Source organism: Hylobates moloch, unplaced genomic scaffold (genome assembly GCF_009828535.3).
Source record: "Hylobates moloch isolate HMO894 unplaced genomic scaffold, HMol_V3 SCAFFOLD_21, whole genome shotgun sequence".
NCBI classification, from domain to species: domain Eukaryota; kingdom Metazoa; phylum Chordata; class Mammalia; order Primates; family Hylobatidae; genus Hylobates; species Hylobates moloch.
In genome coordinates this window covers 3,427,560-3,481,583 of record NW_026652296.1, presented here as the reverse complement: position 1 = coordinate 3,481,583, position 54,024 = coordinate 3,427,560, and the positions used below count along the sequence as shown (strand labels likewise).

Sequence of the window (54,024 nt, the reverse complement as noted above, 5' to 3'; positions counted from 1 at the left end):
GAACTCTTCATCTTTTTTTTTTTTTTTGAGACGGAGTCTCGCTCTGTCGCCCAGGCTGGAGTGCAGTGGCACAATCTCGGCTCACTGCAAGCTCCGCCTCCCGGGTTCACACCATTCTCCTGCCTCAGCCTCTCCGAGTAGCTGGGACTACAGGCGCCCGCCACCACGCCCGGCTAATTTTTTTTTTTTTGTATTTTTAGTAGAGACGGGGTTTCACCGTGGTCTCGATCTCCTGACCTCATGATCCGCCCACCTCGGCCTCCCAAAGTGCTGGGATTACAAGCGTGAGCCACCGCGCCCGGCTGCAGGAACTCTTCATCTTAAACTTTAGCATCTCTGCAGGCACTGTAAGTTGCATGCAGTAGGTGCTTATTAAGTATTCATAAGTTTGATGGCATCTTCTAGTTCAAAGAGATACTAGTATAATCTTGGCTCTTTGTTTTAATAAATGTCAAGTCGTCCTGCCATTAAATATTTAGTGCACACCCTGTTAGAGCTGCTTTCGTTGAAAGTAAAGTATATAAACCTCATGCAGAAGACAAATTGTGTTCTTTTACTTAATTTTTTCCAACATATTATGAAAATTTTAAAACATACAAAAAAAGTGGAAAGGGTTTTGGCAGTGAACATACACCTGCCATCTGCCTGCCACCAGGATGCCACCGTGAACACTGACCTTTCCCTTGATTTTCTGCTTGGTTTTGCCTGGCTTTCCTCCCACTCTTTGTTGTAACATCGCTTCCTTGGTTCCTCACTATGGGAACAGGGCCTGGTGGGAAGAACTTTGTGTAAAGATGCTGCTGAAACAAGGTGGCAGGGATTTAGGGTGGGTACAGAAAGGTGCACTCAGTTCCTGTCATGTTTGGTTGCAAGCAGGATGGAGCTGTGGTGGGTTTGTGTGAGACACCTGTCTGTGAGCCTGTGCTCACGTGTGTGCACGTGTGCATGTGAGCCTGCCTGTGAAAACCCTCTCAGTCAAAGGGGCCAACTGAACCCGCCTGCCTCACCCCGTTTTCGGGTTAGCTTCACGCCAAGGATCCTCTGGTAGAGGAAGAACAAAGGATACGGCAAGTGCCTGGCCTGCTGGCAGTGAGCTCGCTGACTTTCACCAGAAAGTCACCACCAAGAGAAGGTAAACAGCAAGGGCCAGGCGCAGTGGCTCACGCCTGGAATCTCAGCACTTTGGGAGGCCAAGGCGGGAGGATCACTTGAGGCCAGGAGTTCCAGACCAGCCTGGGCAACAAAGCAAGACCCTGTCTCAAAGAAATGTATTTGAGTCATGTAGGAAATTTTTGTTTTTCTCATTCAACCACAATTTTCGTCTCTTTTGGAAGAGAGACTCTAAAACATGAACTAAACACATGTCCTTGAACACTCAGGAGCGCCTAAGCCAGCCTTTTCCAAATTCACTCATGACCCATTTGTAGGTTGTGAAATGAATGTAGTTGTTGCAGTGAGCATTTCTTTTAGTGGAGCCACAAAAAATTAAGAATATATGTATGTATTAGATATTTTAATATCCTGGGATGGGATTTTTCTCTGTTCCTGTCACTTTTTATGTGGTTTAGGATGAGTTTTAGCTTCAGTGACCTCAAGTACTAGCCATAACTGCACTTGAGGTCTCCCCAAAATGGGAGGGATGATTATATTAATTATATTTGAAATAACCATATAACATTGCAATTAAGAACAGGGGGCTGAGTGCGGTGGCTCATGCCTGTAATCCCAGCACTTTGGGAGGCCGAGGCAGGCGGGCCACTTGAGGCCGGGAGTTCCAGACCAGCCTGGCCAACAAGGCAAAACCTGTCTCCACTAAAAATACAAAACTTTGCTGGGCATGGTGGCACATGCCTGTAATCGCGGCTACTGGGGAGGCTGAGGCGTGAGAATTGCTCGAGTGCTTGAGCCCGGGAGGTGGAGGTTGCAGTGAGCCTAGATCACGACAGAGTGAGACCCTGTCTCAAAAAACAAAAAAACATGTACTTGGAATTGGACTGCCCACCTTCAATTCCAACTCTGTCACCAACTTTGCTAACATGTGATTTACCCTTTGTTTAAGCCTGTGATTTAAACCTCTGGGCCTCAGTGACCTCATCTGTAAAATGGGAGACATTAAAAGTAGCTATCATAATGGTTGTGTGAGTAGTCAAAGAGTTAAAGCGTAAAAGTGCCCCCGTGGCTGGCCTGTTATGTAGAGTTTAAATGTAGCTGCTACTATAAGTGCCAGTGAGGATGACGTCCATGAGAAGTCTCCTGCTCAATGGGGCTGTGCTGTCCGCATACAGGCGGGACAAAAAGGTCCACAGACCAAGTGACTGGAGATCTTGCTTGTCTCTAAGATTCTTTCCCCAGGAGCCGGGTGTTGTGCTTAGGTCTGGCCAGCAGATGGCGCGAATGGCCCCAATGCCAACATTGAAGCCTGTGTTCTGTGTTCAATTTCACACAATTTCTGAGTTCATTAAAAGAAATGAAGTGTTGGCCACCCCCCTCCATTTGCTGTTGTGCTAAGCTTTTAAGATATTTGGGAAATAGAATCAAAACATTGCTTATGCTGTTAGAAGAATCGTCTTAAAAATAACACACTTTATCAGAAGATTGAAGGCCTCCTTGGAAAATGCTAAAGGAGATAATTTGTCAGAGGTGGGACCCTGATTTTTCTGTTTCAAACTTAATGTCCACGATGGTTTCCTTGTAGAACACTGAAACCTTGGCGCCCGCGGTGTGGGGTCTCTGAGCACTCCCGTGCCCCATAGCATCATCCCTGCCCTGATTTGGGAAACACAAATCCCTGGTGGTGGCAAACAGGTCACTTTAAGACTCGTGTTAGTAACTTTGAAGGCTCTGTGGCCCGTTGGGATTGAGATGTAAACCTAAAACAGCAGATTTCAAAGGCTTAATGCCAAAAAAATGAACTAAACACATGCTCTTGAAATTAACGTAAATGCCATTCATTTTCATACCAATTACACATTCAAATGATACTATTTTGGATAATAAATTTAACTTTCCCCTGCTTATATTTGTTAAAATGTGGCTACTGGAAAATTGTAGATTACATTCGTGGCTCATGTTATATTCATCTTTCTCTGGGACATCACTGCACTAGGTCCTCTGACTTTTGGAGGTGTCACCCACCACTCCACACCAAATATTAAAATGCACCCACATCCTGCTTTAAATACACATTGTTTTGAAGGCAAATTCTTTGAAAAAATTTCCTATTTTACTTCTGAAATGATTTGGCAGTAAGTTAGTGTACACTCCATGTTGATTTCTTAATCATCACCTCGAATACTAGGGAATTTCTCACAAAGTGCAGCGTTTCCTACAAAGCTACAAATTGTTTTCAAATCAATTGGATATTAGAACACTAAACAGTTTGTGAGGTCTCCAGTATTACATTTGTAGGCCTTAAACGGATTAATTTGGGGATTTTTCTTGTTTTGGGGTTTTTTGGGGGGAGGATAGCATCTTGCTGTATCGCCCAAGTTGGAGTGCAGTGGTGCAGTCTCGGCTCACTGCAGCCTCTGCCTTGCGGGCTCAAGTGATCCTCCCACCTCAGCCTCCTGAGTAGCTGAGACTACAAGTGTGCACCACCACACCAGGCTCTGGTTTTTTTTTTGTTTTTTTTTTTTTGTATTTTTGGTAGAGACAGGGTTTTACCGTGTGTGCCCAGGCTGATCTCAAACTTCTGGGCTCAAGCAGTCCTCCCACCTCGGCCTCCCGAAGTGCTGGTATTACAGGTGTAAGCCACCACACCCAGGCTGGGATTGTTGTTTTTAAATATCTTCAAGTCAGTTCTATTTTTCTTTCTCTCTTTCTACCTCTCTTCCCTTCAACATTTTTGGAGGCTCTTAAAAAGCTGTATAAGCCCCAGACCCCAGGGCCTGGCTATAGTGTTTAGGAAAGGCAGTCTCAGCACAAGCATTGTATTTCCTTGCAAGGTACTGGCTTGTTAATCAGAGCCTGGCAATGTTTCACAGCTCTGTGAGGTCTTTCTGCTCACTGCGGTTCCCCTATTTCACGGCCCACATTTATCCCACGGAGATGGGAGAAGTCAGGAGAGGTTGTGCCTGCAACTTTGTGGGTTTTATTATGACAGGTGTTAGGTCACTGTAAGGCAAATATGGGCAGTGTAAACAGTTTTGTAGCTGACTGTGTGAGTTTTTACACTTTATTGAAGTGTGACTGACATATAAAAGGCTGTACATATTTAACGTATACAACTTGATGAGTTTGGAGATAAATATACACCCATGAAACCATCACCACAGTCTAAGAGACTATTGTGAATTTTGCATCAATCTATTGAGAAATATTCTTTAAGGTGAGGGCTGTTTTCAAAGCAGATAAGAAACACCAGTTGCATACTTGCTTAAAATGTAAATCAGCTCCCAAAAAATAACTGACCTGCATTCTTAATCTTTTATTCTTTTTCCCTCCTGATTGTGGTGCAGGGGAGGCGGTATGGGAGGAGACAAAGCTCAAAGAAGGCACTGACAATCCCCAGCATCCTACGGGCCCGAATCCACACCGCGGATTCCGTCAGCTCACTGGCGACAGCACTCTCTGGTGTCTTTTTTTTTTTTTTTTTTTTTTTGAGACTGAGTCTCGCCCTATCGTCCAGGCTGCAGTGCAGTGGCGTGATCTCAGCTCCGTGCGCCCTCTGCCTCCCGGGTTCAAGCGATTCTCCTGTCTCAGCCTCCCTGGTAGCTGGGATTACAGGAGTGAGCCACTGCACCCGGCCTTCTCTTGTGTCTTTTGTCTTTCATTTCTCTTCTTCACTACCCGTCAGCATGATGGGTTTCTTCCTTCTCTTATGAATCCCAGTGTCAAGATACAGCCTGATCGCCCCCTTAATACGGTGCCGCCATTATTCCAGACCCCTCTGCAATCACTGGTCATTCATCAGCTTTCACGAGGTGAACTGGGGACAAGGCAGGGGCTTGGACCGGCTTCCTGGCCAGGACTCACTGCCTTCCTCAGCTGAGGAGACTGCATTTCCAGGTTGAACTCTGACCCCCACTGACTTTGGCCATCTCCGTGTGTCCTGTGTTTGCCAGCCTTTCCACTCCCTTGTAAATCTGCCTCCAGGACTGGCCGCTAAAACAGGTGCACTGGAGGCTGCTCCTTGTGTTACTTGAAGCATGGCACTCGCCACTGTCTTCGGTGAGGGGGCGTTTCCCTCTGGTGCTGGGGAGCCCAGGGCATCCATTTGGGGCTTCAAGTCATCTCTTGGGACTTCATGTACCTTGAATCCACCCTGTGGGCCCCTTCGGTGGGGCTTTGCTGTGAGAGCACCTTGACTGGTGTGGAAGGCCCAAGCACAGTTCTGCTTAACACCTGACGGTTGCCTACAAAAGCAAAATCAGTATTAATATTTGTTATGGGCTGAGCTGTCGTCCTCCAGATTCATATGTTGAAGTCCTAACTCCTACTACCTCAGATTAGGACTGTATTTTGGAGACATGGTCTTTAAACAGTCAATTCAGATAAAATGAGGTCACTGGGCTGGCCCTGGTCCAATAGGTCTGGTATCCTAGACCAGGAAATCTGGACACGGACAAGGACAGAGGAAGGGCCGCATGAAGACACAGGAAGAGGGCGAGGTCCACACACCACGGAGAAAGGCCTTGCAAGCAGCCAGCCCTGCAGACGTCCAGATCCCAGACTTGCACCCTCAATACTCTAAGAGAGTAAACCCCTGTCGCTCGGTCTCCCGGCCTGCGGTAGTTTGTCACAGCAGCTCAAGGTGACCACTACAGTCTTCCGCAGTGGCTGCTTGCATATGGGCTGCATGACCTGGTGTCTGCAGGATCCACAGCACCGGCCACCGCGCACCGGGCTCCCAGGGCAGGCAGCGTTGAGCGTTCTGTAGCGGTGCTGGCGGGGGCAGGATCTCCGGCCTGTGCCACCCTCATGGCCACTGCAGAAACAAACTCAGCCTTCCCCAGGGCCACGTGCAGCTCACAGCTCGGGGATTCGCTGCAGGCTTCCCTTCACCTGCTAACCTGCAAGGTGCCACAAAGCCAGAAGCAGTAGCATCCCTGAGGGACTTGTGGCGTTTGTGCCCCACGTTTCCTGCCAGCAGTGGCTGCTTTCCTTGGCTTGATCAAGGCGCTGCCTGCAGCTCTCCAGCTTCTTACCTGACATCTCGGCGACCCAGCTCAGCTCGAGGGAATTCTTGTTCTTCGTGGCACTTCCTTTTCCTAGAGCTTTCATCACCACCATTTTTGTTTGTTTGTTTGTTTTTGAGATGGAGTCTCCCTCTGTCCCAGGCTGGAGTGCAGTGGTGTGATCTCGTGATCTCAGTGGCGTGATCTCAGCTCACTGCAACCTCCATCTCCCGGGTTCAAGTGATGCTTCTGCCTCAGCCTCCTGAGTAGCTGGGATTACAGGTACCACGCCCAACTAATTTTTGTAGAGATGGAGGCCAGGCTGGTCTTGAACTCCTGACCTCAAGGGATCCACCCACCTTGGCTTCCCAAAGTGTTGGGATTACCCACCAGCACCCAGCCTCTCATCACCATCTTGAAGCCAAAGGATGAGGGGACACCGAGCCCAGGGGCAAGTGCCATCATGCAGGCTGGCACCAGCACCTGCCTAGGCCCCCATGCAGTCCCTGCCCTCGCAGACACACCTGTCCACGCTGCTTAGTAAGGCCACCTCCCTCTTCATGAGAAAGATCCTGGGGCAACGAACAACTTTTGGCACAGGAGACCAATCAGGTCATTTGGTTATTGACAGGGAGTAGCAGGCTCTTCCCCACTTTCTCATTCTTCTGCACCCCCAATTTGCCACTTGGACTGCACTCCTTTCCCTAGGGGATGAGGGCACAGCTTTCGACGTGAGCTGTGTTGTTTCCCAAGGTTGCAGTAACAAATGGCCACACACTTAGTGGCTCAGAACCACAGAAGTGAATCTTCTTATAGTTCTGGAAGCCTGACATCCAAAATGACTATTAGGGGACTAGAATCAAGGTGGCAGCAAGGCTGGTTCCTTCTGGAGGCCTGAAGGGAGGATCCATTTCTTGCTTCTCCTGGCCTCTGGTGGCTGCCAGCAACCCTTGGCTTGTGGCCACATCACTCCAGCCTCCTGCTTCTGGGCTCACATCTATTCCCATTCCTTAGTCAAATCTGGAGCTGTCCTCAGATGGAGACTCTTGTGATTTTGATGGGTCCATCTGGATGACCCTGGATACTCTCCTCACCTCCAGATCCTTAGCTTAGTCACATCTGCAGAGTCCCTGTCACCAGGTAGGGTGCCATGTTACAGGTTCCAGGGATTAGGATGCAGAGGCCAGGATTCAGCCATGCACACAGGCCAGTGTCTGTCTTTGCAGCTGAAACTGAGGCATGTGCACTCTGCTGTTCCAGGTGCTGTCCACCAATGCTGCTGGGGAGCCTGTGACAGCATCGACTGAGCCTGTCAGTGCCACCTGGAGATGGGGTGAACCTTTCCTCTCCCCAGTACCAGTGCCTGCTGGTGCACTTTGGCCTCTGTTCCCAGTAGTATGGGAAAACTTTTTTTTTTTTTTGAGATGGGGTCTCACTCTGTCACCCAGGCTGAAGTGCAGTGGTGCAATCTCGGCTCACTGCAACAACATCTGCCTCCCAGGTTCAAGTGATTCTCCTGCCTCAGCCTCCCGAGTAACTGGGATTACAGGCATGCACCACCACACCCAGCTAATTTTGTATTTTTAGTGGAGACGGAGTTTCACCATGTCAGCCAGGCTGGTCTCGAACTCCTGACCTTAGGTGATCCACCTGCTTCGGCCTCCCAAAGTGCTGGGATTCCCAGGCTCACTACTCTGCACGTGGCAGATGAAAACGGCAACCCAGGGCTCCCGTGGATTCAAAGGGGCCGGGCTGCAGGGTGGGGGTGTACAGGCCACCTGCACCAAGCTCAGCCCAAAGCTGAGTCCCCGAAGAGCCTTAATATAAACACCAACACGACAAACAAAGGGAGGAGGCCCAAGAGCTCGGGGCCTGAAGACTCAAACCAGAGCCCCGCCTGGACGGGGCTGCGCTGTTTCAGATCGCAGTGGCCGGCCTCACCTGCTCCTCTCTGCGCATCCACATCAGGGTAAACTCACTCTCCCTCCTCTGCAGGGCAGCTGGAGCCACAGCTGGGAGCAGAGAGCAGGCCTAGGCCAGGCAGTTCTGCATTTGTGCCCTGCACACATCACACATTTGCGAGGGAGGCAGGAGAGGACCTCTCTGAGCATCAGTTTCCTCAGCTATATAATGGGCATCATTGTAGTCATCTCTTCCTAGGGCTTTTGTGAGATGAACTAAGATAACACACAGAAAGTGCTGGGCTCATCCTCACATTGAGCAGACATTCTGCGTTCCAAGCTCCTGCAATTTCCATTTTCTCACCCAGCACACACAGTTGCCAGTCCTCCCTCCCGCTCCCCAGTGAGGCCTGAGGGACCCAAGTCACCTCTGCCCAGCCTGGCTCCCAGCCTAGTCTCACAAAACTGTGTTCCCTTTGCAGGGTCCCTTTGTGGGCCATGGAACCCTTGGCAGTCAGCCGATACCTAAGGTAATAGTATTAAACACTTAAAAATAAAATGCTTACCAGCCAGGCACGGTGGCTCACACTTGTAATCCCAGTGCTTTGGGAGGCGGAGGTGGGAGGATTGCTTGAGGCTAGGAGTTTGAGACCAGCCTAGACAAAAAAGGGACACCCTGACTCTACAAAAAAAAATAAAAAATATTAGCTGGGCACATGCCTGTGGTTCCAGCTACTCGGGAGGCTGAGACTGCAGGGAGCTATAATCACACCACTGCACTCCAGCCCAGACAACAGAGCAAGACCCTGTCTTTATAAAAAATAATAATAGCAAATAAAATAAAATGCTTAGATTAGCAAAGGAAAACAATCACATTAAAATATAGGCTGGGTGTGTTGGCATGCGCCTGAAGTCCCAGCTATTCAGGAGGCTGAGGCAAGAGGATCAACTAAGCCCAGGAGTTCTGTATCAGCCCGGGCGACATAGAGAGACCCCATCTCTAATTAAAACAAACAAATAAAAACGGCCATGACAATATTTAAAAAACAAATGTGTGATGTAGCAATGTAGACAAGCAATGTCTTCCTCATCAGTGCGTTCAACAACAAGGTCAAGCAGTGGCGCTGATGAGACTGTAGGTTTTTTTTTTTTTTTTTTTTTTTTTTTGAGACGGAGTCTCGCTCTGTCGCCCAGGCTGGAGTGCAGTGGTGCACATAAATGTGTGTTTGAGGCTGGGTGCAGTGGCTCAGCCTGTAATCCCAGCAATTTGGGAGGCCAAGTCAGGAGGATTGCCTAAGCCCAAGAGTTCGCGACCAGCCTCTACACAAAATATAAAATTATCCCGGTACCGTAGTACGCACAGGTAATCCCAGTTACTTGGGAGGCTGAGGCAGGAGGATGGCTTGGAGCCCGAGAGGTCGAGGCTGCAATGAGCTATGATCGCTACACTCCAGCCTGGGCGACAGGGAGAGACCTTGTCTCAAAAAAAAAAAAAAAAAAAAAAGTGTGTGTTTGGGTGAATGACTGATTGTCAGGCAGAAGCTGGTGACCCGTGGCGACATGGGGCCGCCGGAGGGGCGGAGAGATTGGTGATCCAGAAACCCAAGGGGGCCGGGGGCGAAGGAGTGGGACTGGACCTGCACCTGGGCAACCGCGTCTCCAGCCTCCACGCCCCTGTCCCGCCCCCTTCCGGGCAGGCAGAGGCCCCGGGGCTGCCCTGCCGCCCGGGCCCGGCCCCTGCGGCAGCAGCCGAGCGGCCGCACCCCCTCTTGGGGCTGTCGTGCCGGGAGGGGCGCGAGCGAGGCGGGCCCGGGCGGCGCTGGGACTTGTAGGCTGGGAGCCGGGGCGCCTCCAGGCTGAAGCGCGTGGCCACGCCACCGACGCGGCTCCAGCCCGCCCAGGCAACCCGACGGCTGGGGACAGCCTTGGAAAAACTGAAGGGGAAACTGAGGCCTGGTGAAGGGATCCAGCTGGCCCAAGAGCAAGCAGCCGGGCAGTGGCCGCCTCCCCCGGCCTCTAGGGGGCATGTGAAGGTCATACTTCAATGAAAGTTTTCAAAGGCGTTTCGAAGGGCATCCGGCTGGGCGGGATCTTACCCCACCCCACCTTGTTCCATCGTGGATACACTCAACAAACATATCCCAGAGCCCTCTCCTTGCCAGGTCCTCCAGCTTGGGCGAAACATCCCAGGTCCCTGCTCTCGCGGCGCCCAAATAGCAGGGGAGGGGCTCCAGGCAGGCGAACACACAGGGCCGGAGAGGTGGGAAACTCCGCGAAGGAAGGCGAGGAAACCACGCTGGATGAAGGGCAAGGGGGGCCGCGAGCGGGGGCAGGAGCGCCAGGAACGAGGAACGAAGGGGGAAGGGAGGAAAGGACGCCGAGGCTTCCGGAAGACTCGGGGTCCCATCCCCACTGTGCAGAGGGCTAGAGCGGGAGCTGGGGGAGGGAGAGGTCAAAGGTCAAGGCTGCCGCGTGGAGCGTGGCCCGTGGAGTGGGGGAGGGGGCGGACAGACTCCTCTCCGCCGGCAGCCAGGGCAGAGGGTGCTGGAGGAAACGCGGAGAACTCCTCGGTGCTGGAGGAAACGTGGGGAACTCCTCGCCGGCCTTGCGGTCCCCCACAGCCCACGGAGTGCCACTCCCAGTCCCCACAGACCCCACCTGCGTCGCCCTGTGCTGAGAGGAGGCCGCAGGGCTGGGGCCGGGAGTGACCCCATTTAGAGCTGCTGTTTCCCAGCTGCACGGGTCCCAACCGCGGGGTCTGGAGATGAGGCGGGCTTGAGGCCCCCAGTCCCGGCTTCAGAAGTGGAGGGTGTGACCCGCAGGTCTGGGATCCCGGGGCCTGTGCAGTCACACGGCCCTTCCCTTCGCTCAGGAAAGCCTGGGGCTGGGTTTCATGCTCAACTGCTGCCAACTTGAAATTCCTAGCTTTTGAATAAGGGGCGCCGCGTTTGCATTTTGCACTGGGCCCCGAAAATTCTGTGGCTGGCCCTGCCTGGTGTGAAGCTCACAGAGCCCCAGTATGCGCCGCCTTTCTATGGCTGGGAGCCGGATGAGGGACCCGGGTCTGCTCTTGACTTGCCCCAAGGGTCCCTGACACCACCCCGGAACGGGGTGGAACTGGAAAGAGCCCACACCTGCTTCCTCTGCCCACCTCATCTCCCGCGGGGCCTCCGAGACCGCCTGGGACCCGCTTCTATCGCTGCACCCTGGTGTAGCTCCCTCCGGGGTCGTATGCTGTATGTTTACTGGCCGAATTGTTTCTCAGTCCTAGATGCTCCGTGGGGCCAGGGAATATGATATGTGCTCCGCTGCAGCCTCGCGCCCAGAGTGACGCATGGGGGCCCTGGTAAATATCGGTCGGTTGAACTAATCTTACATATAAAACAAATCATTTCACTTTTTTAATATGACACGTGGCTCTTCCCTAAGTCTCCCTGGGTTAAATACCGACTCAATTAACAAGATGCTAAAAACCGTTTACGTTTAATTCACCAGACGGTGCGCTCCACGAGGGAAGGGGCCGGGCCTCCCTGGTTCCCGGCTGTGCTTAGTGCCTGCAACCAGGCGGGACCGCGGGGGCAGCCAGGAGAGAAAGACGCGCCCAGCGCCCCGAGGCCCGGATCCGCCCTCAGCCCGCGTGCGCGCCCCTCCCCCCTCCCCCCAATCCCCGCGCGCCCGGGCGCGGCTGGGCGGGGTTGGGACTACGCTTCCCGGCGGTCCCCGCGCGCCGGGGGCGGGGCGGGGCCCGCTGGGGGCGGGGCTGAGCTGGCGGGGGCGGGGTCGGCTACAAAGCCCGGGGGCGGCGCCGTGGCGCAGAGTCCCTGCAGCGCCGGTCCGGAGCGCTTCGCGGCGCAGCTCGGCGCGCACGGCGGGAGCGGCGCGCGAGTGGTCGGGCCTGGCGGCTGGACGGGCGCTACTCGCTGCCCCGCGCGCTCCCCGCCGCCCCCCATGAGCGCAGCCCCGCGCGGCCCGGGTCCGTAGGCGGCGGGGCGCCCCCCATGCTGCTGCAGCCCGCGCCGTGCGCCCCGAGCGCGGGCTTCTCGCGGCCCCTGGCCGCCCCCGGCGCCATGCACGGCTCGCAGAAGGACACCACGTTCACCAAGATCTTCGTGGGCGGCCTGCCGTACCACACTACCGACGCCTCGCTCAGGAAGTACTTCGAGGGCTTCGGCGACATCGAGGAGGCCGTGGTCATCACCGACCGCCAGACGGGCAAGTCCCGCGGCTACGGCTTCGTAAGTGGCCCCCGCTCCCGGGCCCGCACCCCGCCGCACACCTTATCGCGGCCTGGGCGCCGAGTCCACTCCGGGGCACACGCCCAGCCTGCCTGCGGCCGCCCCCGCCCCAGGCGCCTCCAGCCGGCGCCCGCACCTGCCGCCTCTCCCGGGCGCGCTCCTGCCGGTCCCGCCCCCACCACCCCGGGCCCCGGCCCCCACCCCCACCCCCGGTTTAAAAGGAAGAGCCGCTGTGTTCAATTAGGACTTCTAAGTTGGTGGGGAGGTTTTGGAGCCAGAGGGCACTCGGGATTTCCTGGAGCAGCGGGGGGTGAGGAGCAACGGCTCCACCCCGGGGTGTTAGGAGCCCTTCGGCCTCCCTCATATTTTTAACAGCCCTCTCAGCCGCCCCAAATAAACATCAGCTTAAGTAAAAACGGCTTGAAGACACTTTCCTACTTCCCTTCCAAGCATAGCGTCGCAAACTCCATCTCAAAGTCTCGGCCCTCACTGGTGGGCAGCCCAGGCGGCCCCCCAGCCTCCCTTCGGGGTTCATTTTTGCCCTATCCCCGCAGGGGATTATTTTTGTCCTTGAAGGCCACATTTCCCAGGCCTTGAACTTTGAGGGGAGGAGCTGGAATCCAGGAGGCATCTTTGTGGGAGGGCCCCAGGTAGGGGTCAGAGGGGCTTTGGCTCAAGGACCCTGGGTCACAGGCACCCTCAGAGGAAGGGAAGAGAGGGGTGGCAGCATCTGGTGCCAGGGCGGAGCCCTCTGCCCCTTTCGCCCCTGGCTCCCCCCACGGCAGCCCCTGATGTGTCTGTGCTCCTCCAGGTGACCATGGCCGACCGAGCGGCAGCTGAGAGGGCTTGCAAAGACCCGAACCCCATCATCGACGGCCGCAAGGCCAACGTGAACCTGGCATATCTGGGCGCCAAGCCGCGGAGCCTCCAGACGGGTGAGAGCTTGTGTTTTCCTGCCTGGCTCTTCTCGGTTTCTATATTGGGTGTCGGTATCTGTCGGGTGGAAAGAGGCCCCCCTTCCTTGCCCCAGCAGTGGCAGTCGGCTATCATGTGCCTGCAGAGCCGGCACAGGGCAGCCATCCCCCCCTCGAGGATCTAGACCCCTTCTCACAGCGTGTGGCCCAAAGAAGGGGGCGGGGGGCAGGGAGGGTACTGCATCCCAGTTGCCAGCTGTCCCAGGAGGGAGGAAGTGGCCATGGGGCCTGGAGGTTGGGAGTGCCGACACCAGTGGCTGCTGACACCTGCGTCACTCGCTGTCACACTTCAGCGGTGTGCCTTGGGGTTCACGAGGGGGAGGCCTGGGAGGGGAGAGGAAGCTGATGATCCCTTTTGACTAGAGGTGTGTGGCTTGCGGGATTCTGCCACCCTGTGTGCAGCCCCTGAGGCATTGCTCCTGCAGTAAGGCCAAGTCCCTGATTGTTCTCTCGTTTTAGGCTTTGCCATTGGGGTGCAGCAGCTGCACCCCACCTTGATCCAGCGGACTTACGGGTGAGTGGACGTGGCTGGCTTGGGGTGGGCAGTCCTTGGAGATGAAGTGGAGGGGGCCTTGGGCTTCCTGGGTCTGGAAGGCTGGTGAAATGACAGTTTTCAGACATGTGATTGCCTTTAAGCCAAGGGAGTGAAGAGAAGGCAGATTGCATTTCTCCATCCCTGGCAGAGGCCACACCACCTAGGGGATAGTGAGCCTTGGAGCCTGCCTGCCTTGGTGCACACCCCAGCTCCCTTCGCTAAGTGTGTGGCCTGTTTCCTCACCCGTAAAATGGGAGTGGTCACAGCACATCTGAGTTTTCTGAAAGGAGGGCCTAGGGTGGGCCTGGTGCAGGTAACGCTCTCTTGAAGTGTTTGCTGATGACTGCTAGGGACTGGCAGGCTGGGTTCTTCCCCAGGCGCTCCTCTCACCTGTTCTAGTGCTGGGGCAGGTGGTGGCAGTAGGTCATTGCTACCAAGGTCTGATGTTTGTGAACGCTGCTGCAGATACGATGTGTTCAGGGCGGAGGCCACCTGCCTGAGTGGCCTGGCCTATGGGCTTGTAGTCTGACTCATTTAGAAGCAGCACAGCCCACTCTTCATCCTAAAATGCCTCCCACCTCCCTGCCCTTTTTAAAAACATCTAATAAGTCCTGGCAGCTGCTTGGAGAGGGATACACAGACTTAAGGGATACAAAGGGTCCTGCCTTGCGGCCTGCCTCCCCACCCCTGTGATGGATGGGAGCTGTCTTCCCTAGCGCCGTGGCATATTGATGGGGTTGGAGTTGGAGGGGAAGGCAGCTCAGAGACCACCACTCCTTTTAGGGCATTGGCACTTCATGAGCTTTCTTAGTCCAAATCCCTAATGCCAGTTGATCGCGTGTGTGTGCGCGCATGTGCGCGCACCACGTAGATTCCATGGAGAGAGACACAGCTTGGAGAGTAACCTGCCTCACCGGGGCAGTGTGGACAAGGATCCTGTGGAACTGGGCTGAGCCTGGCTCCCAGGTGATTGGGTCAGAGGCCCCAGCAGAAGTTGCTGTGCCCACTTTCTGGGAACGCTTGGGGTGACTCGGGGGCTCCCTGCCGGCTTCCATGCGTATTGGTGGATGTGTGCAAGTGTAGCAGTAGGAGGAGCTGCTGGCCGAGGGGTGCTGGAGGGTGGCCGGGGCCCTTCTAGCCTATGCAAGTGGCCGGGCAGCTCAGCTTCCTGCCGGGGTGCCTGTGTCCTCCTGGGAAGGGAGCGTGTAGGTGGTGGGAGCAGGCGGCCCTGTCCGTCTCGTCCTGGAATCTGTTTTGTAGATGTCTAGAGTAGTCTTAGAGGGTGTTTGGGGACACTCTAGCCTTCATGCCTTCACCAAGATTCTTCCTCTGGGGTTCAGGCCACGTGAAGAGGGTGTTCCTTGTTTTCCAGTATCTTGGCCTCGTTCCTTAGGCCCGCAGCAGGCGCCGGGGGGCATGGACTGGGCGGGAGGTGCTGCTAGAGGTGAGGGTGTGTGCCTCCAGTGCCTGCAGCTCTTTTCTGCTTACTGTGGGACTAGGCCTTCCCCCCTACTTCTGGGCTCGCTCTGATCGACGCAGCTGCCTCTGGGACTCCATAACCATCAGTGCTTGGCCTCTGGGGCCTGCAGACGTGGGTTCGAATCCTGACTTTGCCCCTTACCATCTGGGTCTGTCTTGGCAGTGACATCCTCCTCATCCGGAAAACAGGAAGATTAACTGCTTAAAACAGTGTGCAGGCACATGGGCTGGGTGCTCGGGCTTCCCCAGAAGTCCTCTCCTGTTCTCATAGCAGGCCTCTGAGGATGGGACTGAAACCATTCTTACTTTATAGAGGGGGAAACTGAGGCAGAGAAAGGCTAACCACCTGTCTGGGCCTGGGGCGGGGGTGGCGGGGCCGGGGTGGGGAGGTGCGAGGTAATAAATGTCCGGGAGGAGATTGGAACACAGGTGGTGGGTGCCTGAACGCATGCTTTCTTGGTGGGGGACAGTGGGAAGGGCCCCGGCCCTGGCCTGACCTCTTCCTTGCTATCCTGGAGTCCTGTGAACACCACCCATCCAGAAGCAGTTGGGATCGGTCACAGAGTTTGCCACTGTGTGCACCCGACTTCAGGCGACGGTGTTTTGTAACCCAATCTGCTGGCTGGCCATTTGATACCTGTGACGATGAAGAGGCCGCAGACTTTATTTGTTGGTTGCCAAAGGGTGGAGACCCAAACAGGGACGGTGTCAGAGGGACCATCCGCTCTTGGTTTCCTGGGAGATCTGAACTCAAGCCTCTGAGAATCCTCCTGCCCCTGCCTGGGCCTTACTGAGGTGGGTAGGGGGAGGCTCCCGGGTGCAGCTCCCGGGAGGCATTGGGGCGGGCTGCCTGGGTCAGCTGTCTGCCCCCAGCCCCCGTCCGCTGGTGGAGCTGGGGAGCTGGGCCCTCGTCAGCGTCCCTTTTGTCTTTGTGAACAATCAGGCCCCGGGAGCACAGCCGGGCCTGACTCAGCGGCCAGTTTTTTCGGCCTTGGGCTGGCAGCGACTTGCTGTTGGCCGAGGGCATGGAGGGAGGTGGGAGCCAGGAGCCCGGGCAGCTGAGGATTGTCCACCGGTTAACCCCTTCCGTGCCTGGCTGAACTCTTCCTCGACTTTCTGACCCCGACCTTTTATACCTTGCCCTGGACAACTCTGAGGATCCCACAGCTCTGCTTTTAGGCAAGACCCTGTGGAATCTTTGCCTGGCTGGGTCTTAAATGTTTGTTTAGAAGGATTTACCAAAGAACTTTACACTTTATGCTATTTGCCGGAGTTTCCTTGCCTCTTTCCTTTTTTTAAGTTGAACAAGCTCTGTGAGACCTAACTCACCCGTGCATTTCTGACCTAACTATATGTGACCACCGTCTGCAGTTTGGTGGAGCCTTCCTCGGCAGTGGCAAGGGTGTGGTAGTCACAGCAGGAGCCGGTGGCCATGGCCCACCAAGGGTGTCTGCCAGCCGAGTGTGTCCGTCACCTGCCGGTGGGAGGGGAGGTGCAGTGGTCTGGAGAGGGTCTGTGTCCAGGCAGAGCTTAGTCTGGCCTGGGAGGATGCCCCGTGTCAAGAGGTGTCTGTCCATTCTTGGGCTGAGGGCACCGGGAGCAGAGGTTTGTCCTGGGCCTGGCTGCACCCAGAGCCTCTTCTTGGGTTATTTTTGAAGGGCCAGCTGCTTCCCTGGGTGCAGGTCTCCCTGCCTGTTAAGGGGGCCTGGCTGTGGCCTTGACTCTCGTTCACAGAGTGCCTCACTGTGTACATTATAGAACGTCTGAAGGGGGTGGAATATCCCTGGCTTCCACCCCTAGAAGCCAGTAGCATTGCCTCGCCTAAGTCATGACTACCAAAAATATCTCCAGACATTGCCAAATGTCCCCTGGGTTTAGTGGCATGAGGACCAGTATCTGTGAGTCTTTTGGACCTTGCCTCATGGTCACAAGATGACTGCCACAGCTCCAGACATCCCACCCACGTTCCGGGCAGAAAGGACAATAAGGGACAGTACGAACTGCCTCTGTCTTTTTAGCAGAAAAATGGAAGCTTTCACAGAGGCCTCAACAGGCTTCCACTTAAGTCTCACTGGCCACAACTGGGTGACAGGACATGGCTGCCACAGGGGCTCCGAGATGACAAGACAGGCTCCTCGGACTCCGGGGTATCAGGTACAGGCCATATCCAGGAGCAAGGGCCCTGGGGGTCTGCCTGGGCTTGAGGCCAGGCCCAGCCCGTCTCTGCAGGCTCCTCCCCATCTGTGAATGAGAACAGTAACACTGTCTCCCCTACAGGGCCAACTTGACTGTGTGTGGAGGGCCTGGCCCTAGGAAGTCACAGTTTGTCAGTGACGCATCTCTTGCCGGCTCTGCTCCAGGGTCTGTTGATTGACTACCTGTGCAAAACCGAGGCTCAGAGCAACTGAGAGACTTGCTGGGTTCACACATCCCGGGATGGTGGGGCCTGAGTTGGGGGCTGCGAGACTCTTGTCCCTCCCACAAGGACTCAGCGCCTCCCTCTGGCTAGATGGCAGCTCTTGGATGATTCAGAGCACAAGGCCTCAAGACTGATGATGGCCGTGAGACCCTCTCCCAGGCATGTGCCTGCCCCACTGCATGTATAGTTTCAGGGACCCCTACGTCCTTCGTGTGAAGGTCTCTGGTTCCCACTGGGTAGTAGATGGCTGCCCTTGCCATCACGGGCCTTGGTGTGTGCACGCCATGGGGCCTGGACAGAGCACCTGGGTCCCCAGAGCAAGAGGACAGACTGGGGAGGCAGTGATGGGAAGGTGTCTGTCTCCTTGAGAGCATGGGGTGCGCGAGATGGGGAGAACGTCAACAGCTACCCCCAGCATCATTCATTCATCAGATGTTTATTGAGTGCTTGCTGTATGCCAGGCCTGGTGCATAAGAAAGACACGGTCCCCGATCTCAGGTGCTTACATTCTGCTTGTGCACTCGTGGGCCCGCATGGTGACGCGTGCAGTTAAACAGGAAGCTGGCGGAATGAGTGCCTGCGTGGGGACCGAACAGTCCCACGTCTCGAGTCCAGTGGTGGGGAGATGTGTCTGTGTGTGTGATAAAGCTTCACGGTTAGTGTGTGTAGAAGATGATGCGGTGTGCTGAAGGCCTGCAGTCACTAAGCCACTGTGCCTGGCTTAGTGTCCTGGTTTTGCTCGTGTCCTTAGTTACTCTGATGTGCCCTTGGGGGATGGAGGAGGCAGAGTACACAGGACCTCTCTGTACTGTTTTTGCAACTTCTTGGGAGTCTTTTATTATTTTATAATACAAAGTGAAACAAAGCCAGAGGAGCTGTTTGCAGGTGATGGCGTGTGTGTGTGTGTGTACGCGCTCACGCGCGTGTGTGCAAGCATGCTGGGGAAGGCTCCACTGAGGATGGGGGAAATGGGCCTTATTGGCATCTGGGGAAGAGCAAGCAGCCCAGGCCCAGAGTGACAGGTGAGCTGCAGGTCACTGTGGCGGGCACAGGGTGAGCACCGCAGGGCGAGGGCAGAAGCTGAGGTCAGAGCCAGGCGGCATGGGGCTGGGAGGAAGTGACTCCCCCCAACACTGTGGCGTCACGTTTTCACCCTGAGGGTGTCTCGTGGTGCCCCCCCCCCCCCCCAAGGCTTCCTGTTTGGCAGCTCATCTGGAGCCAGGCGTGGGCTGCGCCGTGGCCCTCCTGGGCGGGCGCCCGTGCCGCACCTGTTGTTTGTCCTGTCTGCTGAAACAGAAAGCAGCCTTTGGGTGGCGGGGGCTCCTCTCCGAACATGAGTTCTCACCCTGGCTCCCTGCTGGGCTTGGGGAGCCTCTTCTGGAAGCCTTGGGCCAAGGGGCACAGCTTTGTCTCAGGGTAGAGGCCTGATCACAGACCGAGGTGGAGGCCCAAGTTTGAGCTTTCCTCATTTAGCCTCAGTTTCACCTTGTGTTGAGGGTGGACAGGCTGAGAACTCTGCAGTGTGCTGCGGGCATCAGGACCTTCCTGCCGATCTTGTTTGGGTAGAGTAGGGAGCTGGACACTGGGTCAGCTTGTCTGACAGATCTTTGCTTGCTTTGTGCCAGGCTGGGGACGCCTGCCATGGGGGAGAGGGGACACCCGGTCCCAGCTCCTAATCACAGTGCTTCCTGCAGCGAGGTGCTGAGAGGAGGACAGAGACAAAGGAGGTCAGCATGCCTCAGAAGGCGACAGGAGCTGGGGAGGGGAAGGGAGCAGCCGGGGAGGCTCAGGGCCCGGCAGGGTAGCCTCAGCTCCTAGAGGACTTTGATGACCCAGGGAGGCACTGCTACATTCCTCCAAGTGACACCGGGCCACGCAGGCTCGGAGCGGAGGAGGGATGGGTCAGTCTGCATTTTTGTTTTCAGAGTGTTTTCGCTTCTGGCTGCTGGGTTGAGCCTGCACTGCCGAGGGTATTGTGGTGGTTGGAGGCCCTTAGAGGATGCGCAGTAATCCAGGCATGAGACGAGGGTGCTGCCTGCACCAGCGGCCCTGTGAGATACAGTGAGATTCTGGGTGTCTATTTTGAAGAACCTGGGAAAGAAAGAGGAGTCCAAGAAGATTCTGGAGCTTTGGGCCTATGAAATGGAAGATGGGCTTGGCCCTGACTGGGGTGGAGGCTGCTGTGCAGTACAGTTTTGGGGAGAAGGTCAGGAATTGGAGTTTGGGCCGGTTGAGGTGGAGATGCTATTCCGGGCCTGGCATTGCCCCACAGAGAGGGCGTTTGACCTGTGTCCTGTGGCTGGCTGCCCCACAGAACTTGAATGTCCCCAGACCTCCCAGTCCTCCCCCCTAACAAGTCACTGGGGATTCCCGGGAGGCAGGGCCGTGGCCTGGCTTCCTGCCTGCCAGGCGCCTCGGGGACCTTCCCGCACCCAGCCAGGTGGGAGTCAGAACCCTAAGAGCTGCGGTCCGTCTCTGCCGTGGTGGGGCAAGGCCCCTGGAGAGCAGGGAAAGTGCAATGGGCTCATTTGCCTTTTTCGTTTTTATTTTCAGAGGCGACTTTATGTTCAGAAAATGAGTCCTCCTGGGCCGTGGTCAGTTCTTCTCACTGCGAGTTCTGCTTTGAGTGTGGACATGTGTCCCAGGCACCATCTGTACTTCCCTCACCCGGCCCGCCAGGGGGTTCTCAGACTGCCCGAGGCCCAAGCCCTCTGTCTTGGGGACAATCTGTTGGACTCTGCAGCATCCTTAGTTTACAGATGGGAAACAGAGGCCGGAGGGGCTGAGTGATGGTCCGTGGGACTTGGACAGGCGTGGCCAGGATCTAGGCTTGGGGCTCTTCCTGCCCTTGGACCCCTGAGTCTCCGTGGACAGAGTCAGCTGTGGTGCTCTTGGCTGTGTGCTGACCCTGGGTGTGTTGGGGTTCAGATGCTGCCTAGGCCACGTGTGAACGGGAAGGGAGGCAGGCACCTCAGATTTCCAGTCTGGACCAGGCTCTGGGTCCCCCTGTCCTCTCCTGGGCTGTGGCAGAGTCAGCTCCTCCTGCATGCCCCGCCCTCCCAGGATGGCCTGGCCTTTCCAGCCCTAATGGTGGCCCATTTCAGTGGCTCCATGATTTGGGGGTTTGGTGTTGCCCAGGCTCCGGCACTAGGGGGAAGCAGAGAACCCCTGAGTCGTCCTTCCGCAAACACCCTGGACCCCAGGTAGGTGCCTGTGCCCAGTGTCCAGCGTTGCAGAGGGGCTTGGGTGGCATGTGGGGATCTGTCCCACCCATTCCCGTGGTTTCTTCCTTGGCTCTGCCTGGACTTTGCACAAGTGGTAGGATTAATTCTCTGGGAAACAGATCCGCCTCTGATTGGTGCAAGGCCCTTCTCCGGGGTCTTGGTGGGAGGATAGAAGTTTTCTGCAGAGGATGAGGAGGCACGGACGCCCAGTTGTTCTGAGGCCGGAACTTGGAAGGAAACTGGAAGGGAAGGAGGCCCCTGCCCTCTCCTATGAGGGAACAGCTGGGCCATGGCTCTGCATCTCTGGGGAACGGATGGGACTCCAGCAGCGGCCGTACAGAGGGCCGATTCCAAAGTGACTTCTAGAGGAGGGAGCAAGTGCAGTGTGCCTGAAGAGGCCAGCGGGCCCTGGCCAGACAGGAGCAGCCCTGATGAGCATCGGGTCCCCCGACCTTTAGGCTCCTACCTGATTGTGCCTGGCTGCTGGTCTGTTTTGCTCACCAAGAGTTCTTGGCTGCTGCCCCCTGACCTGGGGCTGAAAGTCCTAGGAGAGGGAGGGCCTCTGTCCCTCCCAGCATTCCTCAGGCCCAAGGAGGCGTCGATGCTGCTGAAGCCTCTCGGGTGCACAGAGCAATAGATCCTCACAGCAGCCCCCTGGGGCGTGTGGTTCCCCAGAGGCAGTGATGAGGTCACCCGGGGCCGCCAGGCACCTGGTCGGGGAGCAGAGGCTGGCGGGCTGTGCCTGTTTAGCTGTGACTTGTTGGGTGGAGCCGTGTCTGCCTGTCCCTCCAGCCTGCCCAGCCCTGGCTGCTGAAGGCTGAACTGCTTTCTCTGCCTTATTGGGGCAGGGACTCTTGGCCTGGGAAGTGGAGGCCATTCCAAGGAGTGGGGGCTCTTTTGCCTCCCAGCTGCTTGCAAAGCCGGGGCCTGCCTCAGACGCTCAGCACTGGGCACCTGCTGTGCTGGGGCACTTGGGACGCAGCGGCTGAGACCACGCTCTTGTGGGGAAGACATTGTGCAAGACAGATGACGAGGGGGCTTCTAATCATAAGGAAACAGAGCCGCCTGGGTGGGACCCTGAGGGGTGAGCTTTGAGCTGTGGGAAGAAGGAAGCGCATAGGTGCGAAGGTCCTGTGGTGGGAAGGAGTCAAATCTGGGAACAGAAGGAGCCCAGGGCAGTGGGAGTGTGGCCAGGGAGGGCACACTGCAGGTGGAGATGAGTTAGGAGAGGTAGGTTGAGGCCTAATAACGCAGGAAGCCACGAGGGAGCAGTTTGGGTTTTCTTCTGGGTACAATGGGAGGCAGCTGGAGGGTTCTGCTCCTGGAGGTGATGGGGTCTTGATGTTTTCATTTGTTTGTGTTTTGAAACGGAGTCTTGCTCTGTCGCCAGGCTGGAGTGCAGTGTCTCGATCTCGGCTCACTGCAGCCTCCGCCTCCCTGGTTCAAGTGATTCTCCTGCCTCAGCCTCCTGAGTAGCTGGGATTACAGGCACGCACCACCACGCCCAGCTAATTTTTGTATTTTTAGTAGAGACGGGGTTTCACCATGTTGGCCAGGATGGTCATAATCTCCTGATCTCATGATCCACCCGCCTCGGCCACCCAAAGTGCTGGGATTCCAGGCATGCGTCTTGATGTTTTTAAGACAACTCTGGCTGCCGCTGGGTGAAGGATTCAGGGATGGGAGGCAGGCCTCCACCACCACCAAGGCAGGGCCACGCCACTGCGCCCGCCTGGAGAGTTGGTGATGAAGGAGAGGGAGGATTGGAGAATGGAGGGATGGAAGCAGGGAACTCCTGTTGGATGGTGTGGGCATAGGCTGCAGTGGGGGTGAGTGGGCAGGGTGGTGCCTGGGTGGCCTGGTGGGCTCTTCACTGAGGTGGAGAGGGCAGGAGAGTCCCACCAGGGCCGGCAGACACGTGCCCTGGCAGGCGAGCCTGTGCAGGGGACACAGTGTTGATGGGGCTTGGTGGGTGGGGCAGTGTGCAGCTACCAGGCCGTGCCCTTGCGTGCAGAGGCTGTGGCACCTGACCTTTCTGAGCATGGAGTGTGAGGGGGCTGCCGAGGAACCTGCCTGGCGCATGCACACCCGCTCTCCATTGCCAGGCGGAGTCTTAGGCCTGCGGCCGGATGCAGGCCCAGGCCGCCCTTGGACAGTGCGGGGCTGGTGGTTTGGCTGCATTTTTCTTTCTCACCTGACCACTCAGTGGGTTCGCCCATGTGCGCATGGCTGCATGTGCCCCTCTGTCTCTCAGTTCCCACCAGCCTCCTTTGCAGCCCCCCTGGCGTGGGCACTTGTGGTCAGAACAGCAGTGAGGATTCCTTGTCTTTGCCCTTCCCCACGTGGTTTCTGATGTTCCACAGTCGGGCATCTCAGTCTCAGCACTGCGGACCTTTAGGGCGGCATTGTTCTTTGTTGTGGGGGCACACTGAGCATTGTAGGAAGCAGTCAGCACCCCTGGCCTCAACCCCTAATGTCAGCAGCACCCCCATCCGCACCCCATATTCCTGGTTGTCAGTTGTGACAACTAGGACCGTCCCTAGGCATTTTCCAGTGTCCCCTGGGGCACAGTTGTCCTGGTTGGGAATCGCTGTCCTAGTAGCGCCTCTAGGGCCTCACAGCAAGCTTTCGAGGTCAGCCTCTGTAGGACCCAACTTACAGATGAGGAAACTGCGCCTTGGAAGTTTTGAAACCTGTTTGGTAACTCAGACAAGTGCAGGGGTGAGGCGAAGCCCTAGGAGGGAGAGAAGCCGCTGGAACCCAGCTCCTGCCTGGCGGGGCTTTGTGGCTCCTTCTACCTTAACTTCGGCCGGTGTTCTCACTCCCCCTTGGGGCCTTGAGGTGTGGCCCCTGCTGTGCCTTCCTTTTATTTTGAGCTGAACCTGGGGCCCCAGCCAGTCCTTGCAGGCACAGCTACCAGCAGCAGGCCCCACTGTGCCAATCCCTTGCTCTGCAGTGGGGCAGATTGCTTGGGGCCTTTCTGAGCCTCGGATTTCCTCTCTGGGAAATGGGCTAACACTAGGATCTTTTCTGTGACTTTTTTTTTTTGAGACAAAGTTTCACTCTTTTGCCCAGGCTGGAGTGCAGTGGCATGATCTCGGCTCACCACAACCTCCACCTTCTGGTTTCAAGCGATTCTTCTGCCTCAGCCTCCCGAGTAACTGGGATTACAGGCTTCCGCCACCACACCTGGCTAATTTTTGTATTTTTAGTAGAAACAGGGCTTCGCCATGTTGGCTAGGCTGGTCCTAAACTCCTGACCTCATGATCCGCCCACCCCAGCCTCCCAAAGTGCTGGGATTACAGGTGTGAGCCACTGCACCTGGCCTTCTGTGGCTTTGAAAATGCTTCGCAAGTTATCCCAGGCCCTTTACATACAGAAAGATGAGTAGATACCGACATGCAGTGTCTGCAAGGGTCAGGAAACAGGAGAGCCCCTCCTTCCTCCCCAGCCTAAACATTGCTCACCCACGCTTGTGTTTGAGTGTCCCTGAGTAGGGCATCTCCTTGGTGGCCAAGGCAGCGCTCTGGCCCCGATGATGTGGGGCATCAGAACCCGATAGAAATGACACAGCCCTCGAGGTGAGTGTGGCCGGAACCCGGCTGCCCCACAGCCCCAGGCACTTGTGTTCTGCGTCCCTGGTCTGGGCAGCGGTTCTTGAACGCAGCTGCGGATCAGGACCCCGGGGCCTGTTCATGCAGATTTCTGGGCCCCATCTGCCTTTGCAGTCTGCATGGGATCCACATTTTTAGCAAAAACTTGCGGGGAGGTGTCTGAGGCAGGGGCATCACTGCCCATGTTTGGAGAAGGTGTGGGTTCAAAGCTTCCATAGCATCCAACTAAGGAATGTTTTCGAGGTTCCGAGAGCTGGATCGTCGGTGGGGGGGGTGGGCACTGGTGATGCCAGGGACAGCCTGCTGGGCACAGCCCCAAGACAGTCCTTGCTGTGTCTCCACTCGCCCCCTTCCCGAGGGAGGCCTCCGAGACCCTGCTGGGCCCCCTGCCTCCGCTGGCCAGAGCTCCTCATCGTTCTCAGTGGGGTCTGTGCCACCCACCGGGCCTTTGTTCCATCAGCACCATGTGCCCAGTGCCTCCTACAGGCCTGGTCCTGGCAGAGAGCTGGGGGTCCAGACAGAGCCATCTCTCTGACAGAGCGCCATCCAGTGGGGCGTCAGGCAGCGTAGCGAGGTGAGGGGCTGGCCTCCATGTGGGGTTGGGGGGGCCTCGCCAGGATAAGGGCTCCAGGCAGAGGCATTGGCAGGTGCCAGGCCCAGGTGGGGAGGATGCGAGGGATTGAGGTGCTGTGGGGCATGGGCCGGCACCAGGGTGGAGCTGGGTGTGCAGTGGAAGCCAGGGGTCAGCAGTCCCGGCCACCCCCATGGTGGAGGTGCCGCGAGAGGGTTGTGCACAGAGGCTGCCGGCTGCCCTCGTCCGCTCTTCAGACGCTCAGACTGGTGCCTTCCTCCGCCTTATGCCGCAATGCTACTCCCCTGTGGCCAGCTCTGCCTCATCATTAGGTCTCTGCAGGCATCCCCTCCTTCAAGAAGCCACCCTGTCCTCTCCCCCATCGCTGTCCACACATCACAGCCCTGTGCTGTCGACTTCTCCTGAGCTCCCCCACTCTGGTTTATGGGTTGGTGCGTTTTGGTGCCTCTCCCATCCTAGAAGCTAAGCCCCTCGAGGGCAGGGGCTGTATGGTCTACTCCTCTCTGCATCCTGGCAGATATGTGAGAAAGGCGTCACAGCTTGAGAGTCAGAATTCAAACCCAAGCCTGGCTCTGCACAAGGCTCTTGTTCCCATGGAGGATGCAGGGTGGATAGCAGAGGCTTCTAACCTGGGGAGAGGGACAGGAGGTGCCGCTGTGGGGTTCCTGGCAGGAGCTGCCTGGGCCTCTGGACAGATGCTATGGAGGGTTGGCTGTGTGGGCTGCAGGTGTGGCCACAGCAGCCACTAGGATGGCTCAACCTGGGAAGGTAAACAGCAGTAGAGAGGGTGATGCGGTGTAGAAACTTCCCACACACTTCCCAGATGGGGTGGGGGGAGCAAGAGGCCCTGTCATCCAGGTTTTTCTGGTTCCCACTGTTGCCGTAGGGCTGGGGGATCCACTGAGTGCACCTGCCTTTGTGCTGGAAGCCAGGGCTCCTCTCTGACCCTGAGGGTCCCTGGCTCTGGGGAGGGAGTACGTGTTTTCAATGCTCACATGTTGCCAAACCGTGCTCCAGAAAGCTGCCTAGTTTCTGTCCCTGCCGAACGCAGGAGAATGCAGGGAAGGATGTTGTACTTTTTCTCCAGAGCTGCTTCCCTTGAGTGAGGGCCCTGCCTACAGGTGCAGAAGGAAGCTGAGGTTCCAAGTTGCCCCCTAGGCGGGCCTGGCCTGTGTAACACGCAGGTGTGCAAGGCAGAGGAGATAACTGATGCCCAGGGCACAGTGCCATGCCCTGGCAAGACCACTCCATGCCTCAGGCTCTGCAGCAGCTTCTGATGCCACTGAGGTGGCTGTTCTGTTGCAGATGGGAAACTGAGGCTTAGCGGCTTGCCCCAGGCCACCGAGCAGCTGGTTGGCAGACCAAGCACACGCCAGGAAAGCTGCCTCCCTGAGCCTCGTTTCCCCCTTTGCTGAGGGCTGAGCATGCTGTTGCATGGCCAGCCCACAGCAGGCAGGAAGTGGTGGCCTCGATGCGTTTCCACAGTGGCCTGCCCAGGTGGGGTTAAGAGCACAGCTCTGAGGCCAGCTGACTCCTGGCCCCTCCACCTCATCAGCTGTAGGACCTTGGGCAAGTCACCTGGCCCCGTGTGTGAAATGGGCCTCATGATGGGAAGACCAAGCCGATGGGGTGACACACCCAGTCACAGTACGGGTCTCCCCCAGCGTGGGCGCTAGCGAGTATGGCAGCTGCTGGCGCCATTACTGAGGGCTGCTCATGGCGCCATCTCTGTGGTCACCGCCATTGCACCCCTTTGCTCCAGCATTCACGCAGTCACTCTCACATCTTCACGGAGCTGCTGCAGGCCAGAGTCCGTGCTGTCAGGGACAGAAAGAAACCCTGTGAGGGCTGAGCACGGTGGCTCACGCCTGTAATCCCAGCACTTTGGGAGGCCGTGGTGGGCGGATCACGAGGTCAGGAGATTGAGACCATCCTGGCTAACACGGTAAAACCCCGTCTCTACTAAAAATACAAAAAAAAATTAGCCAGGCGTGGTGGCAGGTGCCTGTAGTCCCAGCTACTCGGGAGGCTGAGGCAGGAGAATGGTGTGAACCCGGGTGGCAGAGCTTGCAGTGAGCCGAGATCACGCCACTGCACTCCAGCCTGGGCGACAGAGCAAGACTCCATCTCAAAAAAAAAAAAAAAAGAAAGAAAGAAACACTGTGAGGAGCGGGTGTTGGCTAGGAGAGAAGGCGTGTACATGAGCCGAGTGTGCAGTGTCACTTGGTGGGTGTTGGGTATCAGGGAGATGAGCAGGGAAGGGGACAGGGGCTGGCCTCCCAGACATGCAACCCGGGGATTCGTATAGGGCCCTGCTCTTGATCGCATGCTGTGCTGTCGTGGCTTCAAATTCTCAATCATTTGAAAACAACCGTTCAAGATTTTTATTTTTGCACCAGCCCCAGGGATGTGGGGTGTAGGGCTGGGATGGGGAGTGCAGTCTGGGAAGGCCTTGCTGAGAAGGAGACATGGAGGGGAGGAGGGAGCCTGGTGGTTAGCGCGGACAGCCAGTGCGAAGGCCTTGAGGCGGCAGCATCAGGCCCGGTGCTGTTTCTGTGCCCATCTGACTGAGGAGGAAAGTTGGGGCTCGCAGTGGGGGGCGGCACGCATCGTGTACCCCACTGTTCTCCCAGCTGTATTCCCCAACTCCGTTCTGGCCCTAACCCGTCATGCTTGGCCCCACAGGCTGACCCCGCACTACATCTACCCACCAGCCATCGTGCAGCCCAGCGTGGTGATCCCGGCCGCCCCCGTCCCATCGCTGTCCTCGCCCTACATTGAGTACACGCCGGCCAGCCCGGCCTACGCCCAGTACCCACCGGCCACCTATGACCAGTACCCATATGCCGCCTCGCCTGCCACGGCTGCCAGCTTCGTGGGCTACAGCTACCCGGCCGCCGTGCCCCAGGCGCTCTCGGCCGCAGCCCCTGCGGGCACCACCTTTGTGCAGTACCAGGCGCCGCAGCTGCAGCCCGACAGGATGCAGTGAGGGGCGTTCCTGCCCCAAGGACTGTGGCATTGTCACCTTCACAGCAGACAGAGCTGCCAGGCCATGATGGGCCGGCGACAGTCCGGCCGAGCTTCAGTGAGGTGCCACCAGCACCCGTGCCTCCGAAGACCACTCGGGCATTCCGCCTGCGCCCTGGGACAGCAGAGAGATGGCTTCTCTTTAAATCTAGGTCCCATTGTGTCTTGAGGGAGGACTTTAAGAATGACCGAGAGCTATTTAAAGACACAATCCCAGGTTCCTTGCACACCACGGCAGCCTCTCCTTGCACCTTCTCCTGCCTCTCCACACTCCAGGTGCCCTCAGGCTTGTGTCCCCGCCGCCGCATCGTGGCGGGGTGTCACAGACCCTCTGCAGCGCCTGGCTGCCCTGGACTGTGCAGAGATGCCTGACTCCAGGGGAACCTGAGAGCAAGAAGTTAATGGACTGTTTATTGTAACTTGATCCTCCCGAGCTGTGAGCACAGTCCGAGGTGTGAGGACACAGCCTCCTGTTGGAGTCCCATTTTCTCCATCAGGGCACGTGGGCGGCTTCCTCAAGCCCAGAGGAGCTCCCAGGCGCACGGGGGCCGCCAGTAACGGGGGCAGCCGGCCAAAGGCCCCTTTCCAGTCATAGCACTGAAGTTGCAACTTTTTTCTTGTAATTGTTTTGCTACTAAGATAATTTCAGAAGTTCAGTCTATTTTTTCAGCGGATACTGCCGCCACCAAGAATCCAAAACCTATTTTTGACTTGGAGAGACTTGCTTTTTGTTGGTTCCGCCCGTGGAGACGACGACAGTGTTTCTGTATAATAAAGTGTCTGCCGGCTCGCGGGCCAGGATCCTCTCAGTGGGATGGGCACCACAGACAGGAGGCCCCTCAGGCCCGCGCGGGCCACTGTCTGCTGCTGCCTACCAGGGTGGCGGAGTGAGTTGTCTCAGGACCCCGTCACTGCGACGTTGACACTCCTCTCCCTTCCCTCCCTCCCCAACTCCCCAAACACTGTGGAACGGGAGAAGGGAGTGATCCGCAGCATTCAGGCCACTCGGGGTCTAGACCACGGCGGTGCCAGCCTGCGGGGGGGGGCAGAGGCCCTCAGATCTGCCCACTGGAGCGGTTGAGTGCAGGAGGGTGTGCCTCTTCCCTCTACCCCCGCACCACCTGCTGTGTGCCAGCCCGAGATGGTTCCTGCCTGTCTTGGGGGTTGGTGGAGGAAGGAGGCAGTTCTGCCAGCTGTGGCAGGGCTGCTATGGGGCATCCAGGGCTGTGGGGGTCTGGAGGAGGGGACATGAGGTGAGAGGTATCCTGGCTGAGGGCGGCGGCGGGCAGCGGGGGGTCTCCCTCCGGACCTACCTCAGGGAGCTGAGCGTGCAGGCGCTCCAGGGCAGGCCTGGGACAGAGTCAAGGCCCAGAGAATAAAGGTAGCTAATCTCATAATAATATTTTTATTAGAATGTTCTGATGACAAAAATAAAACTTGTTTTCTTTAAAGAAAAAGTTGGTCTAATTTTTCTCAAAACGCAGAGCTCCCCTGGTGCCTGTGGGCATCACCCATGCCCCGCCCTCCTGGTTCAGGAGCCCAGGATTTCGCTGGCAGCCATGCATAGAGCGCCTGGCCTGCACCGGCCGCTGAGCCTCAGTAGCAGAACAGACGCAGCCCCCCTTCACACCCGCTAATGCAGGGGAGGCCTGGCGTCCCCGCCGCCGTGCGTCATCCAGCGTCAGCTTCAGACCCGGAGAGGACTGCGCTGGCGTTACTTCTTGACGCTATGGCTGGGGAGGGACCTGGACATGGATCGTGATTGGCAGCCCCACCAGATTCCTGTGGAATAGGAGGACAGTTCCCCGAGAGAAGGGGGGTTGCCACCAGAAGACCCTGAATGTGGGCTCCTGAGAGGACGATGGCAGGTGTCCAGGACAGCTGCCCTTAGGGTAGACTTGGAAGGGAAGCCTTGGTCTGGGGCTGGATAGGCCCAGCATCTAGAACTCAGAGCTGGGGACCTCACAAGGCCTTCATAGAGGAGGTGTCAGGGCTGGAGAATCCATTAACTCCTTCCTTGAATTGCTCACTCACTGTCATCCCAAGATGTGTGCTGGGTCACACGCAAAGCGCTGGGGATAGAGCAGACAGGGTTGCCCTTTGGGTTTCTCATCTGCTGGGGCAGACACAACAATGCCCCAGGTTGATGGAGACTGACAGGTTTCCGGCGGGGAGCGGGTAGAGATGCCGTGAGGGTCTGCACTTCCTCCCAGGCCCTGCAGGCCGGCGCCTCCCTCCCACTGTCTCAGTTTGCAAATGCTTGTGAGGGGTCAGGGAGGGCAGCATGGGGCTTCCAGCCCTGAGGAGGAGACTTGCTGCAGCTGATAAGAACTTGGGGATCCACGGAGGGGGGCTGCGGGTACTGCCAGGGTTATCGTGAAGGCCACTCGCGGCCTGCATGTTTCCTGTCACTATCAGCTGGTGGCAGCCTCCGGGACAGGCCTTCAGGAAGGCCCTGAGGCCTTGAAAACATCTCCTGGGTCCCAGGATTGAAGGCTCTGGATGGTGACAAACCCAGGAGAGAGAATTTCTAAGTCACCTGAGCTGAGTGGGGAGCAGGGGCTGGCTGAGGGCAGCAGGGATGCAGAGCGCAGCCACTGTCCCCAGCAACGAGGGTCCTAAACCCCAGCACTGCAGCACCAACATCTGCGGCCGCTGACTCAGGTCCGCACGCTGTGCCACACACGTTCATGGATGGTCTCAGTTCCCCTCCAGGTATCCCCGTTATCAGACCTGTGAACCAAGATGCTTACGAGTAGAGCCCACATTGCCTGGGCCCCCAAGAGACGTGGTGAGAGGGGCTTGCCTGGAGCTGAAGGGTGTGGGCCTGATTGAGATGGCCGGGGTGTGCCCAGACATGCAGGCTGAGCCCAGCCAGGTCCTCCCTGGCCTTGAGCCTCACTGTGCAAGACGGTCGCGAGTGTCCTCCCAAGGCAGGGACTTCCTGTCCTACCCACTGTATTCTTAGCAGCCGGCACAGGCCTGGTGCCCAGAGGGCCAGATGTCACACACACATGCATGCAGATGTATGTTTGTGTATGTATATACGTTAACACACATCCCGGGCCCCCATACGCGCACATGCATAGACACACACACACACACTGATACAGGCATACCTGTGCATAGATACACATATCCACACAGACATGCATCCAGACACATTAACACCTAAACATGTATGTGCTATACACAGACACTCCCACTCAATGGTATTCAGAGATACATGCACACAGAGAAACAGACACACACTCATTCTCAGACACACCATCACACATACACAAGTACTGGCTCCCACACAGTACATGCACATATGCACATGGAGACACGCTTGCACACAAAATTACCTTCCAAGGCACACACGTGCACACACATATGTGTATGTGGAGATAGACACATATGCACACACACCCCCACGTACCCCCACAAAGATACACACGTGCACCCAGACACATATGTATATGTGGAGATAGACACATATGCACACACACCCCCATGTACCCCCACAAAGATACACACGTGCACCCAGACACATGTGCACACACGTGTTGAGTGACAGTACAGGACCCACTCCCATTGTTTGGCTCCACAAGTGAGGGTGTTGCGGGGGGCAGCAGCCATGGTTTTGAGGGTTCATTGACTTGGGGGAGAGGGAAGTGGAGCAGGTCCAGGCCGGAGGGCTTGGGGGCAGAAGAGACGGGCACAGTGAGGGAGGTGCCGTACCTGGCCGCTCACCTGGCTGGGCGGCAGATGGTGGCCGCCAGTGTCCTTTGGCGTGGGGGAAGACTGCTCACTGCCAGCCCCCTATTCCTCGAGAGGGTTTCTGTCTGGACATTGGCGCAGGCTCGGCCAGTGCATAGGCAGGCAGGAAGGGCCAGGGAGCTAACACCCTGGGGCAGCCCTCAGCAGGCTGGAGGGCAGTTAGGGGATAGACGCCCCTCTTTCGCCGTGCCCTGCGCTGGTGCCCTGAGTCCATGACTCCCCCTTCTCTTCACTGTCTCACGTCCTTGATCCCGCGCTGTGCTTCCAGGGATCCCCTCCTGAAGCAGCTGCCTGTGGGGTTTGCACACCCAGCTGAGACGGCTGTGAGAGACCTCAACGACGGCAGCATGGGCCAGGCACTCACCGCCCCCGGGAGTGGGGTGCCCAAGTCCTGAGGCCTGGAGAAGCGCCTGCTTCCCCCTCTTCAAGGGGCTGACAAAGCCCAGAGAGCCTCAGCAGTGCAACCAGGGCCATCCCGCCAGCCGGGCTTTGCCCACAGGTTGGGCCACCTCCGAGCTGTTACCCTCCAAGCAGGCAGGAGGACCAGGCCTGGGAGCAGAGGCCGAGCGCAACTTCTGGGGCACGTGGCTGCTGTGTGAGCCAGCTGGGGGCTGGGAGAGGCACGCAGGATCCAGAGGGGCCTGAGACCCCACCCCGCCCCATGGCATTGATTTGGAGACTTCTTGCTGGGGAGGGGCAGTGGTGAGTGGGAGGTGCTTCCCTTAGCGATTGGAGCCCCATTTTCATCCCACTTTCCAGTTGAGCAAACTGAGGCCCAGAGAGGAAAAAGGGGCTCTCCAAGGCCATTGGGCTGTCACTCCCCTTCTGGGGGTGTAAACACAGAGGGACTGGGCTGGGACAAGGTGTGGGAACCACAGCCACCGCAGCCCACAAGAAGAAGCCACACGAAGGTGAGGTCACCTCCATGTCACAGCCCCGGGTTGCTCTGCTCTGCCCTGGTGGGGGGCTTGCCTGGTTGCCATCTTCCCTGAACCTCACTTTCTTCCCTGCATGCATTGAGCTGACCCCTGGGTAGCCCCGCAGGTCCTGCCCGCCCAGCATCCACTCCCTTCCTGGTGACAGCACCTGCTTTTCCTTAGGGAGCTGCCCCCGCACCACCCTCAGTCCAGGTGGTTCAATGGAGCCACATCTACCCCTGGCTCCCCAGCTCAAATAGTCAGCATATTCTACTCCCCTGGATCCCGAGAATGGTTCCGGGATAGACGCGTGACCCGGTGTGGGTCCATGCGAGTCAGTCCTCCTAGGGGAGGAAAGCTGTCCCTCTGCTGAGGAAGCCAAGCTGGGAGCAGATAAGCCTGGAGCAGCTGGGGGCGGAGAGGAGTTTGTGCTTATGGAGAGGCTGCCTGAGAAGGAAGCCAGCCCAGCAGAAAGGAGAGCTGAGGAGGAGAGAGGAGCAGAGATGGGGTCTTGGGGACATCTCTGGGGGCCTTTGATACAGCTATGCCTGAAGTTAGATCCTGGACCTTTTTAATTTGAGAGCCAATACTTTCCCCCTTTTACTTAAGCCTATTTGATTTGATCTTTTTGTCCCTGGCAACCAAGACTCTGGACATATACAACCTCAAAGGGCTGGCATTACTTAGAATTAGGTTCAGCAACTGCAATAGAAAGTCCAAAATCAGGGTGGTTCTTAGCTACCTATAATTCGTTTATTTTTCTCATGTAAAATAAGTCTGAAGCAGGCAGTCCCAGGCTTGGATGACAGCTCCACAGTCATCAGGAGCTTAGGCCCCTTCCGTCATCCCAGTGAACCATTTCAATGCATGGCTTCCTTCCTTAAGACCATCTCGGGGACCAAGATGGCTGCTGGAGCTCCAGCCATCATGTTCAAGTGCCAGGCAGCAGAAGAAAGAAAGGGGAAGGCTAGAGTATCTCAAGCTGAGACTTCTCAAGGAGCCTTCCTAGAAGTTGCACACGACATTCCTCTTCCATTTCATTGGCCAGAACTTAGTCACACGGCCATACTTAACTGCAAGGGAGGGTGAGGAATGTCGGTGTTTAGCTGGGTATATAGCTACCTAGAACACAGAAAGCCTTCTGCTACCAAGGAAGACACGGGAATGTCCTTACGCAGACAACTTGCATCCAGCAGTAAGCTCTGAGTCCATGAGAGTCATGTCCCATTCGCATGCGCTTTATGGAGACTGTTATTGACCAAGCCTGTTACCTCTTTACCTTCACACCAGTGGGGTGCGCTGGGTCTATCCTTATGCCCATTTCGCCCAGGGGGAAATTGAGGCTCAGAGCGCTCACTGCACGTGGCCTGAGGTCACCTGGTTCCTTAGGGGCAGTTCCAGGAGGACAGCTCGAGCTTCTGCCTCAGCGAGGTGTTGGAAGTTTGGCAAACAGTTCTCATCGGACATGGCTGTCCATGTTCCTACAGGACTGGCGGCCCAAAGTGCCTTCGCATTCATGGTCCTTGAGCGGGAGCTGGGCCTGAGGCCACCAGGAGGTGCCCTCTGATGTGCTCCAGCGTGCTGGCTCGGTTCCTTCTCCTTAGCATCCTCCCATGAGGAGTGGAGTCATGGTCCCATTTTACAGAAGGGAAGACGGGCTCAGAGCAGGGAGGTGGCCTGGTGGGGCTTCGGGCCCGGGTCGGTCTGCCTCCAAAGCCTGTGTTGTTGGTCTTTGGCTATGCGGCCTCCAGGGAGCTTGCATGGAACAACTTGACCAGGGCTCAGTCCTGTCTCCTAAGCCCCACCCAGGCCTCCTTCAGGGGTGCAGACCCCTAGCCTGTGCCGGCTGCAGGCAGGGCCAACAAGGTGCGGCAGGAGGGGCTGGATGCTCGGGCCACCTCAGGCGATTGACTGAGCCCGGGTGTTCCGGCCACCTTAGGTGATTGACTGAGCCACGGTTACATCACCTAGAAACTGGTTAATAACCAAGGTCCCGCTTCCCAGGGCTGTGGCCGGGATTACAGGGGATGAGTTAGGTAAGGTGCCCCGTGCAGCCCTGGTGTGGAGTAGGTGCCCCTCAGGGAGCCCTCAGCTCCCACTGCCATCAGGGGAAGCGGAGCAATGGAGGGTGGGTTCAAGAAGACCCCTGATTCCTGGAAGGCCACCCACTGTTTTTCAGGGTGCTGCCTGAGGATGACGGATCCATGCTGCCAGTCCAACGAGACAAACCCTCCCGCTTCAGTCTCCCCGCCTCTGGAACCGAGGTTGTCCTCACAGCCCCAGAACGCATGAAAACTGGCATTTATCGGAGACCTGCCATGGCTTTACACCTGTCATTTCCCTAAACTCTCCCAGCAGCCTGTGGGAAGTTGACTGTGCCCATTTCACAGATGGGAAAACCAAAGCTGGGAAGATTTGGCTGCCTGCTCAAGGCCAGAGAGCTGGGCAGTGGCAGGGCCAGGGCAGAGCTGGGGGTTGGACCCATGCATCCTGAATCTGGAGCCACACGCCGCTGCACCTCAAGGACTGGGTTCTGGCCACCGCACCCATCCTCCACCTTCCTCATCCAAAGGCAGCCAGGCATCCTCCCCACCCCTGCCCTGGCTGCTGAGTCACACTTGTGTTTGTTCCCCAGAGATGTAAACATCCAACCAGGAGCCCCCGGGCAGGAGGTTGGGAGCCCTCCAGATGCTGAGTGAATAACAGGGGCAGCTGCCCAGTGTGCCTCAAGGCTGGGTGTTGCACAGGGCACAGCCTGGGGTGGGCACCTGGCCTTCCAGATACCTCCTGGGCCTCCCGCAGGGGCCGATAAGTGCCTGGCTCTGCTTATCAGCCCCGTTGCCCCGCCTGCTCCCGCCTCAAGCCCTGGTATACACACTGGGGTGCACGGTGGCCCGGAGATCACGATGGGGTGAACCACCCTCCACCCGCAGCCCGGCCCACCAGACAGCTGAGCCTGGTGCAGCAGAAACAACTCAGAGGGCTCCCGGGTGCCTCCTGCTGGCTCCCTGCTCCAGTGATGGGGGCATTTTTAGAGAAATTAAAATAAAGATCTTTTTTTTTTTTTCTAAATTGTAAAAGTAACACTGTTGGGGGGAAAATGTGACCATTTCCTTTAATTTATTAAAATAATCTACATATGTGTATAAAAAGAAGCGGCAGGAAAGAGACCAGGCGTTAATGGTCGTAGGAGGACTGGAGGCTTTTGTTTGTTGCTAACACGGCTCTCTATTTTTCACAGCTGAGAAATGAAAGCTGGCGAATGGGGCTTGGCGTCTGGTCGTTTGCTCCTGCATCTGTGTGTGTGCACTCCAGACACTCCGGGGGTTCCGGTGGGTGGTGCCTGTGCCCCTCTCTTCTGCTGACTTTCTGGGTTTCTCTGATAGGCCCGAGCCTGCAGCGGGGTGGGGTTGGGGTCCGGGCGCTTGTCTATGGGAACCCGCTCCATCTTCAACCGTGTGACTCAGAACACAGTTTCCTGGCACACACACAATAACACAATACAAGCCCTCTGTGACTCTCCACTAAATCCCACCTCCTTGCGCAGCCTCCACGGCCAGGGCGAACTGGCCCTGCCACCTGTCCACCTGTCTGATCCTGAGAGAGAGAGAGAGAGAGATGGAGGGAGTCACTCTCTTCTTGTTGTCCCTTAACCCTAACTCAAATGTCACCCTTGGAGATGCCTTCTGGGACTTCCCTGTCTAAGCTATCACCTCCAACCCCATCCTTGTTCTCTCATTTGTTTTTCTTTCCAAGCAGCTGCCTCTGGGATAAGGGCCTGGCCTCAGAGTGTCCTAGGCATGAGTCTGGGCTGCCTCCTCCTCCTCCTCCCTGGGCCTGACAACCTCGCTCCTGGGGAATGGGCTGAGCCTGGGGTTCCTACCCTCCCATGCAGTGGCAGGACCCTGCTCCCCAGCAGCCAGCGTGCCCTGGGATGGCTCGCCCTGCGCAGGTGTGGACAGCCCCTGCCCAGCTTGGAAGCACAAGCCCTCCTGAACCACGGGAGAGCGGAATATCACCAAAGGCTGCTTGGCTCCCGCAGGCCTAGGTGGAGGTGTAGCCCGTGAAGGCCACAGTCCTGAATCTCAAGCTGAGGTTTAGCAAAAGCCTGCAAGGTAACCAGGGGCGTGGGGAGCTGTAGTCCTCATCCTCAGGGTGGGCAGAGCAGAGAAGCCTGAACTTATCCAGCACCGGGCTTGTGCCAGGCCCTGTGTCTACCACTCACCAGCATGGGCTCATCGAATCCACACAACAACCCACTTTATAGATGCAGACACTGAGGCTCAGGCTAGTCAGGGAGTTTTCCCAGGGTCACACAGTGAGTAGCTGGCAGAGCTGGGCTCCAAACCCCGGGGGATCTGATGGCAAAGCTGCCCTCCTAACCTGCAGCTGGGGTCACCATGGGAGGAGACAATGACCTGTATTATGGTGTGGCCACAGGGAGAAAGGCCACAGAGCCACGAAGAATGATACTGTGGAAGTCTATTTCCCGACATGGAGAGATGGCCACGGAGTATGGTGGAAAGAAAAAAGGCACCATGAACAGAAGCTCCTCTGACAATGCTGGGCCCAGAGTTCCTCACAGCAGCAGTGACACCCATGCTCTCCAGTTTGCTACAGTCCCCACCAATCCTTACTGTGCCTCTCATTGAACCCTGGCAGGCATTTTAATTTGTCAGTTAGGAGCCACGGGAGAGCCAAGTAGGGGAGGAAGCAGGAACCATGTCAGATACACATGTGCTTTATCCTCCTTGACGTCTTTCTAGAGGACAATTATGCAATTATGTGACAGATGGATGGAGGGAGGGAGGGAGGGACTGATGAAAGGGAAAAAATGGGTGGAGGAATGGATAGAGAGATGCAAACGAGATGGATGGATGGAGGGTGAATGGGAGGATAGATGGATACATGAATGGAGAAATGGATGGGGAATGGATGGTTGGAAGGAGGGTGAATGGGAGGATTGATGGACAGATGAATGGAGAAACGGATAGAGGGAAGGAGTGTGAATGGGAGGATTGATGGATAGATGAATGGAGAAATGGATGGGGAATGGATGGAGGGAGGGAGGGTGAATGGGAGGAGTGATGGAAGATGAAATGGAGGGAGGCATGAAGGGAGGGAGGGAGTGATGGATAAAGGAAGGGATGGATGGGGGGATGAATGGAAAGATAGAGATATCTTCAACCTTGGTCCCTACTCCAGCAGAGTTAGCTTTGCCTCAGGGGATGGTCTAGTACAAGGGTTAATAATTCAAGTGTTTGGAATAAGACCTGAATGTGAATCTGAGTTTCTTTCCTGACAAGCTGTGTGACCTTAGGTAAGTCACTCACCTTCTCTGATCCTCAGTTTCCTCATTAATAGAAAGGAAATAATAATACCTTGTAGTGCCTCCTAGAACACGAAGTAGAACAAGCACTTAGGGCCAGGTTTGAGGGAGAAGTTGAAGGTGGACCAGCCTTTATTAGGATCAGTGCTGCTGCTATGGTCCTATCACCCCTGCCCTGAGAAAGTGCCCTCTCTGCTTCCGGGCCCTTTGTGTTGAGCTGGTTAATCGCTGGGGAGACTCGACGGGTTCCCCATCTCCCCACCCCCAGCTCTGAGGATCGTGGGATCTTGCTGGACTGGTGTTAATACCAATATCATCCCCATGCTCACTGCCTCCAACCTCAACCTGACTCTCAGACCCCACCCAAAGCCACAGCCGCATCTTCGTGACCATGACCGTGAGAAGGCTCCTTGCAGCTCCACCCCAGAGCAATCCTGTTATCAGGGCTTCCAGCCCTGGCTGCACCTGAGAACTGAGCTGCCGGAGCTGCTAAAAGCAATGCTGCCTGTGCCCCACCCGGAACCCAGTCTTTGGGAGAAGCGCCTGGCATGAGTATTTTTTTAAGCGCTTCTGACTGCTACTAAGGCAAAGCCTGGCCTGAGAATAAAAGAAGCTCTGTGTTTAGTTTCTTTTCTTTTTAAAATGTTTCTATTTTTTCTTTACTTTTCTCTTTAGTTTCTTCGGCAGTGAAAACAGACTCTGCTGTCTCTAGTTGGATGAAGAATTCACGTTTGTTTCCCTTTCAGGGTTTTGATGGTTCGGTGTAAAATATGTTTTTTTGTTAATCCACTTGGGGTACAGCTGGTTAGAGTAGGGGGTAGGGAGCCCCTTCCTCTTCCTTTGCAGGCCTCCAAAATCCTCCGCAGAGTACAATGTGGGGCTGAGTTTTATTATAAGGTAAACTGGTTTAAAAGAATAACACTAAACACAAATCAAAGGAAAGAGATGAGCTACCACTTCACATCCACTAGGATGGGATGAAAAAGTCAGAGAAACTCATGTGCTGGTGAGGATGTGGGGGAATTGGACCCCCCCACACACTGCTGGTGGGAATGGAAAATAGACAACAATCTGGCAGGTTCTTCAAATGATTAAACAGAGAGAGCTACCATGTGACCCAGAGATTCTCCTCGAAAAACCCAAGAGAAATAAAAGCTTCCACACCAAAACTTGGACACAAAGGTTCTTTTTGTTTGTTTTTTTTGTTGTTGTTGTTTTTTTATACTTGAAGTTCTAGGGTACATGTGCACAACGTGCAGGTTTGTTACGTATGTATACATGTGCCGCGTTGGTTTGCTGCACCCATTAACTCGTCATTTACATTAGGTATTTCTCCTAATGTGATCCCTCCCCCAGCACCCCAGCCCCCGACAGGCCCCGGTGTGTGTGATGTTCCCCAGCCTGTGTCCAAGTGTTCTTATTGTTCAGTTCCCACCTATGAGTGAGAACATACGATGTTTGGTTTTCTGTCCTTGCGATAGTTTGCACAGAATGATGGTTTCCAGAGTTCATGTCCTTCCAAAGGACATGAACTGATCCTTTTTTATGGCCGCATAGTATTCTATGGTGTATATGTGCCACATTTTCTTAATTCAGTCTATCACTGATGGACATTTGGGTTGGTTCCAAGTCTTTCCTATTGTGAATAGTGCCACAGTAAACATACATGTGCATGTGTCTTTATAGCAGCATGATTTATAATCCTTTGGGTATATACCCAGTAATGGGATGGCTGGGTCAAATGGTATTTCTAGTTCTAGATCCTTGAGGAATCGCCACACTGACTTCCACAATGGCTGAACTAATTTACACTCCCACCAACAGTGTAAAAGCGTTCCTGTTTCTCCACAGCCTCTCCAGCATCTGTTGTTTCCTGACTTTTTAATGATCACCATTCTAACTGGATGGTATCTCATTGTGGTTTTGATGCACAAATGTTCTTAACGGTACTGTTTGTAATATCCAAAAAGTGAAAACAAGCTAAATGTTCCCCAGTTGAAGAATGGATCCACAAACTGGCATATCCACGCAATGGAAAATTAGCAGCCGTAAAAAGAAATGAAGGACCAGCACACACCGCAACATGGATGAACTTTGAAAACCTGTTGCAAAATAAATGAAGCCAAACACCCAAGACCACGTCTTGCATGGACATTCTTATGAAATGTCCAGAATAGGCAAATCCATAGAATATTTCAGAAAAAGCAACTGAAGTCACCAGGGGAAAATCAGAATTTTGTGGGCCTTCCCTATGCATATGTATAGCTTAATATCTCTTTTATTTTGGATGGTGTGCGTGGCGGGGCACCTCATTCTTCTCCCTGTTTGTCCCCAAAGTCTCCACTTGGCAGGAATACTGGGTTGGAGATGACCGGGGCAGGCACATCCCGAAGCAGGGAGGAAGCCACTGGGCAGTGCCCCCAGGCTACACTAGAAGCCTTGACTTCCAGGGGGAGGGACTCAGCCAAATTCACATGAGCAGCAGGGTGCTGGGGGCGGGAAACTGGGAGTCCCATTGTGCCTTGCTGAGTGTGGGCTGGTGGGCAGCGGGCGGTGCCTGGCGCGTGAGCCGGGCTTAGGGAGGGCGCAGGCTGCAGGGGCTGAGGGTGCTGCATTGGGCGGGACGGACGGGCGGTGCTGCCACGAGCAAATCCCTGGGGCCCAGTGGCTGAAAGCACACAAGCTGGTTCTCATCCAGGACATGTCTGTGGAAGCTGGAGGCCATTCCGTGTCACTGTGGCCCTCAGAGCAGGACCCCGGACAGGCTGAGCTGGGGCTGAAGGGAACAACGTGGTCATGACGGTGGAGGGAAAGCGCACAGTGGCCTTCACGCATCTGCCTAGAAGCAAAGCACTCATGTCACTCAACCCACGTGTTGTCAGAGCCAGTCAGACGGCCAAACCTCACCTCCTAAGGGCGGGAGTTGCTGAGGGGAGAGAGAGCCCCCAGAGACCACTCCAGGCATCTCCAGCAAACAGAGAGTGTCACCACCCTCAGCCGGCAGAGACTGCCTGCGGAATGAGTGCAGTGGAGGAGAGGGGAAGATGATCCCTGGCAGGGACCCACCCTGTGCAGGGCTCTGGAGGGGAGGAAACAGCCCTGGTCCCAGCTCCTTCCAGAGCCGCTGACCCAGCCAGGTTGCACCCTGCAGGAGGTGGCCTGGGAGCCATGCTGCCCCTAACCTTACCTTGAAGCTGGTCCTTCCAGGAGGGGCCGCCTCCTTGGAGAGAGGAGGAGCTGTGGAGAGGCCAGGAAACTGCCACGGGGCCATGTCCAGCACTTCTCCAGCCAATACTCACCAGAAACGAAAGAGGTTCCAGGGCAACGTGATTGGAGTCTGTCTGCCCTGCTCTAGACTGTGAGCTCTAGAGACACAGGGACGGGCCAGGCTCTGCTCACCACCATTGTCACTCCAGTGCCCGGCACCCTGCCTGGCATGCACTCGGCACTCAATAAATGTCTGTGGAAGGACTGATGCATGAGGAGTCCTGAGTGCACAGGTGGCCCTGCTGAAACTCCTTCCCACCGCGGGGCCTTCGCAGGTGCTGTGTCCACTGCCTGGAGCGCCTCCCTGCAGGTGTTGATGTAGCTCCCTCCTCCACCCACCCTCCGACACTGCCTGCCTGCTCCCAGTGCTTCTCAGGGTTTGTGCCACTCAGGTGCATTTATTCGTTTGCTCATTTTAACATCTGCCTCCTTCCTGAACGTGAACTCAGGAGGCAAGGGTGTTTCTGACCCATCCATGACAGTGCCAGCTGCCCGTCCAGTGTCTGGCACAAAGTAGGGAACTTACAATAGTTGCTGCTCATGTGAATTCTAGAGAATTTAAATTAAATGACATTCCAAGCTTCAAAGTCGGCCGAAGCAGAATTTGCCACCCACAGTCACCTGTGTCAGGTGAGCCCTCATGAGACAGTGCACTGGGGGATGGGAATGCTCCAGGCACAGACTTGGGCCCCCGCCTGGAGCTGCCCTGGGAGAGGCCTGTGGGGGTGCAGCCAGGCCCCCTCCCCTGTTCCCCGCTCCTGGGGAGTCTTCCAGGAGAGTTCAGAGATGCCCGTGGGAGGGTAGGATGCGGAGGCCTCCCTCTGAGATCATCTTGGGACAGCCTCGCTCTCCTTCACGGGCCACAAGATTCAATTTTGACCATATTTGCCTCAGAGACAAACAGCCACCCCGTGGGGTCGTGGTATAAATACCAGTTTATTTACTCTGATTCCCAGCAAAGCATGCTTCTAAGGAGCAAAGGCTTCCTGCTTGCTAGTGTACAATTTTGGAAATGTGGCCCTGGGGCAGGACACTGTGGCAGGCTCGGCTAAAGGCACAGTGGGGGATGGGGTGGGGTGTCCGAGAATGGGGGTGCTGGGGTGCTGCTCCACCCAGGTCACCTCACGGAGTGCCTTCCCTCTGGAAAGTAAGACAAGGCAAATTCGAGAATAGACTCCCCGGCCCTCTGCTCTGGGGCGTCCGAGGCCAATTACCAGACAGCCTGGAACTGCGCCCAGGTTTTCCTCGAGGGACCCCTCCCTTCCCTACTCCAGGTGCCTGGGTCTCAGATGAGTCCAGTTCTACCCCTGGCACCATGGGGGTGGGCATGAGGCCCAGGCCTGGCCAATAAGAACATTGGATGCCACTGGCCTCAGTAATGAACTCAGGAATGGGCACATCACCCAGTTAGAGCCAATGAGATACCATAAAGTTTATGCTGGGGTGGCCGGGAGAGAGGCAGGACCCCTTTTCCATGGACATTAACCAGGGGGGTTAGGGCCTGAAGCTGCCAGGATGACCCTATGGAGCCTGAGCCTGAGGCCAGTTTGGGGGATAGCAGGTGTGGGAAACAGAGAAACCAAGTCCTGGTGACAGTGTTTAAGCTGCTGGATCCAGCCATTCCTGAAGCTGGCAGATCAGTGAGAGAGCAAGTCAGTTCTCTTTTTTCATTAAACTAGTGTCTTGATTTTCTATTACCAACTTATCACCAACTTAGTGGCTTAAAAAACACTTATCTGGCCAGACATGGTGGCTCATGCCTGTAATGCCAGCACTTTGGGAGACTGAGGCGTGCAGATCACCTGAGGTTGGGGGTTTGAGACCAGCCTGACCAACATGGAGAAACCTCGTCTCTACTAAAAATACTGGGCGTGGTGGCACGTGCCTGTAGTCCCAGCTACTCAGGAGGCTGAGGCAGGAGAATTGCATGAAGGAGGCGGAGGTTGCGGTGAACCAAGATCATTCCATTGTACTCCAGCCTGGGCAACAAGAGCAAAAAACTCTGCCTCAAAAACACAAAAACAAAACAAAAAAATCCCACTTATCCATTATGTCACAATTTTGTAGGTCATGCCCCAAAAGGGACCTTGGCTTGAGGTCTCTCGAGGCTGAAATCAAGGTGTTGGTGGTGCTGGATTACTTACTGGTGGCTCTGGGGAAGAATCTACTTCCAGGCTCATTCAGTTGCTGGCTGAATTCAGTTCCTTGCATTTGTAGGACTGAGGTCTCCCTTCCTTGCTGGCTGGGAGCTGGGGCAGGTCTTTGCTCCTGGGGGCTGCCAGGTTCCTTCCTGCACTTTCATTTTCCTTTTTTTTTTTGTTGAGATGGAGTCTCACTCTGTCACCCAGGCTGGAGGGCAGTGGTGCCATTGCGGCTCACTGCCTCCACCTCCTGGGTTCAAGCAATTCTCCTGCCTCAGCCTCCTAAGTAACTGGGACTACAGGTGTGCGCCACGACGGCTGGTTAATTTTTGTATTTTTAGTAGAGACAGGGTTTCGCCATGTTGGCCAGGCTGGTCTTGAACTCCTGACCTCAGGTGATGCACCACCTCGGCCTCCCAAAGTGCTGGGATTACAGGCATGAGCCACCACGCCTGGACTGTTCCTGCACTTTCCACATGGCCCCACCAGCAACAGCAGGTGAGTGCCTCTCACACTCAATCTCTGCAGCTTCCCTTTTGCTGCCCACCCCTCTCTGCCTCCAGCTGGAGACAGTTCTCTGCCTTCACGGGTTTATGGGATTAGATTGGTCCCACCTGTATAATCCAGACATCATCTCCCTATCTGGAGGTTTATAACCTTAATCACATCTGCAAAGTTCTTTTGCCATATAACTTATTTACGAGTTCCAGAGATTAGGACATAGATGTCTTGGGGTCATTATTCTGCCCGTCCCAGCAGTGTGACTTGGGGTTTCTGTCATTTGGTAGGGAACCTGGGAACAGCCCCACCTGGACTGGCTGACCCTTCCTGGAGAATGGTTGGACTGGACTGGCTCATGCAGCTATAAAGTTCTGGCAGGAATGACTGAATCCAGCAGCTTAAACACTGTTATAAGGACTTACATTCTCACCATTCTCAGCCAGTGTTGGTTCTGTGCCAAGGCTCTACAGGTGCCCCTGGCTTTCCCACTCTGGGTTAGTTCTCAGGAAAGAAAACGTACCTCCCTTCCATTGGCCCCTAAAACAAATTTAACCCTATTTATCATGCACGGCAGTCTTTTTTTTTTTTTTTTTTGGGACGGAGTCTCGCTGTGTCGCCTAGGCTGGAGTGCAGTGGTGCCATCTCGGCTCACTGCAAGCTCCGCCTCCCGGGTTCACGCCATTCTCCTGCCTCAGCCTCCCGAGTAGCTGAGACTACAGGTGCCACCGTGCCCAGCTAATTTTTTGTATTTTTAGTAGAGACGGGGTTTCACCTGTTAGTCAGGATGGTCTCGATCTCCTGACCTCGTGATCCGCCCGCCTCGGCCTCCCAAAGTGCTGGGATTACAGGCGTGAGCCACCGCGCCCGGCCTATTTTTTTTGTTCTAAAACTTTCTGTCTTGGGTTGGACTCTGGCTCTCCCTTTGATAAGCCTCATAACCACTCAATATTTTCCCTCGAAATGACAGTGCATTAAGCCCCAAAGAGTCTCCTTTTGTTCCTTCCACAAATGACACCTGAGCTGCTTGCTCCTCTGGGGGTGGGGGGAAGCAGCAGTGAAGCAGTGAGAAGGTGGGCGTGGCTACTGCCCTCTGGGAACTCACTGCTCGGCACTGAGTTACAGAGTGTGAGGAGGGCTGTGGAGGAGACGGGCAGGTAGGATGCTGGAGGGTCAGGAGGGGCCAGGTGAGAGGCAGGGCCAGCAGAGCCTGGGGAGAGATCCCACAGTAAGGCACAGGGGAAGAGCATTGAGGAGGAGGTGGTGGCCTGTGCAAATGCCTGGAGGCTGGACATGCTCGGCTACGCTGAGGAACTGCAGGGAGGCCGGGAGGGCAGGAGCGTGGTCAGGGAGTGGAGGCTGAGGCTGCCAGCTGGGGAGGGGCCCAGATGGGGCCGCATGACTTCATATCCTCCCACCCTCTTACAACACAGACACTGCTGGCGGCTTTGGAATGGCAACTCTCTGGGGGTTGGGAGCAGGGGGCCTGACTCCGGGCAACTTCCTCCCCTCCCCCAGCACCGCTGCACTTGACCCGGAGACCATCCCAGCGTGATTTCCAGTCTCACTTCCACCCGGTCTTCCAGAGAGCGCTTGAGACCTCCCCGAGGCTCCCCACTGGCACCCGGGCGCAGCAGACTGCCTTCACCACACCCTGCACCCTTCCGCCCCCAGAGGAGGGGGAGCACCATTGTTCTTGGTGGAAAAGTAAGTGCTGGGATGGTTGGCTTAGTGAGAAGGGGGAGGACAGATAGGTCCCACTGAGATGGACTCCATATCCCCTGCTTTGCACCCCAGCCTCTGAAGCTCTCCAGGCTTCAGACATCAGCTTCCTGCTGCTAACGGTGGTGGCATTTCAATTTTTAATTTTTTAGAACAGGGTCTCGCTATATTGCCCAGGCAGGTTTTGAACTCCTGGGTCCAAGCTGTTTTCCCGCCTCTGCCTCCCTAAGAGCTGGGATTACAGGCATGAGCCACCTTGCCTGGCCCGGTGGTGGCATTTCAACACAGAGAATGAGCCCAGCTTCAATTCCCTATGTATTGATGGGATCCAAGAGACTGTCATGGAAAGTCTCTCTCCCATCCTGTCCCTTCCAGTTCTCTTCTCCCGAGGCGTGCAGCACCTCCAGCTGGGGACACTGAGGTCTGCACAGGTGGATGTTTACTCTCCCCTGCTGCAAGCACAGGCCATTTGCTCTGCACAGCACCCATCTCTTTCTCCCTAAATGCGTCTTGACCAGGCCCCTTAGCACACACAGGGCTTGCTCTTTCTTTGCCGTCAGCTGCGTGCTATCTGTGGCGTGCGTGGGGCAGGCGGGGTGGGCTTTCCCATCCCCAGCGATGGAGGCAGGTGCTCTTTCAGGCTCACCTGGAACACAGTCTCATGTGCTGGTCTGTTGGCATCGCCTCGGCAGTGAGCCCCTCTGTGGGCCACCATTTCATCTGCACCTTCCTCCTTAGTCCTCCCACAGCACTCCCAGGAGGGCATGGTGGGGGGCAGAGACACCGGATCTCAGGCCGCACTTTCCTGAATTTTTCCCCAAATTCAGTGACCCAGCAGGACCTGTGCCTCCTGAAGTGGTTTCACTGTTATTTCTGGAGTCTCCCAAGGGGGCCCCCAAACCAGGCTCAGAAGCCACTGTGGGTCCTTGGAAGCCACTGTGGGTCTTCCCTGCCCTCTTCCCACTCTGCTCTCACTCGCCCGTGCCTGCCACCCCAAGGCTCTGGAGAAGGCTGCCTGGGGCCCCCATCCCAGGACACCAGTGTCCACGCCAAGGTCTCTACCTGCAGGCAGCTGCAGAGCTCCGGCTCCTGGGAAGGTGGGGGAAGGGAGCCTCCTTCCAGTGTGGAGTCCTGAGCCCCTCCCCGGGTCCCTACTGACCATCACAGCACCCACCTCACTGCTACCCACCCCACAGCAAGGCCTCCACGGCATGAATGGAGACAGTGGGCCTGTGGGGGAGGGGGTTAGAAACAGCGTCATCTGTTCCAGCAGGAGCTGGTCACGCCGCAGGGCGGGCGCCTCTGACAACTTCACCAGCCCCAACCTCTCCCTCTAAACGCGTTCATTCAACCAATCTTTCCCCATTTACTTATTGAACACCAACCAAATACAAGGTCCTGGTGAGAAGACAAAGATGCAAGTCATTTAGCCGGGCATCATGGTGCATGCCTGCAGTCCTAGCTACTCGGGAGGCCGAGGCAGGAGGATCACTTGAGTCCAGGAGTTCCAGGCTGCAGTGAGCTATGATTGCACCACCGCACTCTAACCTGGGTGACAGAGAGAGACCTTGTCTCTTAAAAATAAAAAAACCATGCACGTAATCTCTGGAATAATGTTTAACTTCAGTCTGATAAATGCCACAGTGAAGTGCTGAGCCTGCCCAGGCAGTGTCCCTGCCTCAGGCCCTTTGCACGTGCCGTTCCCTCAGCCTGAATGTTCTTCCCCTAGGTGTCCACACGGCTCACCTCTTACCTCCTGCAGATCTCTTCATCTCACTGGCTGCTTGGTTCAAGTTGCAGCCCCTCTCCCCGGCCTGCTTGACTTTTCTCCATAGCCCTTGTCACTCCTTCCAGCCTTTGCTTGCTCTGTGCTGCTCACTTGTTGCTTGTGTGTCATTTATGTGTGTGTGGATTGCTGGTCCCCCCAAGGAATGTGAATCCAGGTGGCAGGCATTCTGTCTTATCTGCAGCTCTTTCCCCAGTACCTAGGCAAGTGCCCCATACATAAATAGCTGCTGAATGAATGAACCGCCTTAAGGCATGTGACCTGTTCAGTGATTCAGCAGCTCAGGAGGAAGATGTCAGGGGACATTTTCCCACCACTGGGGACAGACTCAGGTTTTTTTTTTTTTTTTTTTTTTTTTTTTGAGATGGAGTCTCGCTCTGTCGCCCAGGCTGGAGTGCAGTGGCGTGATCTCGGCTCACTGCAAGCTCCGCCTCCGGGGTTCACGCCATTCTCCTGCCTCAGCCTCTCGAGTAGCTGGGACTACAGGCACCCGCCACCACGCCCGGCTAATTTTTTGTATTTTTAGTAGAGACGGGGTTTCACCGTGGTCTCGATCTCCTGACCTCGTGACCCGCCCGCCTCGGCCTCCCAAAGTGCTGGGATTACAAGCATGAGCCACCGCACCCGGCCAGGTTTTTGTTTTTCAGTTGAGACGGATCTCTGTCACCAGGCTGGAGATGACAAACTCAGTCACTGCAACTCCGCCTCCTGGTTTCAACGTTTTTGTTCCTCAGAGACAAGGTTTCTCCATGTTGGTGAGGCTAGTCTCAAACTCCTGACCTCAAGTGATCCACCCGCCTCGGCCTCCCAAAGTGCTGGGATTATAGGCGTGAGCCACCGCGCCTGGCCCAGGCTCAGGTTTTTCAAAGCCTGAAGTTATGTCAATTTTGGACACAATCTTTAAGAAAAAGAGATACAGTTACATGTACAGAATTAGGGCTGGGGCCTTTCCCCTAAGCTAAAGCTTCGACAGCCTCAGGGTGAACCCCATGTGAGCTAAGACTGAAAGAAAGACTGGCGCTGATGACAGGAACCTCCTTCCAGGCAGGGGGAACAGCCGTGGAAAACTTCGAGGTGGCAAAGAGCCGGGAGAGAAGGTCTGTGCGACTGCAGCTTGGCAGGGGATCCAGGAGAGGCTGGAGGCCCAGCAGGGCCGGACCAGGAAGTGGCAGGTATGACATAGTGTGGCCTTGGTTTCTCAGGAGTCCAGAGGGCAAGCCTGGCGAGATGACCCTTGGGTTCCAGCAGGACTGAGCCCTCTGCCAGCCGACGTTTTCCTACTCATTCCGGTGGCCCAGCCCTCCCTATCGGCTGCCAGGAATGTGTCACCCCTGCTTCGGGGTCCCTGCTGCCCCCTGCCCCACTCAGAAAGATCCCTTGGGCTGGTTGGGGAGGCAGCCTCCCCCTCCTGCTCTCCCTGAGCTCTGCTCAGAATAAAAGCTCTCAGGGTCCTGGCTGCGGATGCTGTGCCCTCGCCCATCTGTGGCCACTGCCAGCCATTTGCATCCCAAATGAGGCACAGTCATGCTGTTGGGCACCAGCCTGGTGCTACACTCGGTGACTCAAGGACACAGGCCAGCATCCAGCTGCTGAACATGCTGCCTCGCCCCACCCCCAGCCGCCTAAACTGTGTCGCTGGGGAAGGATGCCCCGGTCCCCAGCCTGCCTGGGATCCTCCTGGCCTGGGCAGCTCTCCCCACCAGCCAGGAGAGCAACCATCGTCCAGGTGATAAACCCAACGCAGGCAAGGAGCGCTCTGCATGTCAGGTGGGAGCTCAGCACTTGGCAGACATTCTCTCTGTTAGCTTTCACGGCAGCCTGCTTTACAGAGGAGGAAACTGAGGCTCAGAGAGGGTGAATGATATGCCCATGGCCACTCAGCTACTCAACTATACTCAGTAGAACTGAGGCTTGAACTCATGTCATTCTATTCTAGAAACTGTGCTGTTAGCACCAGCTGTTCCTTCCAAGGCCATCCGTGCTTACCCTGGGCATGCAATAGCTGTGCTCTGGATGAATAAAAGTGACCAATAGCTGCGCACTGGGTGAATATAAGTGACCAATAGCTGTACACTGGATGAATATAAGTCACCAATAGCTGTGTGCTGGATGAATATAAGTGACCAATAGCTGTGTACTGGATGAACAAGTAACCGATAGCTGTGCGCTGGATGAGCGAGTGACCAATAGCTGTGCTCTGGATGAATAAAATTGACCAATAGCTATGCACTGGATGAATAAAAGTGACCAATAGCTGTGCTCTGGATGGATATAAGTGACCAATAGCTGTTCCCTGGATGAATAAAAGTGACCAATAGCTGTGCACTGGATGAATATATGTGACCAATAGCTGTGTGCTGGATGAGCAAGAGTGACACAGAAGGAGAAGTGAGAAGTGGAGGGAGTCGGACGGAGAGAGGCAAAGGAGGAGTGGTCAGCATGACTCAGAGACAGCCACTCCAACAGAACCCGAAAGAAAAGCAGAAATGCAGGCATGAGAGAGGGAGGGAGACAGGCAGGAGAGAGAGTGACACCGAGGTGAACATAGAGGGGCCTGGGGACAGGGTTTCCTTCTGGGGTGACAGAAATGTTATGGAGTTAGATCATGGTGACAGTTGCACAACTTTGCATACACACTAAAACCCACTAAATTGTGTACTTTTGTTTATTGATTTGTTTTAGAGATGGGGTCTTGCTGTGTTGCCCAGGCTGGAGTGCAGTTGTGTGATCATGGCTTGCTGCAGCCTCAAATTCCTGCGCTCAAGCTATCCCTCAGCCTCCCAAGTAGCTGGTGACCACAGACACTCACCACCATGCCTGGCTAATTTTTTTTTTTTTTTTTTTGAGTTGGAGTCTGGCTTTGTCGCCCAGGCTGGAGTGCAGTGGTGCAGTCTCAGCTCACCAAAACCTTCGCCTCCCGGGTTCAAGCATTTCTCCTGCCTCAGCCTCCCGAGTAGCTGGGACTGCAGGTGCATGCCACTACGTCTGACTTTTTAGAAGAGACGGGGTTTCACTATGTTGGCCAGGCTAGTCTCGAACTCCTGACCTCGTGATCCACCCGCCTCGGCCTCCCAAAGTGCTGGGATTACAGGCATGAGCCACTGTGCCCAGCTGCCTGGCTAATTTTTTAAAAACTTTTTTTTTCTTGAGACGGGGTCCCTCTATGTCACCCAGGCTGGTCTCAAACTCCTGGGCTCAAGTGATCCTCCTGCCTCAGCCTCCCAAAGGGCTGGGATAAGCCACTGTGCCTGGCCTAATTTACAAACTTTAAAAGAGTGAATTTTGTGGAATATGAATTACACAGTATTTTAAAACACAAGAGGACATCAGGCAAATCCGAACTGAGGCACACTCTGCAAAATACGTAAATACTCTTCACTATGTCAAGGTCACAAAAGACAAAGAAAGCCCAGGGAAAGGCCCCTGGGTGGTTGCAGTGTGATGTGAGATGCTGGAGCAGAAAGTGGACATCAGGAAGAAGCTGTGAGGCCTGAATGTGACCTATGGTCTGATTAATATTATTGCATCGGCCGGGCACGGTGGCTCACGCCTGTAATCCCAGCATTTTGGGAGGCCAAGGCAGGTGGACCATCTGAAGCCAGGAGTTCGAGATCAGCCTGGCCAACATAGTAAAACCCCATCTCTACTGAAAATACAAAAAATTAGGTGGGCGTGGTGGCACTGCCTGTAATCCCAGCTACTTGGGAGGCTGAGGCAGGAGAATCGCTTGAACCTGGGAGGTGAAGGCTACAGTGAGCCGAGATTGCGCCACTGCACTCCAGCCTGGGTGACAAAGCAAGACTTGGTCTCAAAAAAAAAAAAAAAAAATTATTGCATCAATGTGAATATCTTAGTGTTGCTGATTGTCCTGTGGTTTTGTAAAATGCTAATATGAAGGAAGCTGGGTGAAGGGCGTATGGGAACTCTCTGTACTTACTATCTTTGCACCTTTTCTTTCTTTCTGGAGATGGTGGTCCTGGTTCCCCAGGGTCAAGCTCAGGGCTTGAGTGGGATTACAGGCATGAGCCACCGCGCCTGGCCTCACCTGCCTATTTATGATTACAGCAGTTTGCAGGACCATAGTTTTGTGTGCACCAGTGAAACAGCTCACATAAGAATGATCTGTGCTGTGCATAGTGCTTCGATTTTGTGTTTTCCGCTGATGACATGTTGAGGTCCAGGGAGGAGGGGTATAGGTGAGGCCCATTCTTGGAAGAGCAGCCCCCACCCACCCCAGGGCTCAGCCCTGTCACACCCGTCCCCCGAGGACTGGCATTTGGGCATCATCACCTTTTTACTACTTTCATCACCTTCTTCAAACAGGCCCATCCATGGAACTGCAGCAGGGCAGCGGGTCGGGGGTGGGGGAAGCATGGGCCTGGGCTGGGGGTGGGCTTGGGGGCTGTGCACTGCTCTGTGGGCTCCCCGAGGCTCCTCTGATAGAAATCATCCTAGTTAGGGCAGCCAGGACAGTCACGCAGGGCTCGGAAGGCAGGACAGTCACGCAGGGCTCGGGAGGCAGGACAGTCACGCAGAGCTCGGGAGGCAGGACAGTCACGCAGGGCTCGGAAGTCAGGACAGTCACGCAGGGCTCGGGAGGCAGGACAGTCACGCAGGGCTCGGGAGTCAGGACAGTCACGCAGGGCTCGGAAGGGCCCTGCACAGGGTTTCCTGCTCTGCTGTTACCATCTTGAAATTCTTCTCTATTTTTTTTTTTTTTTTTGAGACAGAGTTCTCACTCTGTCACCCATGGGCATGATCTCCACTCACGGCAACCTCCGCCTCCCAGGTTCAAGTGATTCTCCTGCCTCAGCCTCCCAAGTAGCTGGGATTACAGGCGTGCACCACATTCCTGGCTAATTTTTGTATTTTTAGTAGAGACAGGGTCTCACCATGTTGGTCAGGCTGGTCTCAAACTCCTGACCTCAAGCGATCCACCTGCCTCGGCCTCCTAAAGTTCTGGGATTATAGGCATGAGCCACTGTGCCCAGCCCATCTTGAAATTCCTGGTAACGTTTCAACAAGGGGCTCTGCATTCATTTTGTCAAACTTCATGTGGACATCTGACCACAGCAAGCGCCTTCAGAGCCCTCGTCATGTGCCCGCTCTGTCCTAGGCCAGCCACACACTGCCTCCTTGAATGCTACCAGCCATTCTGTTACAGGCATGGTCATCGTCAACCCATTCTGCAGATGGGGAAACTGAGACTCAGAGAGCTCCTGATTCAGGCAATACCAGGTAACACCAGCTTTGAAAATCAAATCTCACCAATCCCTTTTTTTTCAAACCGAGACCCAGAGCGGCTAGAGTTGGCTCAGGGAGACGCAGTCCCTGTGTCTCAGTGCAGGTTCCCAGCCATTCCCCAGGGAGGAACAAGAGACCATCTGCCCCCCGGGTGCTTTCTCCGCGCCTTTTTGGAAGTCCCCATAGGCTGGGTTCATTCTGCCACATTTCCTTTCTCCTGGCCGGCGGGGAGGACTGTCTCAATGAGGGGTGAACAAACCCCGGTTTTAATCAGAGCAGCCACTTCCTCTCACCAGGGAAGAAACCCGCCCTCTCACAACCCACTTTCTATATTTAGATCTAGGGCCTCGCCTTGAGCTGGGCCAGGGCTGGGTGTGGCGGGGCCTGCGGCTGCTTCCGGCCCTCGGGAAGGAAGTTTCCACCTGTTTCCCAAGAGCCGGAGGCACGAAGCCTGCAGGTCCTAGGCTGAGTGCAGGATTCTTGAGCCCACGGGGGCCCACAGGACGGTAGTTCCAGCTTCCCCGTCTGCAGCTCCACAGCCATGTGGGGGACAGGGCCCATTTCCAGGACAAGAGAAGCCCACTCCCATTTCATTCATTCCTTCAGGGACCTGGTGTTTTCTGGGTGCCTCCCACAACCCAGGTGCCATTCTAGACTCTGGGGATATGGCAGGGAACAAGACAGGCCCCTGCCTTCACAGAGCTGACAGTCTAATGGGGATGACAGAAGTAAATACAATAAAAATAAATTAATAAAACAGAAACCGGATATAACTAAGGAAAGGTAATGAAGGCATAGATCAGGCAGACGGACTGAGAGGCGTAGCAGAGTGGGGCGGGGTCCCAGGGCCTCTGCGGGCCCCTGGGGTGTGGAAGGGCCTGGAATGCAGCAAGAGACTGAACAGAGCTTAAGGCAGAGAGGACAGAGCGTGCTGATGTCACAGGCAGGGCTTTTGTGCCTGGTGTGGTGGGAGCCAGTCAAGCTGGAGACAGGGGTGAGGTCAGGCCCTGAGGGGCCTGGGGACCAAGGCACAGGTGTGGATCTCAAATATCAAGAGAAATCACCCAGCACTTTTGAACCTAGCATGACATGCATCACGAGCTGTGTGATTTTTTTTAAATCTCACCCCTAACTGTGATGTCAAGAAAGGGAGGCAAGGGGCCAGGGGAGGGAGTCCAGGCCAGCGTGGAGGGAGTCCAGGCCAGCGTGGAGGGGGTCCAGGCCAGCGTGGAGGGGGTCCA

General features: G+C 55.8%; 1 protein-coding gene across 3 annotated transcripts; it reads left to right on the top strand.

The window, feature by feature from the left end:
• Positions 1-11,829: 11,829 nt before the first annotated feature.
• RBM38 (RNA binding motif protein 38) lies at positions 11,830-39,341 on the top strand. Of its 3 annotated transcripts, none has more exons than XM_032143214.2 (4): positions 11,830-12,252; positions 13,064-13,187; positions 13,686-13,740; positions 27,776-29,575. In XM_032143214.2, exons 1-4 carry the CDS (start codon positions 12,016-12,018, stop codon positions 28,077-28,079), a joined length of 720 nt encoding a protein of 239 aa, XP_031999105.1. In that variant the 5' UTR covers positions 11,830-12,015; the 3' UTR covers positions 28,080-29,575. The 3 variants fall into 3 exon arrangements, with proteins under 3 accessions (XP_031999105.1, XP_031999108.1, XP_031999106.1); XM_032143215.2 differs by lacking the exon at positions 27,776-29,575 and adding an exon at positions 34,976-39,341 and having other exon boundaries at positions 11,836-12,252; XM_032143217.2 differs by lacking the exon at positions 13,686-13,740.
• Positions 39,342-54,024: the final 14,683 nt, after the last annotated feature.

Bases quoted from the DNA above. Each gene is read 5' to 3' on its own strand.
- RBM38 (XM_032143214.2), top strand. From the start codon at position 12,016: ATGCTGCTGCAGCCCGCGCCGTGCGCCCCGAGCGCGGGCTTCTCGCGG. The intron at 12,253-13,063 runs GTAAGTGGCCCC...GTGCTCCTCCAG, and splicing joins AGTCCCGCGGCTACGGCTTC to GTGACCATGGCCGACCGAGC. The intron at 13,188-13,685 runs GTGAGAGCTTGT...CTCTCGTTTTAG, and splicing joins GCCGCGGAGCCTCCAGACGG to GCTTTGCCATTGGGGTGCAG.